Source organism: Diplotaxodon limnothrissa, linkage group LG4 (genome assembly GCF_057381915.1).
Source record: "Diplotaxodon limnothrissa isolate DT_005_m linkage group LG4, D_limnothrissa_male_GT1.1, whole genome shotgun sequence".
Lineage (NCBI taxonomy): Eukaryota > Metazoa > Chordata > Actinopteri > Cichliformes > Cichlidae > Diplotaxodon > Diplotaxodon limnothrissa.
The window spans coordinates 1880662-1952750 of NC_140599.1; the positions used below are offsets into that span (position 1 = coordinate 1880662).

At 42.7% G+C, this 72089-nt stretch overlaps 2 protein-coding genes and 1 pseudogene across 2 annotated transcripts; 1 reads left to right on the forward strand and 2 right to left on the reverse strand.

Moving 5' to 3' along the window:
- The first annotated feature begins 17303 nt into the window (after positions 1-17303).
- LOC146632990 (uncharacterized) lies at positions 17304-21349 on the forward strand. The gene is made up of 4 exons (XM_085351928.1): positions 17304-17507; positions 17958-18123; positions 19093-19416; positions 20937-21349. The coding sequence occupies exons 1-4, from the start codon at positions 17304-17306 to the stop codon at positions 21347-21349; spliced, it is 1107 nt and encodes a 368-aa protein (XP_085208054.1).
- Positions 21350-25891: 4542 nt separating this feature from the next.
- On the reverse strand, positions 25892-40076 carry LOC146632991 (uncharacterized; annotated as a pseudogene).
- A 463-nt stretch (positions 40077-40539) lies between these two features.
- Positions 40540-42345, reverse strand: LOC146632992 (phospholipase D1-like). The gene is made up of 3 exons (XM_085351929.1): positions 42124-42345; positions 41051-41299; positions 40540-40627 (listed from the first exon to the last, which is right to left on the reverse strand). The coding sequence occupies exons 1-3, from the start codon at positions 42343-42345 to the stop codon at positions 40574-40576; spliced, it is 525 nt and encodes a 174-aa protein (XP_085208055.1). The 3' UTR covers positions 40540-40573.
- Between the last annotated feature and the right edge of the window lie 29744 nt (positions 42346-72089).

Here is a 72089-nt window from a genome sequence, read left to right on the forward strand (position 1 = left end):
CCTCTACACCACAGACTTCAGCCACTGCACAGAGACCTGCCATCTTCAGAAGTTTTCTGATGACTCTGCGGTGGTTGGATGCATCAGCAGGGATGATGAGACAGAGTACCGGGCTGTGGTCGACTCCTTTGTCACGTGGTGTGAGCAGAATCATCTGCAGCTCAACGTGGCAAAGACCAAGGAACTGATCGTGGACTTCAGGAAGACCAGGAAACACTTGACCCCTGTTTCAATCCAGGGGGTCAGTGTTGACATTGTGGAGGACTATAAATACCTTGGAGTACACATTGACAATAAACTGGACTGGGCTAAAAACACCACAGCACTTTACAGGAAGGGCCAGAGTCGTCTCTATTTTTTGAGGCGACTGAGGTCCTTCAACATCTGCCAGAAAATGCTGAGGATTTTCTATGAGTCTGTTGTGGCCAGTGCGATCCTCTATGCTGTTGCATGCTGGGGGAGCAGGCTGAGGGTCGCAGATGCCAACAGACTTAATAAACTGATCCGTAAGGCCAGCAATGTTGTGGGGATGGAGCTGGACTCCCTCAAGGTGGTGTCGGAGAGGCGGATGCTGTCCAAGATAAAGACAATGTTGGATAACACCTCCCACCCACTCCATGACATGCTGGTCAGTCACAGGAGCTCGTTCAGTGAGAGACTGAGATTACCCATGATGCACCACTGAACGACACAGGAAATCATTCCTGCCTGTGGCTCCCTGTACAACGCATCCACTTAACACACTGTTTGCTGCTACAGCTACACATGTTTCTTTTCCAACTATTTATTTATAAGTGACTTATGTATGTATGTATGTATATATATGTATATATTGTACTATTCTTAGTTAGCGTATTGTCTGTCTTGTCTTAATGTTGGTTTAAAATGGAGCACTGTAACAAAAAATAATTTCCCCCAGGGATCAATAAAGTATTCTGATTCTGATTCTGATTCTGATTTTGACTATCCTGCTAAGTGTTTTTGCCGCCTCCTCTCAACCACTAAACACAACCCGACATTACAGACACTTAGTAGTAGAACTGACACACAAAACAAAACAACAACTACACTAACTATATACTCTGCAACACACCCAGTGAGCTTGATTTGAAGTGGGTTTAATAAACACATTGCAATGTGGAGAGAGCATCCCAGTGAAACACCAGGACCATCTCTGTGGCCACCGCCCTTACATCTTATATACAGACACACAGACAAAGAACATCCACAAACTTTCACATGTTGCCCCTCTCAGGGGGGCTATACCTTCTCCCTCACATAGAGAATTATGACCTTGTTTTATGCTTGGCCGTCACCTAAAGAGTTACATCCCTGATAAGCAGAAGGAGTCCCACTATCTGTTTAACGTCTCCCATTACAACGGCCTCACTGTGGTAACTTTCCACATGCATGTAAACTAGTGACAGGAGTGCTCTTACTATGGTACAGTGAGAAAGTGATATTACTATAACTAATGTGATATGATTAAATATGTGGTTAATACATGAGAAAAGAAATCTGCCACCTACATCCAGAGCAACATCACAGACACTCTGGACCCCTGCAGTGTGCCCACCGGTCCAACAGGTCCACATCAGACACCATCACTGCTGCCCTTCACTACTACCTCTCCCACCTGGAAAACAAAGACTCCTACATCAGGGTACTTTTGGTTGATTACAGCTCCGCTTTCAATTCTGTGATCCCACAAACTCACTCACAAGCTGGCAACACTCGGCCTGCACCCTCCACCCTCTGTGACTGGCTACAGGACTTTTTGACTGGCAGACAAACACTGGCGTCCCACAGGGTTGTGTCCTCAGCCCCATCCTCTACACCCTGGTCACCCATGACTGTATCACCTCCAACAAAGACAACATCATTTTGAAGTTCACGGATGACACTGCAGTGATCGGTCGCATCACTGGAGAGGACGACGTGGCTTCTGGTGTCACGGTGTGAGGACAACAACCTCACCCTCAACACTGATAAGACAAAGGAGATGATAGTGGACACGAGGAAGAAGAAGAGGCCTCACCAGCCGCTGTTTACCCGGGAGCGTGAAGTGGAGCGGGTGAGCAGCAGTACCTGGGCGTCCACATCAGTGAGGACCTTACCTGATGTACTGCTGCTCATTCCTGTGCAATATCCCATCACCACCGGCACATTCCTATTTAAGACTTTCTTTATTTAATCACTAGTGTGTACATATATTTATACATACTTATATATATATTTAGTCAGTTAACTAGAAATCTCTCTTTTTTTCTTTTACTACATCTTATTAATATTTTGCTCTTTACTATTTTTCTATTTATTTTATTTTTTTCTTCTACTGTACCATTCTGCTGAGTGACTGTCTTCTGCTCGTCAAATACATTTCATTGCGATGTTGACCCTGTGCTAACTTGCATATGACAAATAAAAACTGAAAACCTGGACACTGAACACCACATGGGATCGTGGCTTAAGAGTTGGGAGTTCGCCTTGTAATCGGAGGTTGCCGGTTCGAGCCCTGGCTCGGACAGTCTCGGTCGTTGTGTCCTTGGGCAAGACACTTCACCCACCGCCTACTGGTGTTGGCCAGAAGGGCCGATGGCGCGATATGGCAGCCTCGCTTCTGTCAGTTTGCCCCAGGGCAGCTGTGGCTACAACTGTAGCTGCCTCCACCAGTGTATGAATGGGTGGATGACTGGGTGTGTAAAGCGCTTTGGGGTCCCTAGGGGACTAGTAAAAGCGCTATACAAATACAGGCCATTTACCACACAGCTGGTCAAGAAGGCTCAGCAGCTGCTGTATTTCCTGAGGAGGCTGAGGAAATTTGGTATGTTGGCCAAGATCCTCAGCAGGTTCTACAGCTGCACTGTGGAGAGCAGCCTGACCAGCTGCATCACTGCATGGTACAGCAGCACTACTGCAAACCGCAAACGCCTGCAGAGAGTGATAACAGAGGAGAGACACACCTCTGCCCTCGAGACAGATGTCATTGGACATCTGGAGTCTGTGTGAACGGCACACGTTGCCACCTCCTGTACATGGATGACATCGAGCTGCATGCTAGGCGTGAATGAGAGATCAGCTCACTGATCCACTAAGATCAATAACAGCAATAACACTGGCCTGTCATTCGGACTGGAGACGTGTAGGAGGATGTAACACAAAGGGGGAAGGTGATCAGAACTGAGGGGATTGCACATTGCAGGCAGAGAATGTAGCTGTGATACTTGGAGTCCCACAGTCAGATGGGAACCATGAAGAGGCTGTTAGGAAAGCTGCAACCACCAAATACCTGCAGAGACGAGTCCTGAGGAGTCGGCTGAACGGGAAGAACAAGATCCAACCAATCAACACCTGCCGACTGTCAGATGCAATTTCAATTTTATTTATATAGCGCCAAATCACAACAAAAGGCGCCTCAAGATGCCCTGCTGGAACAATATAACTGTTTGAAGCCTCTGGCATCAATACAAGAAAGACGTGGAAGCTGAAGGCGACAGTGACCTCCGTGGTCATCGGAGCACTCGGGCGGAGTTCTCCATACCTGGGCAGGTGGCTCCAGCAGATCCCAGGAATGATATGAGAGATCAAGAGCACAGTCCTAGGAACAGCAAAGATACTGCACAGGACAAGCTCCTCTTCTGACCACGCTCGAAGAATAAAGACGCAGGATGAAGAATTAGGGTTTGTTTTTTTATTTTTTTAAATAATATGAGAGGGAGAAATTTATAGATACTGTTCATTTCGTCATATGACTGGCACAACACCGGTTCATCCTTTGATTTAGGTCCCTTATTTCTGTTTGCTTGATTCGTAGGTCAGCGTTATGTGGCTTATCAAAGAAGGAGAAAAAAAGCAACTTCCTTTGAAAATGGTTCTGTACAAAAACTGGACTGAAGAGTGAAAAATGTTTGTACTCAAGACCACTTTAACTGTCCCGGCCTTGGATGTGACACAAAAACAAACATGAGGTGGTTCAAGAACTTTGCGCAGTGTGTGTATGTAGTCTTTGCCTGTACGTAGACCACTGCTGCATGGATGTCAAGTATCAGTGCTCTTTAAAAGCTGCTGCACTTTGCTCTGTCACAGGAGAGCTGACACAGGGGGAGCTGTACTCGGCCATAAAGAAGCAGAAGGAGCAGACAGAGGCCGACGGCTCCAGCACCACACACTTCAGTGGAGAGGTGCACTTCTATGAATTAGTAGAGGACACTAAAGATGGGATCTGGTTAGTTCAGGTAAAAGCACATTCTCTGTTAAACCTGTCAGTGGTGAATGATTAAGTGTCCAAAAAAAGAAACTTACAGGCAGCAGCAGCCAGGTGTTGCTACTCAAATGCGTTTGATGAATTAATCTTTAGAAAGTGTGACCACCTCCATTAAAGCAAACATACGAGTAGTTTGTCGGTCTGGAGCTTTCAGGGGTATTAATGTAAAGCAAAGGAGGAAATGCATTAGTAAAGAATTAACTGCTGCTGCCTATGAGAAAGGGCTTATTTATCTATTTATATATAAGGAACCCCATTAGCTTCCACAGTAGTGCTTGCTAGTCTTCCAGGGGCCCGAGCCATCAAGTATAAGCTAATGAAACATTACACAATAAAGTAGATGCAAAAATCTCCTCATAATTTAGCTCTTACATCCACAGTGAGGTTGTAAGCATGTAAATATCAATAACACTGAGGCACAACATTGGCCTCTTACAATGTTTACAATAATTAAAAACTGTGAATAGGCTTTTGTGCTTTTAAACTAGCAGTAGCAGCCAGTGCTCTCATTGTGTGAGGCTGTTTATTCCACTTTAAAGATGCTCTGAATATAACAGAGTTTTTCAAAACTGACCTTTGGCTCGAGGAGTTACTGCACTGCAGTCGTGTAGCAGAAAGATGGACAATGACACCACGGGGGCGTTGGCTTGTAAAATTGAAACCGTATAGAAGGAATATCAGCCAAGTGTGGAAAGAATTAAGAGACTCGCAACAAGCTGATGAAAAACGATGTTCTCCTCAGATCAGAGAAACTCAGCACCGTCTTTTTCGCACCTGTAGAGCCTTTGTTTAATCTGCTTTTACACAGGAAGTGTCAGTTTTCTGCTCGTTGCTAAAATAGAGACTTGTCCCACCTGTGTCCTCGCTCCTTGGGCCGTATGTAGACAGTTCCTTACGAGCTCTTTTGTCTCTGTTACTTGAACAGTACACAATCTCCAGCGTGATTATTTTTACTTTTAATATTGTGTTCAAAGGATTTATTGAATGTTTGATACTGATACACCATCAAAAGGCACAGAAGATCAATTCTGCTGCTGAATGAACAACGCAGGGATTGTAATCATTCTCCAGGATTATCATTGTGAAGCTAGAACACTATGAGGGAAATAGGATGAGCTTCGTCCTGGCTTATACAAGAAGGTGTGAGGTGAGAGGAGGCACAGGTCACTGCAGAGGACCCAGCTGATCTTCAGTCATGTTTAACAGCTCACTGTTCCTGCGGTGTCTACCACCCTCTTCTGGCAGAAAAGATTTGCATGTGTTTTGCACAAAAGTGAAAGAATGTTGTGTAGATGTCCCTGTGTTTCCCTCTCTGCTGCAGTTCCTGTAGATACCAGTCTCATCGTTGTCGTCCAGGCCAAAGAGGATGCATATGTGCCCCGAACAGGAGTCCTGAGTCTGCAGGAGATCTGGCCAGGCTGTGAAGTCAGATATCTGAGAGGAGGACACATCAGTGCATACCTATTTAAACAGAATATATTCAGGTAAAGTTATAGTGTTGAAAATGATCCAAAAGGTGTTTTTTAAGTTTCTCATTTATGCCTAATTAAACTATACTCACACAAAAACATGCTAAATCTGAGAATACACACAATCCATATTTATCTGCTCTATTCTACAAGCTCTAGTTTTGAAACGTTGCTGTTTTATAGCAGAAAGTTGACATTAGTAACAATGCAATGAGCGTCATGGACCAGAGCGTCCTTCATTATGAATATGAATTTAGACTAGATGTTGTGGAGCAGGGAAATTATTTTACTGCTATTGTTAAAGAATTATCATCATCACCATTGCATTAATAATATAATCTGTAGTTTATATTGCATTCAGAGGTTCAAACAGTGTGTGTCTTTCAGAAAGACTGAGTTGCAGGCTGACAGGAAGTTGCAGAGAGTTTGCAGAAGTGAAAGCAGAAAGTTATTTTGAGCAGCAGGCTAAGACGATCATTGCTTTAACAATGTAACAGAGAGCTTTAAGAAGGCCTTAAGATGTTATGCATACAGTTATTATGTTAACCTTGTATTTCAGGTGCAGTTATAACTATTTTATACATAATGCATATCTGTGCTTATTTGAGTTGATGTTCAGGTTCATTAATGGTCTAAAGCTTCACTAGTGAGAGTGTCTAGATGATCCATGCTGAGGGAAAACTAGAACATAGAAGGAATTGCAGTACATGCTTACACAACAGTTCATTTTAATATCTTTTATATGTTCATATTCTTGTATTAAGCTTTTAGTAGGGGTTCTTGATTAAAACATTTATTTAGTAGATGACATATCCATAGTTTCACTTCGGTTATTACATATCTGAGGGTGGCTTCTGTCTCTCTGTCTGGTTAGAGGTCAGGAGCTAGTCGGCGAGGTGAAATAGGGTGCAATTGTGGTTAGCACACAGACACACACACACTCAGTTAGAGAGAATCATTTATAGGTGAAAGTTTAATCATGTTTTGCTTGGGGTTGCAAAAAGAGCAGTTTGTAGCAGAACTGCTGCTGAGGTGCCAAGATGACAAGCGAGCATCCGGCAGTGACAGGAAGCACCTGTTATGAAGATAGAAGACAATTGTTCTTTTAAATTGTGTCAAAAGTCGTTGTGGTTTTGATATTGACGTATGTGTATATATCCTGTCTGTGACGCATGAAGGGGCGTCATTAAATCAAACCCTGATGCTATAAAAATCTGTGTATGCTTTGATTAAGTCGAAGACCACTTGCTGTCTGCGTACAGAGTGTCTTCCCACACGTGTGTATTCATTAAAATCATTGTTTGACCAAGAGCTTCTGGACCATGGTTTGTACTCTCCTTCCTCAATTTTTGAACCTTAACAATGTCAATACCTGAATGATGTCTCCACTGTACCAAATATGACGTCAAATTCAAAGAAAATCTAGAAATTGTTCACAGGAGCCAAAGTTGTTTGTAGAAGTGTCACAGCTGCACTTCCTGGTTCAGGCGTGGTACATATAGACAGATAACTGGCTGTGGACGGTTTAACATGTCTGAGAATGTTCGTTAAACTGTGGCTGTTGTCTGGTTAATCTGATGTTAGAGTTGGGCCACCCTCACAGTATTTCACACATTTCATCATTTTTACGTATATGATTTGTTTGTCATGGACAGCTTTGCTACGTTAACGTTACCTGTTTCATTTCCAGACAGGCCATATATGATGCCTTTGACAGATTCTGCGTGAAGTATCCCAACCTGCACTAGCCACTGGAGCCAGGCTGGACGTTTGCCTTCACCACTCTCAGTGTGGCAGCTGAGATCTTTCCTTGTGAGGCACGTGTGACATTTACAGGGTAGCCTCAGAGAAGGTGGAGCTGAGCACGCCTCTTCCTGTTTGTATAAGCGTGTGTGATCTAGGTGTGCGACAAACCTCGCCGTGCATAACTGAAACTGTAGCAGTTTAAAATGTTGTTATGTGCTGTGAAAGAAACATCCGGGTGTCTAGCTTCAGTTTGATAACTGCTGGTGATCATTGATAGCACTGTGTGCAGCTTTTATTGCTCCTGTATCACCAGGCTGCAGGTGTCCTGCTGTTTTCCACTTCTCTTCCTTATCTGACACAACCTTGGATGTGATACTCGAGCCCGAGCCATTCCATATGAAATCACAGAGCTTCCTCAGAACTGACCAGTTTATGTTGGACTGACTTTAGCATATTTGATGAAACCATGAAAGATTCTTACTGAAATTGTTACGGTTGTACAGGTCCCTGAAATTCTTAGGAGTTTGTTGAAATCTGGCTCTTTTTTATTTTGATGCTGACGCTTAAATCTTCGATGATCACATGAACTTTTCTGGGCTGAAAGAAACATTGAGTACGAGATGTGGGATAAAACACCGGGGGGACGCCGCTCGATCGCTTCTCCCTGGAATGTTGTCCTGATGTCACATGAATCAAATTTAAAGGAGGCTGAAGTAAATGTTAAATCACAACAAAGTTTGATGGTAATGAAAGTCGATGCTTTGTCCTGTGTCCACTGTGACTGGTGCACTTTGAGGTTAACTGGCTTCACTGTGTTTGCTGTGCTGCTCACATGTAAAGTGGAAACAAATAAATCTCCTTTCTGACAGTTTCAGCACATTTCTTCTTCTCTTAGCTGCTCCTGTCTGTATGTTTCAGCCTGTATTTTTGTAAGAACTATAACAGTGTGGACAGCAGGACCCTATGATTGTCTGTTTTTAACAGTATTGAGTCTGAACTCTGTGGGAAGAACATTGTTATTCAATATTTAACCCCAGTGCGTGCATTATGATAGAAATGGACAATGAACAGGACGCTGGACGCTCCTTAGAGGCACAGGCTGACACTCGATGATGTCTCAGACAAATCTGTGCTATGGAAACAAAGATCGGCATCATTCACTTTCAAATCAGCACATTTTTGGAACATTTCCTCCGATTTCAATGTCTGAAAAAGGACTAAAAGTGGGTGGAGGGACCATTTTAAAAACATATATAAAAGTATTTAAAGCAGAAAATTCACATTGTTATGAATATAAACATTTTCTACCGTATAATTTTCCTACCATGTTGGAGCAGGAGGGTGGGTGACCCACCATCCTGTATTTGGACCTACTACATCAGAGCATCTGCGTTAAAATAGTGATGTCGCTCTATAATGAGTGACTTTGAGTTTAGTGAAAGAAATGTTCATTCTAATTGTAATTATGAACTATGTGCAGATATTCTTGATGCCATTACAACTGCTGAGCAGTACAGGCAATGTTTAAATCGCCACGCCTCACTGGAAGTGTTTTATTTGTGTTTTCTTTTAAGTGCTTCACATGTTAACTGTGTTGTGTTTCATACATGACTTCTGCTCTTTTGTTTCTTAGAGTTCTCGTTTCTACACTGTGAAGCCTGCATCAGCATTAAAGGATTTCTTCAGCCTGCTCGAGCTGCAGGTCCTTGCTTGGCAATAATAATCTTATGGTCGCCCGCTCGCTGTGTGTGCAGTTTCTTTCTCACAGGTCATCACTGGAGTGAATACTCACTCACTACTTAAGTGCGTGGACGGCTGTTTATGTGTATCATAGCTTTCAGTTATAAACCACAGACTCGTTTATAATGAAGCAGCTTCTCTGGTTGAATCCTGTCATCCTCCTGAGGTATCAGATTTCTCCAGAGAGCCGCTGTCTTACAGCCTCCGACTACCTACGTGGTCTCCGTTAGGGGGGGCAGAAGAGGCCCCAGCCCTCCATGCACCAACAATCTGCAACAGCTGATCCCGGGAAACACAGACGTTCCCAGCATAGAGACAGAATCTGTCCACTGTGATCTTAGTGTGTGCAGTACTGCAGATTGTGGTATAGATGTGATACCAAGTAAATGTATGGCCAGTATTGCTGATACCAATGCTGATACTATAAAAACAGCTTATGCAGGGGAGAGCAGTGTATCATAACTTATGACATGAATCATAAGTTTGCAACTTCTGCAGACGTTTTTAATGAATCACTGTGATTCTGCAACACTGAGTTAATAAACACACCTGTGAGCTTTTCATTTGAAACTTTTTGTAGACCTGAAAGGTCCGTGTGCCTGTCTGCAGAGCACAGTGTATGAAATGTGCCTGAGACCTGAAAATATTGCCTTAACTGTTGACCAAAGCCTGCTGTATGTGACAGTGAAAGAATGATATCGATGCTCCAAATAGATTTAGACTTACAAACCGTTGTTTGAGGGCAAGTCAAGGCAGTTCAACTCTACTCAGTTATGGTGCATTATAAGCCATATATCTTTAATAATTTATATTTTAATTATGAACTATCAACACTTGAAGATTCCCCCATCTCCTCTGAACAGAACGGTCTAAGAATGACCGCTCCAGCCCCTACGGTTAGGAAATTATGGCCAGTCGTTTGACAGGAATCCATAAAACCAGGAAGATTCAAATTGAATATTCAGAGTGGTTGACTGACATCCTGTGTGTCTCTGTGCATTTGTGTTTCCATATGTGCTCATATTTCTAATTGTGTGTATCTGCTGGCTGTTCTTTCGTGTGTTTTTAACATTTCTGCCAGTTTTTCACAGTTGAACAACAAGTAGTTTTGAGTGAACGTCACCTTATTCAGCTTTTTTCAGCTGCTCATTTTCCAATATTTCTGCTTAAGTTGTTACTTTTCTGCTGAATTGTCGTGTTTCTGCTCTGTTTTAGTTATTATGTTTCTCTTAAGTCACAATATTTTTCAATATTCAAAATGAGCAGATCCAGTTTCACTGGCATAGATACACACAGGCCACACGCTTAATAAGATAAGATAAGATAAGATAAGATAGAACTTTATTAATCCCTCGGGTGGGTTCCTCTGGGAAATTCGACTTCCAAAAAAAAGCACAGCAACGACCGAAGTTACAGTTACAGAACTGTTATATATATATACACACACACACACACACACACACACACACACACACACACACACACACATATATAAATACAGAAACAAATATAAATAAAATATACAAAGGGGATAAATAGAATAAATCGGAATAAAAAATAAAAATACAAGTGAATTGCACATTTCAAGTATTGAGTCTATTGCACTGTTGACTATTTACAAAAAGTATTGCACAAGGTATTGTACAGTGAGGTGAAGAGGCACTACAGCTTAGTTGTTCCCCCCTCCTTTGTCCTCCTGTTTCCCCTCCCTCTCCCCTCCAGAGAGGAGTTAAACAGTCTGATGGCGTGTGGGACAAAGGAGTTTTTAAGTCTGTTAGTTCTTGTCTTGGGGAGAAGCAACCTGTCACTGAACAGACTCTTCTGGTTGTTTATGGCCGTGTGCAGAGGATGCCCAGCATTGTCCATAATGTCCATCAGTTTCTTTAATGTCCTTTTCTCTGCCACTGTCACCAGAGTGTCCAGCTTCATGCCGACCACAGAGCTAGCCCTCCTGATCAGTTTCTCCAGCCTGGATGAGTCCTTCTTTGCTGTGCTGCTCCCCCAGCACACCACAGCATAGAAAAGTACTCCAGCAACCACCGACTGGTAAAACATCCTCAGGAGCTTCCTGCAGATGTTAAAAGACCTCAGCCTCCTGAGGAAGTACAGTCGGCTTTGGGCTTTTTTATACAGGTACTCTGTGTTGCATGACCAGTCCAGTTTATTGTCCACCCACAGCCCGAGGTACTTGTACTTGTTGACCACCTCCACCTCCTCCCCCTCTATCTGAACCGGCAGTGGACCTTCTCTGGACCTCCCGAAGTCCACAACCAGTTCCTTAGTCTTTGAGGTGTTGAGTTGCAGGTGGTTTGTGTGACTCCATGCGACAAAGTTCCTCACCAGACTTCTGTACTCCTCTTCCTGATCATCCCAGATACACCCCATGATGGCCGTGTCATCTGCAAACTTCTGAATATGGCATAATTCAGAGTTGTAGCAGAAGTCAGAGGTGTACAGGGTGAAGAGAAGAGGGGACAGCACAGTTCCCTGTGGTGCTCCTGTGCTGCTGACCACTGTGTCAGACGTGATGTCCTTCAGCCTGACGTACTGTGGTCTGTCGGTGAGGTAGTCGGAGATCCAAGCCACCAGGCAGGGGTCCACCTCCATCCTGTTCAGTTTTTCCTGAAGCATACAGGGCCGGATGGTATTAAAGGCACTGGAAAAGTCAAGAAACAGGATCCTGACCGTGCCTTTTCCCCCATCCAGGTGTGAGTGGGCTCTGTGTAGGAGGTACAGGATGGCATCCTCCACTCCGACACCCGCCTTGTATGCAAACTGTAGTGGGTCCTGGGCATGTTGTACCTGTGGTCGGAGGAAGTTGAGGAAGAGCCGCTCTAGAGTCTTCATAAGATGTGACGTCAGTGCCACCGGTCGGAAGTCATTCAGCTCATTGGGCCGGTTCTTTTTGGGGACCGGGACGATGCAGGATGTCTTCCATAGGGCGGGCACTCTCCCCAGTCGCAGACTGAGGTTGAAGACTCGTTGTAGCGGCTCCCCAAGTTCAGCAGCACATGCCTTAAGCATCCTAGGACACACCTTGTCTGGGCCTGCTGCCTTTCTGGGGCGAAGCTTCCTCAGTTGCCTCCTGACCTGATCCACTGTGACACTGGGAGATGTTTGGGAGGAGGGGAGGGGGGGAGATGTCTTGCTGCTGATTGGAGGAGGGGGGTGTCATGGTGTCAGGAAGGGGGGGAAGCGAGGGAGGCAGGAGAGTGGGGAGAGGACTCTGTAGTGAAGGTGAGGGTGAGGGTGGGGGGGTTGTGGGCTGGTCAAACCTGTTGAAGAAGTTGTTGAGTTCGTTTGCCTTCTCCACAGTCCCCCCCACTGTGCTTTTCTTGGTGTTGTGGCCTGTGATGGTTTTCACACCATTCCAGACCTCCCTCATATTGTTCCTCTCCAACTTCTGCTCCACCTTCCTCCTGTAGGTGTCCTTTGCTTCCCTCAGGCAGCGTTTCACCTCCCGCTGTGCTGCCTTCATCTCCTCCTTCACTTTGCTCCTGAAAGCCTTCTTCTTCATGTTGAGGACAGCTTTGACTTCCTGTGTTACCCACGGTTTGTTATTAGGATAACACCGTACCGTCTTAGCAGGGGCGACTGTGTCCACACAAAAGTTGAGGTAGTCTGTAAGACAGTGTGTCGCCCCCTCTATGTCCTCACCATGTGGGCTCAGGAGCACATCCCAGTCTGTGGTGTCATAGCAGTCTCTCAGAGCATCCTCCTTTTCTGGGGTCCATCTCCGGATGGAGCGCGTTGTGACAGGCTGCCTTTGGACGAGGGGTGTGTATTGTGGCTGTAGGTAAACCAGGTTGTGGTCTGACTTCCCTAGTGGGGGGAGGGGGGTGGCTCTGTATGCATCTCTCACATTAGCATACAGTAGGTCAATTGTCCTGTTGCTCCTTGTGGGACAATAATAGTCCCTGTTCACTCTATGCTCTGTGTGTGCGTGTCCTAAATTAAAGGTAAGAACACACACTCTGACACACGGATGCAAATATAAGTCATCTTTATTTATATAGCACATTTAAAAGACATCAAGTGTCGGCCAAAGTGCTGAACAGAGGGATGATATGGTGAAAAGAATTAAAATAGATAAGATGAAAACATCATAGAAACATTGAGACATCCGTATATGTTTGTAAAAAAATATGTGTACATGCAAATATGCACATCCATATACAAAAATGTACACATTCACACACAAACACACATATGTGAACTTAAACTACACGTACACGTGTCTACACATGCAAACATCATCCAATGAGATAAAAGAGCAGAATAGCTGAAACACAATAACAGAGGTGTCAGAGAGATCCGTGGAAAATAGGAGGGGCTTCAGATTGGATTTGAAGACTTCCAAGGATGAAGAGGATTTCATGAAAGGGGGACGACAGCAATGGAGAAAGCTGTCACCTCTAGATTTGAACTGTGAGCGTGGAACTAATGACAGCATGTGACTGGAGGAGCGCAGAGTTCGAGTGGGGCGGTGCGGGCTGAGAAGACCTGAAATGTAACCTGGAGCCATAATAATAAACGCACACGCAGCTGCAGAAACCCAGCATTACTGGGTTTCTGCAGCTCCTGGTTTCCTGTTTAATACATTCACACAAGCAATCAAACGCTATGAATCCTTCCACAATGTTTGCAGTCACTTTGTAAAAGTTGTACAAAGGCAGTCACGGATCAGCTCATGATCTGGATTCATTGTGGCTGCTACACAGATACTTCTGGGTCACTTCTCTCAGTTAGGAACCTTCCTCACCAAACTGACTGTTGGACCACACCCCTGGTTTCATGAGAAATTGTTTCAGCCATGATTTCTCTTCCTGTATTTCAGAGTAAAGACTGAAGTGACAAATGGAAGCATGTTTAAAAAACACAATGTGAGAGAGACGTTGAGGTCCTTAGAAGTTACCCTGGGTTTTTCTGTCACCCTGCTAGATGTTACACACCTTGTTATTGGACTGATTTCTACTGCTGGACTACTCCTGCGGAGAGTAACAATACTCTTACTAATTAGCTCCCTTTCACACCTTTGGGGATATTTATTTTTGTGTTTGCAGCGCTGTGAGCCAGAACAGCGAGAGAAAAATCTGCAGCAGCGACGAGCCGAATGCTTACGTGAATCGCAGCAGCTGCTCATGTGCTACGCTGAATTAGAGGATATCTTTGCTCTGGATTTCTATTTCTACTTTTTCATTTCTATATGATTCTTCTTGCATCTAAACAAAGATGATTCAATTTGCTAAATGTTGATGGCTCTTCGTGCTCAGGTGTAAATGAGACGTAATATTTGCTCTTGGTTTGGTTCTCCTGTACAGAACCTTGCAGTACAACAGAAACCTAAAAACATTATTTGTAGTTGTTATTCTTAGTTGTTCTGCTGCCTAAATACCACAGGGTCTGATTATGAAGTTATTGAGCTGCACATACTTTACGACCTGCTTAAGTTCGAGGTCACAGCGTCTGTAGAGCAGCTGGAACATAATGAAGTCTACAAGGTTAAAGTTTTCTCTTCAGTTATTGTTCTTTCTGCTGCTTGGTTTGATGGATCTGAGAGCTTTTGTTTTTATTATTGTTATTATAATTATCATGAATATTTTACTCTCTAGAAGCTTTAAAATAGTGTTTGTGTTTGAAAAAATTGATTTAAGAATTGAACAGAAACATCTGTCCTTCTGAAAATGGCCCAAAGGCACGGAGACAAAGTCAAAGGATGCAACCTGTAACTTTCTCTTCCTTCATGTCAGGACCATCATCCATGATTTATATAAAATGCATATAGCAACAGTAGCACTTTAGTTTGGACTTTATGATTTCTGTAACTGGAAAATATTATTTTGTTTAAAGACAGAAGTGACCGCATAGTTGCAACATCAAAGGGAAATATTAATTAATTAGCATCAAGTATATTTGTTGCTTAAGCGTTTGCACTATAACTTAAGTAGGATTATAACTTTTAAGGAAGGAAAGATTTCAGATATTTAGTTCACTGTTTCAGTTATTTTATATGAAATTAAAACATTTACGTTGGTCAAATATGATGCTCTAAATCAAATAAAAGTTTGAAAATAAATGATGTATTTTTAAATGCTGCAACAAATGTTCACAAAAAGTAACTATAATTAAAACCAGTTAAACAAAATCAAATGTTTGAATCATGCTTAACCAAATGCCAGGCTGCAGAGCTGAACCTAAAGTATACGTAGAAAGATTTCAACATCTGAGCAGTTTTTAATGTTTTTATCACATATAAATGTCACAGCAGTGGGTCCTGGCCCAATGCTTTGTGTTTTTGCTTTTCTTTGACTCTTGTTTTTCTTGGTTTTTGTTCTTCTTATTTATCAGGCTCTCAGTAATCTTAGTTCTCCCTCCCTCAGTGTTCATTTCAGCCTGTGTTTAGTTTCTGTTCCCGTGTCCCACGTTTCATCGTTTCATGTCGAGTCAGCCCTGTCTCTCTGTTTCCTGTGTCTCCCCAGTCAGCCCCGCCTCCCTCGGGCACTCATGTGTGATACAGAGTAATAAACCTGACTACATTTGCTACACTCTCTTTATTACCTGTTACTTTAAAATTCATACACTAATTATGTCTGCCCATCTCTCTAATGTGAAGGTCAAAGGTCAACATCCCAGTGACATAAGAATAATCCCAAAGGGGCAAAGGCAGCGGTTAATTTAGCATAATTAGCATTAAGGGTACAGCAAGGATATACTTTTACCAACCCGTTCTCACTCCCGACGCGTAAAATAATGACGATTTGTCACGTCCCTTAACTTCTCATGCTGACGCCTAAGGTACCCTTCCACGTTTTTATGTGACGCTGTGGGTTGTCAATTCATTCCAATATGAACACGCTCGCGGCGATCAGAGACGCTTCGAGCAGAGGCTCCAGCCATCCATTTACTCCAATAATAACCCCGTCACGGCGAAACATGACGTCGTGAAGCACAATCTAACTGGAGACCCGGGGACCCTCTCCGCGAACGGGTTTTTCTCCCTAATTTAATGCTTTCTTTTAATGACATCGTTAACATTTCTCAACAAAAACACGTGAAAGTATCACTGATAATTCAACAATAAAATGGCTTCATGTTGTGGCCATCACACAGTGTTTTCCAAACTGATTCACGATCTGAAAGTGCTCAGATTTAACGTACATAATCCTTTGTTAGGTTTATTATTTTCATTTCACACGTAAAACACATTTATAGATTCATTCACCACTCCTGTTAGTTTTGGATGCGCTCGGCTCCAGCCAATCAGACCAATTTACGCAGACGCACTAATCCCGTAACTGCACACTACCCATAATCCTCGACCGCCGTCGCTATGGGAATGAAGATAACAACAGCTTGGTGCTACCCGTTATTCCTTTATTTACTCTAAAATAATAACCAGCGATAATACGAAATTAAACTGGCCCAGTGTTTAATTATGTAATTAAAAATTGCAAATTTTAGTATTTTATTTTTTACAAATTGCAATATTTATCTACAGCGCGCCTTTAGCGACACGTCAACAGATCTTAAGCAAGGCGATTGGATGGTTTTTACTGCAATGCATCTTGGGAGTCGCAGTAAATGTATCTTTCAACTCACGGTCCTGCAGCGAAGTTTTCGACTGGACACGAGGCAGATCCTAGCTAAGTAAGTTGTGATAAACTGTGGGTAATTTGCATGTTCACTGAAATATAAATTTCAGTGATATTAAACTGATATTAAACTTGAAATGTTTTCACAGAGCAGTCTGTGTACCAAGAGAACTACTTCTGCAAAAGTTTATTTAATTTTTTTTGTGATGTATTCCCATGTGTAAGACACTTGCTTGGCCACCCAGCTAATGTTAGTACTGCTCTATTTTAGCAATGTATCTTTTCTGTAATCAATTCAGGTTTTTTTTTAACCCTATTCACGTAATTAACTCAATATTAACGACTTTAATCTCGTAATTGATTTTTTTTCTAAATATGGTGTAATACTGCCTCGTAACATAAGTTATTTCTTTGGTCATAAATTATTTTTGTAATCATTTCACCAAAACAGACCTGAAATAATCCCTACATGTTCCATTTTCATTTGCAGAAATGACAAAGCCAAAAACCAAACCATGCCCTTCCTGTCAGGCCCCAAACACCTGCAACAGGAAGACATGCAGTGGATGCCTGGGCAGCCTGAACCTAAAGGAGGGATTGAAAAAGAAACAAGAACAGTTTAAAAACAGTAACTGGGCTGCCTCTGTTAAAAACAACAGAAATGCGAGCAGGGTGGTTAATTCAGCCCAGTTGTCAGTAAGTTTAAAAGTTCTGATCTAATAAGTGGTTGGTCTGCTAGACAATTCTTTATTAATCACAGTTGTCAATGTTTTCTTGTATATCATGAAGTAAGAAACTAACAAGACATGTATATACACATAAAATATTAATTTATAAAAGAGCATAAATAAAAAAGTTATTCACATCAGAATAACATCATCACACTAAAGACATCCAACTAGAAAAAACTTGTTAAAAACTATTTTTATTTAAGCTACTTCTGATTTTTAATTTAATCGGCTATTAACTGAGAGACAAAACATTTCAAGATGGATTTTATCATACATTTACAGGTTTGGTCACCATAAATACTTTTTAACTATCGACAACAATAAAACAACAAAGATGTGAAACTTAAAGGTTTGTTATACATCAATTTGCTTACATGAAAGACTGGCTGCATGTTTTTCTTTGTTGTTCTTGCAGGTTTCAAAGCTACACGCCCTGGGCTACCAACCAATTCTGTTTCTTGGACAGTTTGACCGTAAGGGCCGTATAGTAGGGGACGTGATCACTCAGATCGAACCAGCGGAAGGTGCTGCACATGACATCCTCATGAAGATGAGGAAGCTTTATGAACACCTTCTGAGAAGTAAGATATGCTTTGTCCATTATCTGTAACCAGGTGTCCTTATCAGGTAGCCTATCCTAGCTGTCTTTGGGTGATACTCATGGTACACCCTAGATAAGTAGGCAGATCATCACGGGGTACATAGAGACAAACAAGATGGTGAGGATGAGGATAGTTAACAGTCACCAGCTATTCTATTCTACTTACTCTATTCTGTTCTGTTCTATTCTAGTATTCAGCCAAGGTTCAGACCAGTAACCTTCTTGCTGTGAGGTGACAGCTGTCCTACATGTCCTGTTGCTAACATGAAAATAGTGTTATATCTGCCTTATTACCTCCCCATGTGTCGGTCACATCACCAAAGCTAGCCATACTGAACCTCTGGTGTTATCCACCTGAACAATTTTGTATGTGTGTGTGTGTATAGTATGGTCTTTCACACTCATGTATATACAAATGTAATTTTAAAAATCTTCACAAAAACCAGACCTGATAATTCTCTTCGAGACTTTCTAGTATAACAAATGTTATAATGTTACCAATATGAACACCAAGATTCTTAAATAACTTATATACTTCTTAAGAGGTCACCTGATTACCTCCCTGAGGTAGTTAGCATCACCATTGTACAAAACTCCTAAGTCACAGTACTAGCTTGAAGTGTCAAATGTTATGCACTACAAAGTCAGGAAAGTAGTGTCATCAGAGGAAAAAGTCATTATCTATCTGGATTTATAGTCACACTCATTAATTTATTAATGTACAATGTAGAAAAGCACTACAGATGTCACACTACCCCCGAGGGCACTTGTACTGAATGATTTGGGTCAGTGAGTGTGCGAGATGACTTATTTGATGCCAATATTTACCAGTTGTATCTTTAGTAAAACTTAACTGAAAACATGCAAATCACTACTTATTATGTGTTTATGTGTACTGTACATTTTTTCAACCCATTTTAATGAATGTTTAATATTTAAAATTTTTCAGAATTACAAGCTTCACCTCCTGCTAAACGTTCTACACCAGCAGCTGGACCATCCTCTGCTGACAGTGTGGATGCTGGACCAGTCCCAGACCCAGAGGCTCTAAACGAGGAATTTATTCTTCATTTAGAGCCTGTACCAACATCTTCCCTCTGTCAGCCTCCTGCATCCTCCTCTTCATCTCTGCTTCCTCCTGCATCCTCCTCTCCAGCTCTGCTTCCTCCTGCATCCTCCTCTCCATCTCTGCTTCCTCCTGCATCCTCCTCTCCATCTCTGCTTCCTCCTGCATCCTCCTCTCCATCTCTGCTTCCTCCTGCATCCTCCTCTCCAGCTCTGCTTCCTCCTGTATCCTCCTCTCCATCTCTGCTTCCTCCTGCATCCTCCTCTCCATCTCTGCTTCCTCCTGCATCCTCCTCTCCATCTCTGCTTCCTCCTGCATCCTCCTCTCTGTCTCTGCTTCCTCCTGCATCCTCCTCTCCATCTCTGCTTCCTCCTGCATCCTCCTCTCCATCTCTGCTTCCTCCTGCATCCTCCTCTCCATCTCTGCTTCCTCCTGCATCCTCCTCTCCGTCTCTGCTTCCTCCTGCATCCTCCTCTCCATCTCTGCTTCCTCCTGCATCCTCCTCTTCATCTCTGCTTCCTCCTGCATCCTCCTCTCCATCTCTGCTTCCTCCTGCATCCTCCTCTCCATCTCTGCTTCCTCCTGCATCCTCCTCTCCATCTCTGCTTCCTCCTGCATCCTCCTCTCTGTCTCTGCTTCCTCCTGCATCCTCCTCTCCATCTCTGCTTCCTCCTGCATCCTCCTCTCTGTCTCTGCTTCCTCCTGCATCCTCCTCTTCATCTCTGCTTCCTCCTGCATCCTCCTCTCCATCTCTGCTTCCTCCTGCATCCTCCTCTCCATCTCTGCTTCCTCCTGCATCCTCCTCTTCATCTCTGCTTCCTCCTGCATATTCCTCTCCATCTCTGCTTCCTCCTGCATCCTCCTCTTCATCTCTGCTTCCTCCTGCATCCTCCTCTCCATCTCTGCTTCCTCCTGCATCCTCCTCTCCATCTCTGCTTCCTCCTGCATCCTCCTCTTCATCTCTGCTTCCTCCTGCATATTCCTCTCCATCTCTGCTTCCTCCTGCATCCTCCTCTTCATCTCTGCTTCCTCCTCTCCATCTCTGCTTCCTCCTGCATCCTCCTCTCCATCTCTGCTTCCTCCTGCATCCTCCTCTTCATCTCTGCTTCCTCCTGCATATTCCTCTCCATCTCTGCTTCCTCCTGCATCCTCCTCTCCATCTCTGCTTCCTCCTGCATCCTCCTCTCCATCTCTGCTTCCTCCTGCATCCTCCTCTTCATCTCTGCTTCCTCCTGCATCCTCCTCTTCATCTCTGCTTCCTCCTGCATCCTCCTCTCCATCTCTGCTTCCTCCTGCATCCTCCTCTCCATCTCTGCTTCCTCCTGCATCCTCCTCTTCATCTCTGCTTCCTCCTGCATCCTCCTCTTCATCTCTGCTTCCTCCTGCATCCTCCTCTCCATCTCTGCTTCCTCCTGCATCCTCCTCTTCATCTCTGCTTCCTCCTGCATATTCCTCTCTGTCTCTGCTTCCTCCTGCATCCTCCTCTCCATCTCTGCTTCCTCCTGCATCCTCCTCTTCATCTCTGCTTCCTCCTGCATATTCCTCTCCATCTCTGCTTCCTCCTGCATCCTCCTCTTCATCTCTGCTTCCTCCTGCATCCTCCTCTTCATCTCTGCTTCCTCCTGCATCCTCCTCTCCATCTCTGCTTCCTCCTGCATCCTCCTCTCCATCTCTGCTTCCTCCTGCATCCTCCTCTTCATCTCTGCTTCCTCCTGCATCCTCCTCTTCATCTCTGCTTCCTCCTGCATCCTCCTCTCCATCTCTGCTTCCTCCTGCATCCTCCTCTTCATCTCTGCTTCCTCCTGCATATTCCTCTCTGTCTCTGCTTCCTCCTGCATCCTCCTCTCCATCTCTGCTTCCTCCTGCATCCTCCTCTTCATCTCTGCTTCCTCCTGCATCCTCCTCTTCATCTCTGCTTCCTCCTGCATATTCCTCTCTGTCTCTGCTTCCTCCTGCATCCTCCTCTCCATCTCTGCTTCCTCCTGCATCCTCCTCTTCATCTCTGCTTCCTCCTGCATATTCCTCTCCATCTCTGCTTCCTCCTGCATCCTCCTCTCCATCTCCACATCCTGCATCTCCCTCAATTTCTACGGTGTACACCTCGGATGTCCCAAACAAAAAAAGGACAAGGAAAGGTTAGATGTTATGGTATTGTAAATGTACGAAACACATGACAGGTTCGTTAAGTTTGTTAAGATTTCTTTTTCTTAATTTTTGCATTTTTTCCAGTTTTACAGAACTCATGTAAATATTTCATTTGTTATTTTTCAGAATGCCGAAAACACCGTACACAGAAGATTTTCAAATATGAAGAGATAGTAGACAGGAGAGTTGTAAATGTAAGTAATTTAGCCCGCTGTTGTGCAGATTTGTTTGCGTCTTTGGACTTCCCGGATTTGAACTGTGCCTGACTGACTATCCATAAGCTTTTGTTTTTGATGAATCTTCACTAATTCAGCCACTGAGTCAGGATTTCGCTCCAAATAGGAAATTAAATAAGAACAGACCACCTGATACGACCTGGTCGTGCTGCCTTCCTGATGTTTACGTTCTTTAAAGTCCTCCTGACATCATGCTCATTATGAGTTTTGGAGGTGGACATGGTCAACACTTTTAAGAGTAGGCATAAGACTTTACTTCTTTATAGAGCTTATAGTTAGGGCTGGTTCAGCTCAGCCCTTAGTTATGCTGTAATAGGACCAGACTGCTGGGGGTTAGTGTCCCCCCCCTCTCTCTCTGTCTCTTTCAGGGTTATGCAGGCTCAGTATTGGTTGAAGATGCAGTCACGTCTCCTTTTACTGAAAACTCTCCCCCTCTCCCTCACCACCATCTGTAAACATACATGTCTCAGTAATGCAGTTCATGCATGTTACTAACTAAACTTCTTCCCTGGAGTTTCTGTGCTCTCTCATCCAGCAGGTTCCGATGGATCGTGGCTGCTGCTGTGGTCCTGCTTGATGTCTGCTTCATATATTAATACTCTCTGACTTGATTTGATTAATTTATATTACAATGAAGGTGTATAAAGCATGACATGAATATAGAAGATATTTCATCCTAAAAAATTGTCATATGTCACAACCTAAATTGTCCTATTTTGTGTGTGGTTGTTGTTTGTTATGTTTTTCTCCTGACAGTGGCAAAGTGTGGGATGACACATGGGAACCTGCGCAGTTTTACACACAGTAAACCAGGCACCACAGGTGGCAGAGATCGCACAGTTCACAGCTTGCAGTTCAGCATAAAAGTTCAAAATAAAATATTTACTATACATTTCAACCAGTGTCAGTCTCTGTTTCACTCTCTAATTGTGGCTTAAGTACCTAACATATTCATGAATCTGATCGATCAATAATATCTTCCCTGCACTCGACATCTCATAGTTTTACATATCAGCCAACATTATTGTCTACATGCTCATAAATATAGAAGTGACTTGCTTATTATAACATATTACAAGGTAAAGTAATACTGCACTGCACGTATAGTAAGTAACACCTACTGTGTATGGGAGCCTAAAGCAAAGTTAACTGCACCAGTACCAGCTTCAGAACATATTGTATATTATATGTTTCTACCTTTTTGTAATATGTCATGTTTAGATGCAGTGACAATTGCACATTTGGAGTTGTGGTCTTTATATACAGGGTATTAAAAAAATTGACATTTTTTGCTATTTTTCTTGTTTGTTTGCACAATATTATTGTGTACATATTACATATGTAACATTATGGTTAATATTATTATTAGATATCAAAGATACAATTTGATTGAGGGTTTTCCTGTCATAATTTCAATAAAAATGCTATTACACACGTAAACAATAGGATCAAAATAAACTTTTAAAAAGTCTGTTGATCAAATGCTGATTTTCAAAACATTCTAGAGGAAAACAGAGATAAAATAATCTGAACAGTAACAGTGATCGTGGATGATGATGGAGGCTTGAATGGATTATTCTGTTTCAATCAATAGGTTCGTATCTATGACAATAATTTGATAAGTTTAACAGGTTGGTTTAGGCCTGGCAAAAAAGCAAATATTCACAAACTTTTGTTTTTGAAGAATGTTGATCTTTTTTGGGATGAAGCTATCTGGCAAAATGAGACAGCCCTTTAACCTCATCTGTACGTCTATCATGTGGCTGTGGTACTGGATTTTGGTTTGATGCATATGCAGGTTACAGCTGGGGAATGGCAGTATGTTGTGGATTGATTTGGCATGTTCAACCACTGTTACACCAAACTCTCTCACTTATAACATGATAGAGGCCTCTTACTCAGTGTCATGGATTCTCTGTAGTTTTGGGGACACGGGGCCAAAGTCTGAGGCAATAAGTCAGATCAAAGAAGGCAATGATTCTAAAATGGGAGTTTACTTATGTCATTGTATATATCCAGGAATATGTGCCAGAGGATAGTTGTCATGTAATCAATATTAAATCAAAGTATTCCTTAATTACCACAGCTGACACGAGTTCTCCATAGTTGCCTGCTGTCTCAGGATCTGTCTCCAAAAAGGACCAGGGAGCGCTAACATGTTATGTTCTAAACTGATGAAGAAAATGCACATTAAACATAGTATAAACTTACTGAGTGAAGTAATGTCAAGAGGATTCCTTTAGCTCCTATTGGGTTGGTTCCTTGATCAATGCAATACAGAATCATTAATCTGGTTTTATGTAATGTCCTCAAAACATGTCAAAATGAGGCTCACTAGTCTGTGTGGCCTCCACATGCCTGTATGACCTCCCTACAACACCTGGGCATGCTCCTGATGAAGTGGCAGATGCTCTCCTGATGGATCTCCTCCCAGACTCCAGGACTAAAGCATCTGCCCACTCCTGGACATTTTGTGGTGCAGTTGGTGGATGGAGCGAGACGTGATGTCCCAGATGTCCTCAAATGGATTCAGTTCTGGGGAATGGGCGGGCCAGTCCACAGCATCAATGCCTTCGTCTTGCAGGAACTGCTGACACACTCCAGCCACATGAGGTCTAGGATTGTCTTGCATTAGGAGGAACCCGGGGCCAACCGCACCAGCATATGGTCTCACAAGGGGTCTGAGGATCTCATCTCAGTACCTAATGGCAGTCAGGCTACCTCTGCCGAACACATGGAGGGCTGTGCAGCTCCCCAAAGAAATGCCACCCCACACCAAAACTGACCCACTGCCAAACTCATGCTGGAGGATGTTGCAGGAAGCAGAAGGTTCTCCACGGCGTCTCCAGACTGTCACAAGTGCTCAGTGTGAACCTGCTTTCATCTGTGAGGAGCACAGGGCTCCAGTGGCAAAGTTGCCAATCTTTGTGTTGTCTGGCAAATGCCAAACATCCGGCACGGTGTTGGGCTGTAAGCACAACCCCACCTGTGGACGTCGGGCCCTCATACCACCCTCATGGAGTCCATTTCTGACCGTTTGAGCAGATGTGCACATTTGTGGCCTGCTGGAGGTCATTTTGCACAGCTCTGGCCTTTCTTTCCTACCCCACAGTACCTTCCCTTACCATTTGTTTCCTACTCTTTTACTTCTTCTTTGATCACGGTTGTCTTTCTAGATAAGCAATTTCATTTGCTCTGGGGCGAGTCACTGGCTCGGGTGCATTCTGGGACTGTCAGTTCACCAGTGTGCTGGCATGCTTCTTAACAAACACACCACTACAGCAAACATCTCAAATGTACTTGTTGATTTCTTCGACAAAACACTGAACAAAAAATTTACTTGTGAGTGTGCTGCCTGGTGCTTTTAAATTTTGTGATAATTTGAGCAGCCCAGAAAGCATCCCATAAATTAAATTATGTTATCGTATCTGAACATGTACACTAGTCATTAAATTAGATGGGAAATAATGATTCAGGGTAAACAACTGCACCAAGGGAATTCCATTTTTCTTCTCAAAATGTAAAATGTCTGTTGAAAAATCACATTGAACAGAGATGTGATTAACTTTTTATTTTACCAAACAAAACATCAATGATGACACAATCAGTCTTCATCAGAAGTGCTCAAATCACTCTCAGTGGCATCGTCTGGAATGTCCTCCTCCTCCTCCGAGTCCATTTCTAGGAGTGGTTGGTGGCTGAGGATTCTCTTGTACACGTCCTTTACTTTGAGCATTTCAGCTTTCAGTTCACTTTGTTTTTTTAAAACCAGGCTACAGAGTCCCTTCTGTGCATCCTCCGACATGCCAACAAAGGAGGCTGTAAAAAGAACAAAACAAATAAATATGAGAAAAGTAAAAAAAACAAACAAAAAAAAACCTCACCTCATAAACACAAGGAATTAGGATGCTGTAATTCACCATTTTTTTAAAAGGGAGAAGGCAGTGTTAGCTAGCAATCTAGATATAGGTAAAAGATCCAGTAAGACTTTAGCATCTGCTCTTATTTTCAATCGATTCATCAAAAAATTAATAAATAAATAAAGTGCTTACAGTCTGAGGAGATTGTCCCCAACACCACAGAACGCATTCGCAACACAGTCCAGTGATGCCGCATCTCCCTGCAAAGGATCATCTCCTCCTCTCTCAGGCGCCTCACAGCCATCACCTTCTCAAAGACCTTTCTCTTTGTCCGGAGGTCAGCAGCAGCTACAGTTTAACAACATCAGATGGGAAAACATAGCAGCATATTATGATTCAAGAACAAAACATTCAACTACTGCTCAGATACTGGGAGCTTGTTTAAAAAGGATATTTATAAATCAAGAGCTTACGTTCACTTGTGCTCTGCCAGGGCCAAATATCGGTCTGCATGAGGGCATCACTGGATACGATTTGCTTTGTTGGTTCAGCGAGCTTGTTGTAGTCATCAGCAGCAGCCGCCAAGCGTTTCTTCTCAACTAAGATGACCTTGCGAATTCTGTGTCGCCTCTTGTTGCTATCTGTAAATAATCATAAAAAATTCACACCTTCACATAATGTATATATTTACATTTTAATCTACACTCATCAATTTGTTTGCTGGAACAAATCACATCCAGCTCAAACAAACCTGGATCTGATTTTATTCTGTTTACAAAGTAGCTGCACAAGCTGTACAAACTCAGCATCAAACCGTCCGTTTCAAAGAAACTGGGACGTACCATTTTGTCTGTAAAGACTTTGTGTTCGCACTCTGATGATGACGACAAGCTCCTCTACTCGTGCCTGCAACGCTCCAAGGCTGCCATCAGTTTGATCACTTTCTAAGTGAGAGGAATATTAATCAGAGCACAGGATGAGTAACAGTCACCAAACTACACTGGACTCTGTAATCACTGACTTGATGACATTCATTATAAGACATCTGGAGCCTTCATGTTGTGACAGGTGAGACCTGGAGATTTGGGACCGCCCCTGGTGGGCGGAGCTGGTCTTCGCTCCTTTCATAAGCGCAGGTGTGGGCAATTGGGTATTCCTTTGCAAACCTGAAGCTGCGAGTGCTTGGTCTGAGTTGGGCAAGTTGGTGTTTCTTAACTATGAAAGTCTGATACGCGTCCTTCCCCTAAACTTCTGTTAGAACGGTAGGTTACACAAAAATGTACCACTTGAGCTCTGGCTGTTGGCAGAGGTTTACAGTTATTTGCACCCTTGTAGGTGGGAAACATTGCTCCCGTGACAACGGTATAGTGGACTTCATCGCCACTGACCCACATTTATTAGGGTGTGACACGAACTTGTGGACAGGTAACAAAACCAATTCAGTGGAGGAATATTCCTGTGTTTTATTGTCCAGCTAGTGATCTCCTGTCTTTTATTCACAGAGTACCGAGCTGCTGCTTTGCCAGGTGGATTTCTGGCTGCGGGCAAAGGACCCGACACATCAGTGTGTTTTAATTTGTTTTAAACTGGTGTAAGCCGACAGACTGACTGCTGCGGCTGTCGATGGTTTTGGTTTTTGGTTTTACTTTTTCTGTATCAATAGGCACCACAGATATTGATCCTTTTAGTATTTTAACCCCTTTATTTATATATATATATATATATATATATATATATATATATATATATATATATATATATATATATATATATATATATATATATATATATATATATATATATATATATATATATATATATATATATATATATAGTCGCAGACGGTGAAGGCGCTGCAGGGAAAACAAATCCTTTTTTTGTCTCCCCGCTTTTGCATGCACAGCGGTGGGCCCGAGTGAAGACGGCACTGAAGATTTGACTTTTTTTCTATAGTGTTTTACCCATTTGGGGTCATGTGTGAGTTGCCGTCCATGTTTAACCTGTGTGCTATGTCGATTTGTTTTTAAACGGTTCCCCGCAGCGCTTGCCCCGTCTCACGGGCAATCGCACAGTTTTATCGTCTTTAATAAGGTAACGTTTTTAATTGGTTTGAGGTGCCGCTGTTACACTGTTTCTTTTATTTTGTATTAAAAAATTAAACTCTTTTAAACTGACTGTGCGCCTACGGCTCTGTCCTATTTTAAATAGGTACCTACCACGGGTCACAAACTGGCGTTGTCGGACAGGACGAGCCTCTAGGTGTGCACAGCGATTAGTCAGTTGGTTTGTGTAAAATTTTTATTTTTATGGGTGTGTGTTTTAAACTGTTTTATATTCGTATTTATTTTTTTAGGCAAAGCAGCAGCTGGTAAATCCTGGTGGTAACAAAGTGTAATCTGCATTTAAACACAGTAGGCACTTACTGTTGAGGGTTTTTTTTTTATTATGGAGTCCCAATCAGGCATTTCTAGCCCCTGTAGACCTCATGACTCTACCCCTATGGAGGGCTCTCTCCAAGAGAGGCTGGTTTATATCCCTAGAGAGAGGTCGTGCCCCCTGTTTAGTGGAACTGGGGAAATTAGTGTCCAAAGTTGGGTGGAGGAAATAAAATCTGTGATGCGCACTCGTAGACTTGCCCCTGTTGATAGAGCCCATTATATCTATGATCATTTGACTGGTGATGCTCGTGAGGAAATAAAATATAGGTCCCAGCAAGTAAGAGAAGATCCAGACCGCATTTTTGGTATTCTCCTTAGCCAGTATGGTTGCCCCATGTCCTTTATTGCTGTTAAGGAAGCTTTTTATGCAAGAAGGCAGCAAGAAGGAGAGTCACTGAGGGAATTCTCACATGCATTGTTTTCTCTCATGGACAAAATGATCCAAAGTTGTCCAGAGAGGCGAATTCCTGAGGCTGCTAGACTGCTTTCTGATCAGTTTGTAGAGGGTGTCCGGGATGGAAATTTGAGCCGCGAGCTTAAAAGGATTGTTCGCGAACATCCAGATTATGACCTCCATACTTTAAGAGATGAAGGCCTCAGGTGGGAGCGGGAAGGCAGAGTAGGAGTAGAACCCGGCCGGTTCAGGACTTATTCTGTCCCAGCAGTCTACAGCATTCAGCATACAGGACAAACAAAGGGGCCAAGGGATACTATTGGGTCAGAATTAGCAGAGGTTAAGGAAATGTTAAAACGGCAGCAGGCCCAGATTGATCAGCTTACACATGAGTTGAGTTGCCCATACATCAAGTAAGTCTAGGTTCACGCAGAAAGGAAGGCAGGTTATTTGCAGGCGGTGTCAGAAGCCTGGCCATTTTGCTAAAGACTGTGATAATGAGAGGGTAGTAGCCTTTGAATCTACAGCCCCTAGCAGGAGCTCATCTGGGCAGGGTACGTTTTCCATGCAGGCGGAAAACTAGCACCCTCTGTTATGCTGAGCCACATATCAGATGGGGACATAACTGGCTCCAACAGTTGTAATGCTCAAATGTCTGGTCCCCCACCCAAGTTGGTAGGCTCCTGTCCAAAGGTTACCATTAATATGGGAGGGGTAGATGTCTCCTGTTTATTAGACACTGGATCCATGGTCACTACCATCACGGAGAGTTTTTTTGCCAAACATTTTAAGAACTGGGGTCCAGAGAAACTGAAAGCATGCCATTGGCTGCGGTTACGGGCAGCTAATGGGCTAGATATTCCCTATGTTGGCTACCTGGAGCTTGATTGCCAAGTGTTAGGGAGGCAAATACCGAAACGTGGTGTGTTAGTTGTTAGAGATCCTTTGGAGCCCAGCCCCAACTCAGAAATATGTGGAGTACTCGGCATGAATGTGATCCGTGAGTGTTATAGGGAGCTGTTTTTGGAACATGGCTCTGCTCTTTTTGACCTTCCTTTAGTGCAGGAGGATCCTTGGCAGCAGGCTTTGCAGCGTTGCCATACAGCGCAGCTACAGCCTGAAGCACAAGTTAGTGGCCCAGTGAGAGTTAAGGGTAGAAGAAAAATTTGCATCCCCGCAGGCACAATGAAATTTGTACCTACCACATGTCAAAAAGCCCCTCCAGCACACACTGGAACAGCGCTTTTCGAACCATTAGATGCCGGTTTGCCTCATGGTCTCCTTTCTTCTCCAGCTTTGGTCCAGGTGGTCAGTGGCACTGCATTTATCCCAGTTACCAATGTGGGATTAACTGAGGCCATTTTGCCACCTCGCAGTCAGCTTGGCACCTTGTGCCAAGTTGAAATTGTCAGCCAATCGGATGGCTCGACCAGGCTCTTGGAAGATTTGGGAGAGGAAGAACGTGTTACCATGGCAACCCAGAGTGTGGAATCCAACCCTCTGAAAACTGCAATTAATGCAATTGATCTCTCAGCCCTCACTGTACAGGATCAGGACAGGGTAAGGGCCCTTTTGCGTGACTACCAATCTGTTTTTTCTTCACATGATGGTGACTTAGGGTGTACCAATTTAATGACTCATGAGATCCCACTTTTAGATGAGACTCCGGTCCGCCAGCGGTATCGACGGATTCCACCTTCAGAGTATGAGAGCGTTAAGGCCCATATTCAACACCTGTTGGAGAGTCAGGTGATCAGAGAAAGTTGTAGCCCTTTTGCATCCCCAATCGTGGTAGTACGAAAGAAGGACTCCAGTATTAGGCTTTGTGTGGATTACCGTCTGCTGAACTCAAGGACTAGGAAGGATGCTTTTCCCTTGCCCCGAATTGAGGAGTCCTTGGATGTGTTGTCAGGTGCATGTTGGTTCTCTACCTTGGACTTGGCTAGTGGCTACAATCAGGTCCCTGTTGCTGAGCCAGACAAAAAGAAAACTGCTTTCTGTACTCCTTTTGGGTTATTTGAGTTCAACCGCATGCCGTTTGGCCTCTGTAATGCACCAAGCACCTTTCAGAGATTGATGGAGCGAATGTTTGGTTCCCAGAATCACCAGTCTTTGTTGTTGTACTTGGATGATGTGATTGTCTTTTCTACCACAGTAGATGAGCATATTCAGCGCCTAGGAGCAGTACTGGAGACCTTGCGGGTACAAAACTTGAAGGCCAAGTTGGAAAAATGCTGTTTTCTGCAGACAGAGGTAAAGTACCTTGGGCATGTGATCTCCAAGGACGGGGTAGCCACGGACCCAGACAAAATATCTGCGGTGTCTAATTGGCAAACTCCTAGCTCTGTTGCTGAATTGAGATCATTCTTAGGGTTTGCTAGTTACTATCGCCGCTTTGTTCCAGGTTTTGCATCCCTAGCTGCTCCGCTCCACCAGCTGGTGGCCGAACTGGCTGGGACTAAGCACAAACGCCCCTCCAAGCGTGCATTGCAGGAAGTCTGGACCGAGCAGTGTGAAAATAGCTTTCAAGAATTGAAAGCTCGGTTGGTGCATTCCCCCGTATTGGCTTATGCTAATTTTTCACAACCTTTTATCTTGGAGGTTGATGCCAGCCACTGGGGTCTGGGGGCAGTGCTTTCACAACAGCAAGCTGATGGCAAGGTGCGTCCTATAGCTTATGCTAGTCGAGGGCTAAAGCCCACGGAACGTAACATGTCCAATTACAGCTCCATGAAACTTGAATTCCTAGCCTTGAAATGGGCTATGACTGAAAAATTCAGAGAATATTTGCTGGGTAACAGGTGTGTTGTCTATACAGACAACAACCCCTTGAGCCATCTGACTACAGCAAAGCTTGGAGCTTTGGAACAGCGCTGGGCGGCTCAGCTCTCTTCTTTTGATTTTTCAATTAAGTATCGTCCGGGTCGTACAAATGGCAATGCAGATGCTTTGTCTCGAAAGTGTCAGCCATCCGATCAAACTGTGTCTTTAGAAACACTGCTTCCTGGTACTTCCCTTCCAGACTCTTTAGTGCAAACAGTTTTACCACCCCAGCAAGTAATCCAATCTATGATTTCGGTTTTACCCTCTCATTCACTTGCAGACCTTGCTACTTTGCAGAGGGAGGACCCCACGATTAGTGGTTTTTTGAAGTTTTGGCGCAGAGGAACTGGCCCTCCTCTCCACAGTGTAGTGTCCCCACTCCATTAGCTGAAAGTGGTACAGTTAGAAGAACGACACGCTCAACAGCTGGCCACCATTCCAATCCACACCATCTGCCCCAATCAGCTGAAGCCAGGCCACCTAGTGTACATTCAGTTACAGCTTTTTATAGACCGTGGCTTTAAGGTTTCATTGTCGGGTCGCCAATGCAAAAACCAGGGGGGAGAATGTGACAGGTGAGACCTGGAGATTTGGGACCGCCCCTGGTGGGCGGAGCTGGTCTTTGCTCCTTTCATAAGCGCAGGTGTGGGCAATTGGGTATTCCTTTGCAAACCTGAAGCTGCGAGTGCTTGGTCTGAGTTGGGCAAGTTGGTGTTTCTTAACTATGAAAGTCTGATACGCGTCCTTCCCCTAAACTTCTGTTAGAACGGTAGGTTACACAAAAATGTACCACTTGAGCTCTGGCTGTTGGCAGAGGTTTACAGTTATTTGCACCCTTGTAGGTGGGAAACATTGCTCCCGTGAGAACGGTATAGTGGACTTCATCGCCACTGACCCACATTTATTAGGGTGTGACACGAACTTGTGGACAGGTAACAAAACCAATTCAGTGGAGGAATATTCCTGTGTTTTATTGTCCAGCTAGTGATCTCCTGTCTTTTATTCACAGAGTACCGAGCTGCTGCTTTGCCAGGTGGATTTCTGGCTGCGGGCAAAGGACCCGACACATCAGTGTGTTTTAATTTGTTTTAAACTGGTGTAAGCCGACAGACTGACTGCTGCGGCTGTCGATGGTTTTGGGTTTTGGTTTTACTTTTTCTGTATCAATAGGCACCACAGATATTGATCCTTTTAGTATTTTAACCCCTTTATTTATATATATATATATATTGTCGCAGACGGTGAAGGCGCTGCAGGGAAAACAAATCCTTTTTTTGTCTCCCCGCTTTTGCATGCACAGCGGTGGGCCCGAGTGAAGACGGCACTGAAGATTTGACTTTTTTTCTATAGTGTTTTACCCATTTGGGGTCATGTGTGAGTTGCCGTCCATGTTTAACCTGTGTGCTATGTCGATTTGTTTTTAAACGGTTCCCCGCAGCGCTTGCCCCGTCTCACGGGCAATCGCACAGTTTTATCGTCTTTAATAAGGTAACGTTTTTAATTGGTTTGAGGTGCCGCTGTTACACTGTTTCTTTTATTTTGTATTAAAAAATTAAACTCTTTTAAACTGACTGTGCGCCTACGGCTCTGTCCTATTTTAAATAGGTACCTACCACGGGTCACAATGTGCTGCTATCTCATGATAATCATGAGATAACAAGTATGTTGGTGTTCAGGTTTATAAAACCAACTAGTACGACATCATTTCAACCCAGGTTCTATCCAATTTGATGAAACGCAACAACTCTGCCATAAATTTGCTTTTCCAAGGCTTATTTTTCATTGTTTGTTGACACTGTCAGAAAGATCTTAACTCTAAGTTCTTTAATGAGGCCATGGTGGGTCCTATTGTTATACATGAGTGCATTATATTGAGACTCACCTTCAGCCCATTGCTGCAGTGTGTCGTCATCCACACCCAGCTCATTTCTGCTCGCATTCAGGCTCTCCACTTGTTCTCTAAGGATCCTTATGATCTAAGAATGCATTCATAAATGTCATTCATATTGACATTAAAAGAGTACTGGTGTTTTCCCCCCATTACCACACACATTAAAATGGGTGTTGAAAAAATGACCTTTAGATATCGCTGGCTCAAAGTGCGGCCCAGTTGTTCCACTTTCCTTTTGTTCCAGCCCAAAGCCAGGAGGGTCAGCATGTCTGTTCGCCCTGCATTTCAGTTAGTATACAAATAAGAATTAATGAGCAGGAGACTGAGTGGAATCTCAGACACGGACACACACCTGCTTTAGACATGTACTTCGTTGTGATGGCCGCCCTAGACAGGAAACTGTTTACTTGTTCCACCTCTTCTCCAACTGTTGAACCGGCCCCATCCTGAAACGCACCTCCCCATTTGATCTATAGAAAGGAGGTCACAATACATGACTGCTGAATTCATTCAACCTTATAACAAAATGTCTCAAACTAATCCAAAACTACAAGCTGCAGTATACCTCGCATTTCCAAGTGTGAGCTTTGCATGCATGACGGAGAGAAGAGGAAGCATTGACAAGAGGTTCCTCAGCTCAGGGCACTGCTGAGCCACCTTGGTTAAATAGGGGAAATATTTACAGGCCACATCGGAGCAAAGGAACGTAATATGTCCTGGGACGCTAGCTGCCAACTTCCTCTGGAGAAAAAGGGGGTAAGCAAAGATCTCCCCTCGAAACATGTTCAATGCAGCTAAGAGGACTCCGTGGCGACAAACAGCTATTTCCATGCCCTCTTCATCCAACTTCCCAGTGGACTTTTTCGACGACTCCTTTGCTGCAGTCCAAGATGAAGATCCGCACAACCCTTTCCCCGGGACCTATACACTCAAAGATTTTAACATAAAAGACATGACATGATGAAGCCCTATCAGGGACAAACTTTTTAAAACAAATGCATAACAATTAGCTGAATTAGCCTCGAGTCACACAAGACCTCAGATCTCCCCAGGACAGCACTGATAACACAAAATAAAAATCATGTTGTTTTTTTTAAATACACATGGTGACAAAATTAAGTACACATTAAGATAAAATAAAGTAAATAGTATTACGACAACACCAAGAGAAAAATAAAAAAAAAATATCGACCCATCCATATATGTCTACACACACAAACACACACACACGTAAGTGTATATGGTTACAGCATTAACGTCATTTTAACAAGATTAACAGCACTAATATATATATGTATCTTACATGATTTGTGTGTCTCTGGATGTATTTCACAAACTCAGCAACTTCCTCATCTTTTTCAATGAAGACACCTTCAAAGTTCCCCTGCTCTGAAGTGCTGAACGAACACAGTGACAGTTGTTTGAAAAGAAACATTAAAATACATTTTTCTACAAATCCATATTTGACTTATGTCCACAATGCATAACGTACCTTGCATTAGACTGAAAGCGATAAAGCTTGCGGTTTCCATCAACTGAGACGGCAAGCATGTGTGGAGTGCAGGCAGGGCAGCTAAAGCATGGCTCCTTGCACATCCTGTCCACCTCAAACTTTACAGCACTCCACTCCAAGAAACTTTTACTGAAGGCATCAGCTGATATTCGGCCATTCTTTTACATAGAGGACATACAACAGAATATTCAAGGACAGTCAGCATAAACATTGATTTGCACAATTTCCTTAAACTTGGCAAATTTAGGAACTCACCCTTCCAAAATGGGCTGTTCGTTCATCCAGCATTTTGACAAATGCCTTAAGTGACATCCCTGGTGCAGCCTTCTTAATGTCATAGAAAGACTGAAAGACATCCATTGAAAACAGGGTGCAGAAATTTAAGGTGCCAGGCCAATATCCACTACCCAGGATGTCCTTAACTGAGGGGGACCACATTAGGCCACAGCTGGTGCAGCTCACCACTGGCAGTGCAAGGTTATAACGGCCTTTAGAAAGGATCAGGAGAAATTCAGTCATGGCTCAAAGCATTCATTTTTTTCATGTTGTTTTCAAATCGGTCTGGTAAATCCAAATGACCTTTGACAGGTGCCCACATATACTGCGGGCCGAGGGTAATTAAAACAAAGATAGCAATGCACAATTTGCAATAAAACCTCCAAACACATCTATTGTGTATGTAGTGTGTGACAAAAGGGCAACTTACCATTTATGGTTACAAGAGCCACAATTGCGCCGGGTGAAACCTCAACGTTACCTGCTGGGCAGTCACACACAGTCTGGCCTTTGCACAGGCAACAGCCGAACTAACATTAAAACACACAATATATATAAAAAGAATTAGAAATTAACTGATACACAATAAATATACAATAACAGCACCCACTCATACTCATACATAGCAAGAAATGCATAAGACTTAAAAACTGTACCTATTGGCTTGTGAAACTCTGATGAAGGCTGCAAAAACCCTCCTGTTACTGCCTCTCTGCTGTGCAGGACAATGCCTGTGTGAACTGCAATATCACAGTCAGCACAAAGGAATGGAAGAGACAGGCAGTCCAGGCACCTCACAACTACTTGTTTGCCACACTGACACACACGGTGTGACTGTGGATCCAGAGTAGCTAACATATTGTCTATAAGACAAGGCCTGGCCTCTTTCCACTTTTGCGAGGACACCATATTTCTGATCGCCCAGTGAGTAGCAGCTGACTCAGACGACGTCTCACAAGTCATGGCTGCGTCCTCTTCTCCATCCTCCAACAACTGAAGGAGCTCCTGACGAAGCACCTCAGTTCCACACACTAACAGAAAAAAAATAAAGAAAGGAAGAAACTCTTCCACAAAGTGAAAAACACTCTGGGCAGTATGTTTCTTAGGACTGCACAAAAGCCCTGCATAACTCAACTATAACAACAAATATAAAAGTAAACAGAAATCACAATATATACAAGAAGGTAAAGTACCTTTTGTTGGGTTGACACTGGCAACATAACCAGGTTCTTCACGTGGACATTGATGCTGCTCTCTGGACACTGGGGGGGTGGGGGGGGGATGAAGAATATTTACTTACTGAAATTCTTTGGTGAAAACAAGTTGTGAGATAAAATCAATGGTTGTGTGAACACTGACCACGTGGCATGCAACTAGTACTTCGACTGGTTGATGGTCTTTGAGGAATAAAAGCTCCCTGTCTGTCACGTGTTTTCCAGCGCACTGGTCTTGGCTGAGGTTCACTCTGTGCATCATTCTACGCAATTAACAAGGAAAAAAGGGAACACCTAAAATACAGTCTATGATTAAAGCAAAGATTATCAAACATCTTAAGTTAACCAACTTAATTTGACATAAACTTTAAAAAAAACTTCAAATAACATAATGTTTACTCCGTACAAAATATGTGTTGCCTCTTTAACAACTGTTTCCACTAAAAATGTTACCTGCATATCTTGAAGGAGTTCGTCAGCAGCCTGAAGCTCTTCCTCCAGCTCGGGATCCTCTGAATCACTCATTTTCAAGCTAAAGAGGAAAGAGATTTTTGCAGAACTCAGTGACATAAACACATAACTAACGCAACTCAAATGATTTTCAGTCTTGGCGCTCCGGTTAATGTTAGCAATTAACGTTAGCATCATCAGTTTGTAAAGAGCTAGCAGAACTCTTAGCGCAAAAACTGCTTTACGCACCATGTGAGGGTATTTTGCAGCACACAAGTCCTTTAACGTTTGTAATAGATTTGATCCATCATCGTTGGATTAAATGGCTAATGCTGCAGTAGACACGTGTAGTCGTTACCTAGCAAGCATGCTGACGGTAGCTGTAGCCATTTTTAAATACATTACACCGTTTCCGAGATCAGTCACCTCTGTTTGTTTGAAGCGTTTATGAAAAAACTAACTTTGAAACACACATCAAGGTATTATGTTAAATATATGTATTTTTTACATACCTGCATTAGAATCAATCAGTTCCGCCTCATTTTCTTATTCTTATAAATGGGTCTCTCCGTTCTCCCGTCAGCCTTTGCTTACACAGGTTGCGTCTGATTGGCTGGAGCCGAGCGCATCCAAAATTAACAGGAGTGGTGAATGAATCTATAAATGTGTTTTACGTGTGAAATGAAAATAATAAACCTAACAAAGGATTATGTACGTTAAATCTGAGCACTTTCAGATCGTGAATCAGTTTGGAAAACACTGTGTGATGGCCACAACATGAAGCCATTTTATTGTTGAATTATCAGTGATACTTTCACGTGTTTTTGTTGAGAAATGTTAACGATGTCATTAAAAGAAAGCATTAAATTAGGGAGAAAAACCCGTTCGCGGAGAGGGTCCCCGGGTCTCCAGTTAGATTGTGCTTCACGGCGTCATGTTTCGCCGTGACGGGGTTATTATTGGAATAAATGGATGGCTGGAGCCTCTGCTCGAAGCGTCTCTGATCGCCGCGAGCGTGTTCATATTGGAATGAATTGACAACCCACAGCGTCACATAAAAACGTGGAAGGGTACCTTAGGCGTCAGCATGAGAAGTTAAGGGACGTGACAAATCGTCATTATTTTACGCGTCGGGAGTGAGAACGGGTTGAGTTGGTAGACGGCGAGCTGTGAGAGGACAGAGATGGAGAACGCACATTTAACTCTTTAACAGGAGATACGTTACGACTAACAGACGACTGCTGTCTACATGATGTCTTTGCAGCCCTTATGCTACATGTTACACAACTTTTCTTCATGCCAACAAGACTGAGGTGCCACATAGTCGACACATACAGCTGATTATGATGCATGTTTTACTATTGCTATGTTCACATCATCTGCTTGGCTTTATTACTGAAAGCCTGGAGATCCTCTGACGTGTGCATGGCTGATGTGAAGTATGATTAGTCCTACATGACATCAACAGCAGAGGCAATGAAAGCTTTGTTGTTAACAGGTTGTAGGTAAAGTCAAATGTCTACTTCTACACTTGTGTTGGGTAAAGTTCTTCTCACTGCAGCAGATTTATATCTGTGCTTTCACAGGGCGTGATGTGGAGCTCAGCGCTGAGGTGCAGGTCTCCTTGGAGACGCCATCCTGGCTGAAATATTATCATGCTTCCAAAACATTTCAGCTTTTATTTTGAAAGAAACAAGACTTGAAAACGAGTCCCCTTCTTCCTCTTTGTCTTTGTTCTTCAGAGGAGTGTCACCTGGACAAACTCAGGGCTGTTCTAGAGCCTTTCTTATTATTTGACTCCATAGAAATAAAACTGAATGGAATCAAACAAAAACTCCCAAACAGCTAAAACACTTTGCTTTATTCTCTTTTTTAACAAATACGTTGAAGTCCATCCACAACAACACAGCTGAGATCTCCTTTGTAATCAAGTGTTTACATCCTTTGTACAGATCTGCATACAAAACAATCATTTACGTCCCACAGAAGTCTAGTTACACGTAACTATACAAGAACTGGTGAATGACAGAAACATGAGACACATGATCACAGGTGATAACAAAAAGAGAAAGAATTCATGTGTTAGTGATGTTTTTCAGCCCTGATGGCTCATGTTGGAGAAACAAGCTGAGGTACGTGGAAAGTTCACACACACAAGTGGGCGTGAGCGCACACACACAGAGAGAAACACAACTGAAGCATCTGTTTGCTGTTTCTGCTTTCATCATCTCTGCTGCTGTGTCAGGCTGGGGTCTCTCAGTGACGTGGTTGAGGTGAAGTATGACGAGTATCCCTGATTCAGTCCATCGAGACAAAGGGCAAAGAAAGCTGTTGTTAACAAACTCTATGGTGATGTGGCATTTAGCTCTGACTCTACGCTCTGCTGAATCCTTTGAACCTGCTGATCAGTAAAGCTCTACGTGCTGCAGCAGATTGACCTCATCTGTGTTCACAGGTGTGGACCTCAGCGCTGAGGTGCAGGAGACTTTCATTCAGTTCTCCCTGCAAACAGCATCCAGCCTGGAAATACTGTCATCTTTCCCAGAAACGGTGCTCTTATCTCAGAGAAGAAGTCTGATGTAAATAACTGCAATCAACATAACTGCAATCAATAATGCCAACACGATGACTGTTCATAGCTCCTGCTTTGAAATACTGAACTTAAACATTGACCTGATGAAAGATCACAATTCACAGTGGCCCACTGTCAGAATCATTCTGAATATAAACTCATCGAGTTAATCTGAACCTTTCTCAAATGTGCTGTGAATAAATGCTGCTGCAAGCCACTGTGGGAAAGCTGTGTTATTATCATGGAAACATCTGTGACACATTCACAGAGGACGAGGACACAAAGGGACGACACGCAGAGGCTGTGTTAAAGTCAAAAATCCAAATCTTTAGTCCTAAACAGGCAGTGGTTACAAACAGGAAGACGAGCAGTCCATTAAACAGTCTACAGGGTCAAACATACAGAGAATTCAAACAGCTATTAAAAACAAATAACTGGACACTGAAAAACTTCAGTGATGTGTGAGGCACCAAAGGGAAGCAGCTGAGTATATTCAATGAATTATCTTCAAATACAAAGACAGAAACTCCTACAGGCAGCATGCAAACTGAGCAGGATACACAAAGATCAGAGATTACAAAATAAATCAGACAAGGATTTCAAACTTACTGAGAGCAAGGCCTCTGTTACAAATCTGTCTAATAGAAAAACATGCTGTACAGATACAATACGCTCAGTGTTCATGGTCATTTAAAAACTGGCTCTACCTGAACCACTTCAATATTTTATGAAGTCACTGAGTCGACGATTTCTACACTTTGTTTCCTTCATTGCAGTCAGAGTGTGGCTGGTAAGGATGAAAACACACACAGAGCGTAAATTGTCTTTGTTAGTAACAAACGTCAGCAAAGAAAAGACAAAACACACAAACACTCTCATGATATTCATGAATCATTAGAAAGCATCCAAACATTCTGCTCGTGGACTTTTACAGTCTTATTTGCACTCGCTCATCTTCATCATCACCCTGATCAATACATGACAGGGGAGGCTTTGAGGTAGGCGGGGCTCTCTGCTGATGTCAGCATGAAAGGCAGGACCAGCGTCTGCCACATGTTGGTGAAACATCACAGTACACTGGCGTGGTTTCCTTTCCAGATGTTGGACGTTTGACACTTCAACGTTGAGGCCAACAAGAAGACACAGTTTTGGGTCGGGTTGCTGCAGGGTTTCTAACTGAGCAAAAGCAGAAGCACACAGACCAACAGGGATCAGATGCTGAGTGTTAGAGGAACATCTGTGCTGATCACTGAATGCTGCTGTGGTCTCTTGTTGAAGTTGGCTGGTGGGACAGTCTAATAGTGATATCCTGCCCATCGGAGGAACACTTTTAAAAACACATGCAATACTTTGTTTGTATTACAGTCACAGTTTATGTTATTTTTGTCCTTTAAAAGTGTTGCTGTACTATAAAGTCCTATAATTTGAGGCTAAAACGGCTCAGAGTCTCTCTCTCAGAGGATCTCCTTTGAAAGTGGAGACGGCTTTATCCGCTGATCCACGTCACTTTACCTGGATGTTTTCTTTGAAGCTGGATGAAGACTCCTCTCCCTCACTCCTGCTGCAGCTGTGTGGTCCAGTTGGCCTCTGAGGTCACAGTCAACATCTGTAGCAGAAGAGGGGAAATAAAAGTCCAGGTCACCAAAACTGGGAGCTTTTCCAAAATAGAGCGTAACTGGACTTTTTCAGCCTTACAGGCAGATAGTCGTCTGAAGCTGCAGCTTTTTCTTTTTAGCTTTTTCCAATCTCTGCTCTCGGCTTTCTTTGAGAACATGTCTGCTTTCTTGGCATGGGTCTGTCTGCTGTTGGTGAAGAGACTAAATCCACATACTCGCTACTAAGATCTCCTCAAGTAGTCTCAACCAGATTACAGTTTAAGAGTAAATGTCTCCTGAGAGTTTCACCTTGGGGAGATGCTGTCTTGCTAACATGCAATCATGAGCATTAATCTATGAGGTGAAAAAGTAATTTTAAAAGCTCCAGCCACAAGTTTTATTTCATCTGTGTTTTGGTCAGAGTCCCATCAGACCTCCAGAATGGTGTCAGAGTGTTTTCTATCCACGTGATGAGCACAGGCCTCAGGTCCAGACCTCCACGGGCACCATAGCCTCTTTGGAGCTAATAGGTGCAAGAAGGTTTTGTTGGGATAGGAACTGAAGAGGAAACTGATGAGGAAGGCAAGGATCTTCTTCAGCTCCTCCGAGCCGGGACCTCTTTGTGTAGGCCAGCATTGGCCAGGTAGCCCTCCAGCATCGCTGGATGGCCGACAGTGGAAAACCTAGAGGAGTAGGAGAGAGGTCCCGGTGGCGCCTGTGTCCGGCAGCCTCGCCTCTGTCAGTGCGCCCCAGGGCAGCTGTGGCTACAATGTAGCTTGCTATCGCCAGTGTGTGAATGTGTGTGTGAATGGGTGGATGACTGAATGTAGTGTAAAGCGCTTTGGGGTCCTATGGACTAGAAAAGCACTATACAAATGCAGGCCATTTAGGAGAGAAACAGCAGCTTGGAGCATGTCTTTATACTGTTTAGTCTTTAGAGCCACAGACTTTCTTTTAATGTCATTGTTCAGGATCTATGACTGATTATGTATTTATTGTATTCCTCCATTAGAGATAGGGTGAGAAGTTCGGCCATCCGGGAGGGGCTCAGAGTAGAGCATCTGCTGCTCCACATCGAAAGGAGCCAGCTGAGGTGGTTCGGGCATCTGACAAGGATGCCCCCTGGGCGCCTCCTGGGTGAGGTGTTCCAGGCATGTCCCACCGGGAGGAGGCCCCGGGGCAGACCCAGGACACGCTGGAGAGATTATATCTCCAAGCTGGAGGAGGTGGCTGGGGAGAGGGAGGTCTGGGCCTCTTTGCTTAGGCTGCTGCCCCCGCGACCCGGCCTCGGATAAAGCGGATGAAGATGGATGGATGGATGGATGGATGGATGGCTGTATTCCTCCATGACTGTGTGACAGCAAGTGGAACAAACCAGCTTCACCTTTGTTGATATGCTTGTAATTTTAATATTGATTAAATGGCCCATGAAATAATAGAAAGCTCATATATGAAAATGTATTTTAAGAAATAAAATGTTAATCTGAGTACAAAGGAGTACACTCACCTTCGGGTAGATGGAGGTGTAGCGAGCGCTGGTGAACATCCAGGCCTCCTCGTAGAACTGATCACTGATTGGATCCAAAACATCGATGGAGGATCTGTGTAAGCGCTGAGGATCGTCCTGATGGACAGAACAGAAGGAGAGTGAGACAAGTGAAGATATACTAAACAACACTGTGACATAAACTGACCCACACACAGTTTGATTCACAGGTGATTGACACATTATTGGACCACGAGCAATCTTTTCTGGTTTGACGCCGTCTTTGTAGCCAGAAACCAGCTCTCTCCTCGGCTTCCTCCACTACACGCTTCCCCCACGCCAGTCTCCTCCGTCACTATAAAGGGGAGAGTCATGAGCTCCATCACCCTCACCTGTGCCGTCCAACGTCCCGCCACCAGCCTCCACTGCAGCAGGCCAGAGACCACACCCCTGCCACAATAAGTAAAAGTATATCCTTGCTGTACCCTTAATGCTAATTATGCTAAATTAACCGCTGCCTTTGCCCCTTTGGGATTATTCTTATGTCACTGGGATGTTGACCTTTGACCTTCACATTAGAGAGATGGGCAGACATAATTAGTGTATGAATTTTAAAGTAACAGGTAATAAAGAGAGTGTAGCAAATGTAGTCAGGTTTATTACTCTGTATCACACATGAGTGCCCGAGGGAGGCGGGGCTGACTGGGGAGACACAGGAAACAGAGAGACAGGGCTGACTCGACATGAAACGATGAAACGTGGGACACGGGAACAGAAACTAAACACAGGCTGAAATGAACACTGAGGGAGGGAGAACTAAGATTACTGAGAGCCTGATAAATAAGAAGAACAAAAACCAAGAAAAACAAGAGTCAAAGAAAAGCAAAAACACAAAGCATTGGGCCAGGACCCACTGCTGTGACATTTATATGTGATAAAAACATTAAAAACTGCTCAGATGTTGAAATCTTTCTACGTATACTTTAGGTTCAGCTCTGCAGCCTGGCATTTGGTTAAGCATGATTCAAACATTTGATTTTGTTTAACTGGTTTTAATTATAGTTACTTTTTGTGAACATTTGTTGCAGCATTTAAAAATACATCATTTATTTTCAAACTTTTATTTGATTTAGAGCATCATATTTGACCAACGTAAATGTTTTAATTTCATATAAAATAACTGAAACAGTGAACTAAATATCTGAAATCTTTCCTTCCTTAAAAGTTATAATCCTACTTAAGTTATAGTGCAAACGCTTAAGCAACAAATATACTTGATGCTAATTAATTAATATTTCCCTTTGATGTTGCAACTATGCGGTCACTTCTGTCTTTAAACAAAATAATATTTTCCAGTTACAGAAATCATAAAGTCCAAACTAAAGTGCTACTGTTGCTATATGCATTTTATATAAATCATGGATGATGGTCCTGACATGAAGGAAGAGAAAGTTACAGGTTGCATCCTTTGACTTTGTCTCCGTGCCTTTGGGCCATTTTCAGAAGGACAGATGTTTCTGTTCAATTCTTAAATCAATTTTTTCAAACACAAACACTATTTTAAAGCTTCTAGAGAGTAAAATATTCATGATAATTATAATAACAATAATAAAAACAAAAGCTCTCAGATCCATCAAACCAAGCAGCAGAAAGAACAATAACTGAAGAGAAAACTTTAACCTTGTAGACTTCATTATGTTCCAGCTGCTCTACAGACGCTGTGACCTCGAACTTAAGCAGGTCGTAACGTATGTGCAGCTCAATAACTTCATAATCAGACCCTGTGGTATTTAGGCAGCAGAACAACTAAGAATAACAACTACAAATAATGTTTTTAGGTTTCTGTTGTACTGCAAGGTTCTGTACAGGAGAACCAAACCAAGAGCAAATATTACGTCTCATTTACACCTGAGCACGAAGAGCCATCAACATTTAGCAAATTGAATCATCTTTGTTTAGATGCAAGAAGAATCATATAGAAATGAAAAAGTAGAAATAGAAATCCAGAGCAAAGATATCCTCTAATTCAGCGTAGCACATGAGCAGCTGCTGCGATTCACGTAAGCATTTGGCTCGTCGCTGCTGCAGATTTTTCTCTCGCTGTTCTGGCTCACAGCGCTGCAAACACAAAAATAAATATCCCCAAAGGTGTGAAAGGGAGCTAATTAGTAAGAGTATTGTTACTCTCCGCAGGAGTAGTCCAGCAGTAGAAATCAGTCCAATAACAAGGTGTGTAACATCTAGCAGGGTGACAGAAAAACCCAGGGTAACTTCTAAGGACCTCAACGTCTCTCTCACATTGTGGTTTTTAAACATGCTTCCATTTGTCACTTCAGTCTTTACTCTGAAATACAGGAAGAGAAATCATGGCTGAAACAATTTCTCATGAAACCAGGGGTGTGGTCCAACAGTCAGTTTGGTGAGGAAGGTTCCTAACTGAGAGAAGTGACCCAGAAGTATCTGTGTAGCAGCCACAATGAATCCAGATCATGAGCTTTATTAACTGATCAAAGTCTCTTCTTTCATCTTCTGTATCATTCAGTTTGCATTGGTAATGCCCATTATTGTAATGCTTTTTTAAGACGAGCAAAACTTTATTTCACTTTGGGTTAGCTGGGATAAGTGATGGATGGAGGGAATTTTACTTCAGCCACAGAAATCCTAAACAGGAAGGAGGAGCAGAGTTACAGTGGATCACTATCCAGCAGGGAAACAAGGTTTATTTCAATTTCTTGGCCATGAGTGAGATTTACTGAGTGGGCAAATTAGGGAGACGACACCATCAGATCCCGAGCCCTCCATGTGTTAATCAAGAGACGGCTGCTGTGCTACATCCATAAATAATGAATAAATTAGGAGCTAAAGCTGAAAGGACAGTTTATTTGTACCATCTTCACGTGAACACATTCAAGAACATCACAGATGAAGAAACATTAAAAACTTCCACACTACATAAAGCAAGAAAAATAGTTTCTCTTTCAGGTGGTTTCAGAAAAACAGAAACATCAAACATCTCCAAGACTCTTTGAAAGAACTAAAAACCTTTGTTCTCATGGTCCAATCATGAGTGAACTCCCCGATGAAGCCTTGTGTGCTAAAACATGTCAGAGTTTCAAAGGTTAAACATGAGTTTCCAAAACGTTTTGCTGGAGAACAATGAAGTTGAAGTTTTTATCTGATTTAGTTCTGAGCTCAGATAAAATAATTATTGTGGGTGATTTTAACATCCATGTAGATGCTAAAAATGACAGCCTCAACATGGCATTTAATCTGTTATTAGACTCAATTGGTTTCTCTCAAAATGTAAAAGAACCCACCCACCACTTTAATCACACTCTAGATCTTGTTTTAACATATGGCATCGAACCTGAACATTTAACAGTGTTTCCTGAAAACCCTCTCCTGTCTGATCATTTCCTGATAACATTTACTTTTACAATAATTGATTACACAGCGGTGAAGAGTAGACTTTATCACAGTAGATGTCTTTCTGAAAGCACTGTAACTAAGTTTAAGAATATAATCCACCCACTGTTATCATCTCCAATGCCCTGTACCAACACAGAGCAAAGCAGCTATCTGAATGCTACCCCAACAGAGGTCGATCATCTTGTTAATAATTTCACCTCCTCACTACGTACGACTCTGGATACTGTAGCTCCTGTGAAAACTAAGGCCTCAAATCAGAAGTACCTGACTCCGTGGTATAATTCTGAAACACGTACCCTAAAGCAGATGACTCGTAATCTGGAGAGGAAATGGCGTGTCACAAATCTAGAGGATCATCATTTAGCCTGGAGAAATAGTTTGCTGCTTTATAAGAAAGCCCTCCGCAAAGCCAGAACATCTTACTATTCATCACTGATTGAAGAAAATAAGAACAACCCTAGGTTTCTCTTCAGCTCTGTAGCCAGGCTGACAAAAAGTCAGAGCTCTTTTGAGCCAACCATCCCTTTAACGTTAACTAGTAATGACTTCATGAACTTCTTCACAAATAAAATTTTTATCATTAGAGAAAAAATTACCAATAATCATCCCACAGATGTAATATTATCTACAGCTACTCTTAGTACCATTGATATTAAGTTAGACTCTTTTTCTCCAATTGATCTTTCTGAGTTAACTTCAATAATTACTTCCTCCAAACCATCAACGTGTCTTTTAGACCCCATTCCTACAAAACTGCTCAAAGAAGTCCTGCCTTTAATTAATTCTTCGATCTTAAATATGATCAACCTATCTCTAATAATCGGCTATGTACCACAGGCCTTCAAGCTGGCTGTAGTTAAACCTTTACTCAAAAAGCATCTCTAGACCCAGCAGTCTTAGCTAATTATAGGCCAATCTCCAACCTTCCTTTCATATCAAAAATCCTTGAAAGAGTAGTTGTCAAACAGCTAACAGATCATCTGCAGAGGTTTATTTGAAGAGTTTCAGTCAGGTTTCAGAGCTCATCACAGCACAGAAACAGCTTTAGTGAAGGTTACAAATGATCTTCTTATGGCCTCTGACAGTGGACTCATCTCTGTGCTTGTCCTGCTAGACCTCAGTGCAGCGTTCGATACTGTCGACCATAATATCCTATTAGAGCGATTAGAACATGCTGTAGGTATTACAAGTACTGCGCTGCAGTGGTTTGTATCATATCTATCTAATAGACTCCAATTCGTGCATGTAAATGGAGAGTCCTCTTCACACACTGAGGTTAATTATGGAGTTCCACAGGGTTCAGTGCTAGGACCAATTCTGTTTACATTATACATGCTTCCCTTAGGCAGCATCATTAGAAGACATAGCATACATTTTCACTGCTATGCAGATGACACCCAGCTCTATCTGTCCATGAAGCCAGATAACACACACCAATGAGTTAAACTGCAGGAATGTCTTAAAGACATAAAGACCTGGATGGCCGCTAACTTTCTGCTTCTTAATTCAGATAAAACTGAGGTTATTGTACTCGGCCCTGAAAATCTTAGAAATATGGTATCTAATCAGATTCTTACTCTGGATGTCATTACCTTGGCCTCCAGTAACGCGGTGAGGAACCTTGGAGTCATTTTTGACCAGGACATGTCCTTCAACGCACATATTAAACAAATATGTAAGACTGCTTTCTTCCATTTGCGCAACATCTCTAAAATTAGAAATATCCTGTCTCAGAGTGACGCTGAAAAACTAGTTCATGCATTTATTACTTCCAGGCTGGACTACTGTAATTCATTATTATCAGGATGTCCAAAAAACTCACTGAAAAGCCTTCAGCTAATCCAAAATGCTGCAGCAAGAGTCCTGACAGGGACTAGAAAGAGAGAGCAGATTTCTCCTGTTTTGGCTTCCCTTCATTGGCTTCCTGTTAAATCCAGAATTGAATTCAAAATCCTGCTCCTCACATACAAGGTCTTAAATAATCAGGCCCCATCTTATCTTAATGACCTTGTAGTACCATATCACCCTATTAGAGCACTTCGCTCTCACACTGCAGGCCTACTTGTTGTTCCTAGAGTATTTAAAAGTAGAATGGGAGGGAGAGCCTTCAGTTTTCAGGCCCCTCTTCTGTGGAACCAGCTTCCAGTTTGGATTCGGGAGACAGACACTATCTCTACTTTCAAGATTAGGCTTCAAACTTTCCTTTTTGCTAAAGCATATAGTTAGGGCTGGACCAGGTGACCCTGAATCCTCCCTTTGTTATGCTGCAATAGATGTAGGCTGCCGGGGGATTCCCATGATGCACTGAGTTTTTCCTTTCCAGTCACCTTTCTCACTCACTATGTATTAATAGACCTCTCTGCATTGAATCATATCTGTTATTAACCTCTGTCTCTCTTCCACAGCATGTCTTTATCCTGTCTTCCTTCTCTCACCCCAACCGGTCGCAGCAGATGGCCGCCCCTCCCTGAGCCTGGTTCTGCTGGAGGTTTCTTCCTGTTAAAAGGGAGTTTTTCCTTCCCACTGTCGCCAAAGTGCTTGCTCATAGGGGGTCATATGATTGTTGGGTTTTTCTCTGTATCTATGAAGCGCCTTGAGGCGACTTTTGTTGTGATTTGGCGCTATATAAATAAAATTGAATTGAATTGAATTGAATTGAACTATTTGACTGAGTTTCAATCATTTACAGACGAGCAAAACCAGGACAGAGAAAAAAGGACAAAACTGACTCAGTAAAACAACAGAAAAGAAGATCCCATGTAGATCTGTATTATGTAGAAGTTCAGCCCAGCAACCAGTTCAGTTCAACACAAGTTTAAATGATTCTATCTGAACTCTGTGGAGCCTGATCTCAAGCTTTTTGAGTCTGACACAGAAACCAGAGGATCTTTCTGTGTCTTCAGATTCACTGTGATCCAGTGATGGGAGTGATTTCAGCCCTGAGTGATCGCGCTGATGTTTGCACAGAGCAGACAATGAGGTGAATGTTTGGGCACATTGGTAACAGTGAAACAGTTTATTAGTAACGTGGGATCGTTTGTGTGCAGAGTATGAACTGAGATTCCTGAAGCTCTTGTCACACTGGTCACAGCTGTAGTTTCCTTCCATGTGTGTACGTTCATGCCTGTTACGACCATGTGAATGTGAGAAGCTTCTCTCACAGTGTCTGCACTTGTGTGGTTTCTCTCCTGTGTGGACTCGTTTGTGTCTTTTAAGTTCACCTTCAGTGGTGAAGGATGACCCACACTGATCACAGAGGTGCTTTTTAACCCCACTGTGAATCAGTTCATGTGTTTTTAATCCACCTGATGTGGGGAAGCTTCTCCCACATTCTTTGCAGTATTTCAGTTTGTCTCCAGTGTGTCTACGTTGATGTACTTTTAGGGTATTTTGCTGACTGAAGATTTTTCCACAGAGGTCACAAAGAAAGTCTTTCCCACCACCACGGTGATGACAGGGTTGAGAACTGGATCCATCTGTGTCGCTCTGCTTCTAAACAAAGACACAAAGACAGTGTAAGTCCGTCCTTCAACATTTGTATCCTGAACGTCGCCTGAAATAAAGAGCATCTCTGCAGACGTCCAACTACATTTGACTGTTTCAGTTAACACACTCAGTTTACTGGGCTGCAATAACTACAATACTACCACCATAATACTACAGTAATACTAAAATCATAACTGAAAGGAAAATCTGAATAATCACTCAGAGCTGCTTTTCCATGCAGTAGAATTGCTAACATGCTAACACAGTTTAATGAGCAGAGTTGTTCCAAACAGTCAGGCTAAAATGACAAGATAACAATATAAATACATACCTCACAGTAGCTGCACTTGTAGAGTCTCTTTCTGGTGTGGATCTGTTGGTGTTGTCTCAGGTGACGTGGAGATTTAAAAGTCTTCTCACACAGGTCACATTGATAAGGTCTCTCCTCAGTGTGGGTAAACATGTGTTGTTGTAACTGTGCGTCTGTTGTAAAGTATTTGCCACACTGTTCACAGCAGTACACATCATGTCTGGTGTGAATGCGTAGGTGTTCATTTCGGTGCCCTCTTTGGCTGAAAGTTTTTCCACAGATGTCACAGCTGTATGCCTTAATTCCAGAGTGGGTAACTAGATGCTTCTGTAAGCTGCTACTGCGAGTAAAAGCTCTGCCACACTGATCACAGCTGTACGCTTTAACTCCACTGTGGATGAGTTGGTGTCTTTTTAGGGAACGCTTCAAGGAAAAAGACTTTCCACACATGTTACAGCTGAACGGTCTCTCTCCAGTGTGGATGACCTGATGCTGTTTTAGTTTAGCCTTCTCAGTAAAACCCTTCCCACACTCGTCACAGCTGTATGCCTTAATTCCAGAGTGGGTAACTAGATGACTCTGTAAGTGGCTACTTTGAGTAAAAGCTCTGCCACACTGATCACAGCTGTATGGCTTAATTCCAGAGTGGGTAACTAGATGTCTCTGTAAGTGGCTACTGCGAGTAAAAGCTCTGCCACACTGATCACAGCTGTATGGCTTAATTCCAGAGTGGGTAACTAGATGACTCTGTAAGCTGCTACTGTGAGTAAAAGCTCTGCCACACTGATCACAGCTGTATGGCTTAATTCCAGAGTGGGTAACTAGATGACTCTGTAAGCTGCTACTGTGAGTAAAAGCTCTGCCACACTGATCACAGCTGTATGGCTTAATTCCAGAGTGGGTAACTAGATGCCTCTGTAAGTGGCTACTGCGAGTAAAAGCTCTGCCACACTGATCACAGCTGTACGCTTTAACTCCACTGTGGATGAGTTGGTGTGTTTTTAGGGAACGCATCCAGGAAAAAGACTTTCCACACTGTTCACAGCTGAACGGTCTCTCTCCAGTGTGGATGACCTGATGCTGTTTTAGTGAAGCCTTCAGAGTAAACTCCATCCCACACTCGTCACAGGTGTGTTTTTTCTCTCCCTTTCTTCTGTGAGGTTTGTCGGCCTCCTGAGAGCGCTGACTTCTGGCTCCATGTTGGTCCTGCAGTGACAGAGATACAAACAGAGGCAGTGAGTGAAATGCAGTCGTGGAACAAACTCAGCCTTCAAACTCCATTAACACTAGTTTTAAACCTGAAGGTGGAGCGTGGCACCAAGCACCTTAAAGGTCTCTTATCCCCACCTGCTGGTAGTTCTAACACATTACATCCAACCTGCTGTTAAAGATAATTCATGACTGTTCAAACACTAAAATCATGCACACACACACACACACACACACACACACACACACATTATTTTATAATTTAGATTATTTTGTTGTTTCCTATTACATATTTCTATAATTTGTATAGATTTATACAGAATTATTCAGTGATAATAAATCCTATGTTTGTTTATTCTAAAGGAACCCCGTTAGCTTCCACAACAGATGTTGCTCGTCTTCCGTCAAATACTCACATAAAATATTACACAATAAAGTGGATTCAAGATATCCACATAATTGCACTCTTACATCCACAGTGAGGTTTCACAATTGTTCAAATATAAGCAATCAATAATAATAATATCAATAACATTGAGGCACATTACACAAATTTCAAAAACAAATCATGTCTTACAATATTTACAACAACTAAAAGCTCTGTAAATCGGCTTTTAAGTGTTCATTGAAGTTTTGAATAATTCTCTAATTTTTTAAGGCAACTTATTCCACTTAAAAGTTGCTCTAAATGCAACAGTTTTACAAAACGTTACTTTTAACTCGAGCATTTACTAAATTGCAGCTTGTTGAAAACTGTGTAATATGATGATGTATTTCATCTGGATACTGCAGCTGAGCAGAATAAATGTGGTGTGTTTAACAGAATTGCTTTCTTTAGAACTACAAGTAAGCCATAGAATATTTTAGCCTGTACAGGAAGCCAAGAAAGGTTATTATGCATTTTATCAATATTAGTATAGTATGAACATCTTCACACTAATCTGGACGCCTTATTCTGGACTAACTGAAGTCTGTTAAGATCTGTCTTATTAGCTGCTGACCAAATGATTGAACAATACTCCAGATGAGACATTACTAGTGCATTAATGACATCTTTCATAATGAAGAAGTGATACACAAAGAGCATTTCATAGCCATAGCTATGCCTTGTCGGCAGAGTTATGTGACATTAGTGATGTTTGTACTTTCAGCGTTAACTTGGTTTTAAAGCCTTTAAAATATACGCCGTTCAATAGTCGACCTTAATCTGACAGAGATTGTGATGATTTTGTGGATAATTAAAGTCAGTCATATATCCACAAACACAACAAGCTGAAAGTCAGTGATGCTGCTCGGTTTGCAGTCCTGAACATCACGGCACAAGCAGGATCCACTGCACTGTTAATGTGAGCTGTGTTATATTGCTGCCTCTGTTCGGTGGTGTCGAGCCAAACGCACTTTAACGTGTGTTTGAACGAGCTGACGGTTCACTCGTTAAGCTGAAAGAAAGATGCTTTAATCACAGCAGTCACACATGTGTCCACTGCACCATCTGGAACTCTTCTTGTTTACACTCGTAATAACACAAACACTAAATCCTGCTTCTCTGGTGCTGTTGTGTAGCAGTGTGTACACCTGAGACTGTCACCTGTCTGTCTGTCCTGCACTCTCTCTCTGTTTCTTTCTCTCTGATTGTGGAATAAAAGTATGAACATGTGTTTATAAGTTACACTTGTGTTTGAATCCTGCAGCTTATCACACATTTGATTTCCATGTGTGACGACTGCAAGTGTCCAGAGTGAGGACAGACTGAGGGACCCACTGCTGCACATCATCTGTGAGGCTTTGCAGCCCTGATGATCCACCAGGACAAACTCAGCAGTGTGTGAGGAAGAGGAGGAGGAAGAGCCAGCAGCAGCTGACAGATGGAGAGAATAGACAGACTGTTCCCTGTTTGTGAAGGACTGCTAGGAAAGTTTAACAGAACTGTCTGTGCTGAATCAGTCTTATTAGGTAATGTTCACATAATGTGATCCTCCCAGTGTTTCCAGTGTGGGAGAAAGTACTCAGAGTACTCAGGGCCTTCAAGTTACACACCATGAAAGGCAGCAACAAGTTTAATGTTCAGAAACCTAAAGTCTGTATCAGCAGCAGGATGGAGCTAAAAATAAATGTTGGTTTCAGTTCTATGAAGCTTTGAGTATTTTGGATCAGTAGCTGCTGTGTTTGTTGCATCATGTTGCTGTAACTGTTTATATGCTTTATATATTCTGAGCTAAGTTGATCTATAGTGTTACATCATATTCTATAAGGATGTTATGTGTTTGTAGACTTTCTGCCCAGTTTGACCCATTTAGCAGACGTCAGCCTGTTTAAGGCTCTGATATCTATTCTGTGTGACTTACAGCAGTTATGACATGGTCTGATTTTCTCACCCAATAAAGGAATATTTCATATATCAGTCTACTCTTCATTCTATCAGACACAGTTATCACAGCTCCTACATTTGCTTTTTACACATATATGTAAGCATTGAGCCAAATTTAGTACCAACATATTAAATGAACAATATTTGTCTCTTATATATGATACATCTGTATACACACTGTCACAGATACTTGTCTGTGAGTGAAGTGATTAATATAATAACTATAATATTGGCCATATTATATTTACATTACCACAGTGAGATGACTTTAGTCTCATGAACAACATCAGCTAATTGTTATTTACAGCTAATCTTAAACGACTGTTCAGCACAGAAATGAAGCCCAACAATCATGTTTCACAGTCCTGTGGTCTCAGCCTCAGATACTCATCAAATCACACAGAGCTCATGTAGAAACAAATGAACTAAATATGTTCTCCTTCATTTCTGTCAAACACAGCTGTATGAAACGTTTCCAGCTGTTAGTATCATGGTTGCTAGGCAACCTGGGCAGCGCGACGGAGGCTAGACGTCCCATTTCACGAGCCTACGAGCCTCGCACTTCGGTCTTAGCGGTCTTTGAGTACGCGGCCCTTGAGGACTTTAAAGCTGCAGAACCTGAATCGGGATACAGCCATGATGATCTCCAGCCTCGTGCTCGCCAACATTCTCACCTGAGTTAAGAAGACGATCACTGAAATGGTCTCAGCAGGTCCTTTGATGACAGCAATGAAATGCAGTGGTAAGGCTTTTTGGGGATTAAGTTCGTTTTCATGGCAAAGAAGGACGATGCAGTTCATCTGATCACTCCTCATAACATTCTGGAGTGCAGGCAAAATGCTATTATAAAAACTTAAGCAGCAACTTCTCCAGGTTCCAATATTTATGCAATTCTCAAACCTTTTGGCCACGACTGTATAACCTCTTCTGAAGTTTAGTGGATATTATACATGGTTATGCTCAGGATGTGTCGGCCAGTTTCCACTGGAAACGCCTTTTGGTTAAACTGTCAGCGAGGAATTTGCATTTGCACTGTTACATTTTTATATAACTTTAATGCACATAAACAACAGCTGCTTGTTTCAGTGAAAATACATTGATGGCTTTTTAATAAAGTTGTGCAGCTGTAAAGTATTTTGTCTGGTGTCAATTCTATCGTCAGCTACATCGTTATGGCAAATGTTCAAATGTATATGGTGATAAATATCTTTGGTCATATGGTCCTGCTCTGTCTGTCACCTTCTGTGTTGAGCTCATTGTTTCCTCTGTAGTGGCTGAGCTGAGTCCAAGTAGCTGAAAATGTTCCTCTGCTGCTCCGTCAGACTCTCCTCCTCCTGCTGATCAGCTGGGACACAAAACAGATCTTTGTTAGGCTCCACACTGCACTGAAGAGTCAAAGTGTCTCATATGTTCATCTGACAAGTAAAAGAACACATTTTTGTTTCCCGAGGTGGGCAACTTGTTGGAAACAAACACAAAAGGTTTGAGCACTGATACCTGCCATTGCTGGCATTGAAAGATGCAACGCCAGCAATGTGGATTGTCAAGACTCAAACCAATCATCAAGCAAAGACAACAGGGATCATTTGTTTCTGTTTATTTAGCATTCACAGCATTTGTAGTTGCCTTCTGTGCAGGGGAAGTCCACGCACACTGTGTGGTACCATCCGCAGAAGGTGCATTCAACCTCTGTAAGAGAAACGAGATTGTCTGAGACTGAAATGATATTCACTAAAGAAGTGGGGATTTGTAAAACTTCAAGTGTGTGATAAGGTGAAAACAAATACACAACTGCATGTCATGTAGTTGAAGGTTTTTTTTCTTTTGGAAGACCGGAAAACACTGAAAGTTACAAATTAGTCCTTTATTTATCCAGGTAAAAAAAAATCTCATTGAGATTAAAAATCTCATTTCCAAGAGAGACCTGGCGTCATGGCAACACAAGTCACATACCACACAGGTATATAACATTTAAAACAAACACAATATCCCAACATGTGTAACAAATGTATTGTGCTTGAAACAAATTCAGAATAGGTGATAAAGCAGCTGCACATGTGTGTCACGAGTAAATCTGGCTGTATAACAAACAGAAACAAGTGATCCTGCTGTCTTTGCTCAATGGTTGGTTTGAGTCTTGACAATCCACATTGCTGGCATCTTTCAATATGTTTGAATGCACCAGTGTAAGTGCAGCCACTCAGACTCAATGTGTTCATAGAAACAGGTGCAGATGTGTCACGAGTTCATCCAGCAGTAGCTATGGCACTTGGCCACAGGGGGCAGCAGTGGACTGACCTGCATTTGAGACTGCTCCAGCTGCTGTGACAGTCAGTAGATCTGCTACAAATTGCAGATCATATGCAAGTTTTGAAATGACATTATAAATATTCCTAACTCAGCCACGGCAGCCATGTTGATGTATTACCTATATTGGCTGAAAATGTTCATTTGCAGAGAAAAGACACAGGCAGACTGTGCTTACAGGATGTTACATGTTATTATGTGATGTTACTGAAATCATCATGAATAACAGGAGTGGTGATTCCTGTAACTTTGTGTATATAATTTGGCATTTCTTACTGATGCAGGCCAAAAATAAATACATAAACTGAGCACCTGATGGCTTTGAACTTTTGTTGTCCATCTTCCATTGGTTTGAATTTTGCGCTCCAGTACAAACACAAATCCCCCAACCCGAGGATCAGCACAATTAACCTAACAGACCTACACCTTAGTTCACAGATTCACTTTGTCTAAGGTTGATTTCTGGGATTTCACACAACCCAGGATTCAGATCGTGAATCCATGATGGGCTTGGATTTACATCATTATAAATGAAATGTGCTCTACTTGGAAGCAGCCGGCCCCGCCCCTTTTGACGGGTTGTGTGAGACTTTAAATCATCAAACTGTAAATTATAAATTAAATTGTTATTGATCCTTTACCCCGAGTCCTAAAGTTATATTTATTTTCTTACTCTTCTTATATTTGTTGTTTGTTTACTTGCACCGCTGTAACTGCAGCCTCGTCGTCTCGTCTCTCTATATGCTGGACTGTCTGTAGCGGAGATGACAATAAAGTTTACTTTGACTTCAGCAGCGCGCAGGCGCACCGAGGGCTCTCGCGCTCACTTTATAGAATGTAGAAAAAACATGGGTGCAGATTATAAGTCTGTATCATAATATCTGTTTGTTGTTTTTATTTTGTTTTGCGAGTTGGTTATTAGATGCCGCTCCAGCCAGCCAGAGACTCCCCGCCGCCCCGCCCTCTCCTCCCTGTGCCGCCAGCAGCAGGCGCACCTCGCAAACGGAGGGCGCCCTTACTCCCAGCAAATGGCTGATAGAAAACCGATCGGTGCCTACGAATTTCCCAATATGCGCTGGCATGACGTCGGGGAAGCATGGGTACGACCGATTATTTTATTTTTTTCTTGCCCGTGATGCCCCCCCACCACGATGCATTCTATTGGTTTGCACACTTACACACACCCAGCTGTGGTTTCCTGTTTTGCTGGACTCTGGAGAGCCCCGCCTTTAACGCTCTTCTCTCACAGAGAGCAACAGAAAACTTGGAAAAACTCCAGATTGACTGAACTCAGTTCAAAGTTACCTTGACACCTTTAGATGTGAGACGTAGTGATGGTCCGCTTGAAGCTGACGCTCCGGTGCGTGTGTCAGAAAGATCAACGCGCTGCTTCAGAAGCACCGTGTCGAGGCTTGATTCGTTTGGCCAGAGTCACGTGATCAGTGACGTCTGAAGCTTCGTTTAGAACGTACCTTTTTTTTAAATCGAACTTTATTGAAACACAATGAGTATACAACATACAAACAGATGAAGTTTACAAAAGAACAGAACATGAACATACAGAACCAGGAGTAAAAAAATGATGATATGAGGCGAAAAAAATCTACATATAAATATTGTTCTGAGAGGCTTTTTGTTGGTTGAGTCTGAAATTGATTGTATGTACAATTCATATCCTTATAAAACGGCAGAAATATGGTGTTTTATTAATAAACTTACATTTATGGATATAAAATAGCTAAAAGTATTAACAAATATTTTATAAAAAAACATTTATCATTCTTCCTGGGGAACTTAAAGAAACAGAATAAAACATTTTCCCATCGTAAAGAAAACTCCCTTAAAATATAGACAATAACAAAACTGCTAAATTCTTCCAGAATCTCTGTGTAGAGGAACCAAAAGACATGTGCCACAGTTTCTGGATGATCCCCACAGAAAGTTCAATTAGTATTTATGTCTCTTTTAAATGTTACCATATAGTGACTGGCTGGGTCACATTTATGAAGAATTTTATATGAGATTTCCTTCACCTTGTTCACAACTAGATATTTATGGGATCATCCAGACTGTCTTCCAGGTGATATCTGGAACATGTCGGTTCCAGTAAGATATTCTATATATGGGAGAGAGACGATATCTTCTTGGAATAAACTACGTATTCTCTTATTGCTGTTACCAAGTTCCTGTGAAAAGCAGATTTTTCCCACTGCTGACTCAGCTGGATCAGGGAGAGTGACTGAGGCAGAGATTGAGCTGTCAGTGTTTTTATATAACATTAAAGTCCCTGAGGGTATGGCACCAAGCACCACTGAGAATTCCCCACCACCACTTCCCCTGCCAGTGGCGGACTCCCTCAGGTGTCGGTGCGTTGGTGGTTCTTTGTGTGTGGGGATGGGCGTCCGGGTACATACCGGCTCACTCCCTGGTGACCGCTTATCGGGGCCTGGAGCCTGGGGCTCGCTCGGGCCACTTCGGAGGTGGGGTGCCCCCGGCCTCTCGGCCTGGGGCTCGGTCACTCAGGCACAGCTGGCTGCCGGCGGAGCTCACGGGCGCGTCACTGCAACCCCCCCTGGCTTCTGCTCCGTGGCTGCTGAGTGAGCCCTCATCTGGGACTCTCCTCAGCTCTTTCTGGGACAGTGGCGCGGCTGCCCCTCTGTTGGTCTTCCTTGGTCTCTTGTGTTCTGGGGGCCTCTGGATGTCTGGAGTTTTGATCTCCTCCATACCTGCTTCATACCCTGGAGGACGGGGCTGTGGCCCCCCCACACCCTCTAGCAGATCGTTACATGGAGAAACCTTTGGAATACAAGCATGCTGATCCACACAGGTATGCACACAGGTGTACACACGGGTATTCACAGACGCGGACTACAGCTTTCTTGGCTGCTGCCTCAAAGCACATTGTGCGCTGTCTATCTTGCGTGCTGCACAATATCGTTTATTATTTAGTATCTACTGATATCTACTGCTAGCTAGTTTATTGTGATGGTGCTGTTTTTTTATTATGTTGCTCTTTGTTGTTTGCTTTCTCTTCTGTTTTTTTTCTCCATACAGGTGACCCAGGTGTTTGTTTTTTCTCTCTTCCCCCCTTCTCACCGTCTCTTCTCCCCTTTGGTTTTCTTTCTCTCCCTCTCTTTCTTTCATTCTTTCTCCCTGTCCTATCCCCCAGTCATGTCTGTCCCGTTTGTAGCAACTGAAAATAAAATAAATTCATAATTATAATAAAGGTCAATCAAATGGACCAATATGGCAAGGCCATGATGATCCACTTGGTAAAATAAATCTGCTTGGCATCTTTCTTGGCCTTAAGACAACAATTCTGATGCTAAAGATCCAAACGGGACACAAAAAAAAAAAAAAATCAAGCACATTGTCCTAACCTTAACACCATAATGTTTAACAGTTAATACCCTCAAGTTGAAGGATAACCACCCAACACTAGAAGTACCCACTGATGTTTTCTAGAGACCTTTGAAAGATACACTCTCAGAAAAGATGTGTCTTACCCACTTTTTGTGTTCATGTATTTTAAAACGCACACACACAAATAATTGAGCACATTATTCTCCAATCACGTTGCAATCTGTGTGCACCATTATTCTATTTTTAACTGTCATAAAATGATCATTGGTTTCTTTTGGTGTGAGAGCTGAGGCGAGGAATGAAACGAAAGAAAAAGACAGGAAAGTCAGTCATTCGGTTAAAGACATTCAGCAAAATAATATTCAGGTCACAATTTCTAAAAATGTATTCAGTAGAAAACAGTAACTAGCGCATCCTAATGTGAGACTTTCCCATCCCCTTATTGAAAGATAAAAATGATTTACTGATGTTTTCCTGCTTTATATAGATGTGTGTTAATCTTAGCAGAGTTGTGTTTTTTCTACTGATGATTTTTTTACAGTTAGAACTGCAGTAAATTATTTTAATTTACTCAGTTTTCATGCAACCTTTGGAAGCTTTCCATGCCACATCACCTTGTTTGAGTCTTTCTGTTGGAGCTATTTTATTTTTTTCAAGAGGTGCAGTAGTGAAGGGAGAGGAGTCGGATGCTGGGGGTCTGGGAGGATTTGTGGCTCCCAGAGTGGAGGAAGAGAGGAGGTAGGTCTGTGGGCAGGCTGGGTTCTGGAGCAGGGTAAAGAGCATGGTGGTTTGGGTCCAGAGCATATTGAGTCTCACAGAGGTGGGGAGCAATGTGGAAGGTGCAGGAAGCAGGGCCAGTTGAGAGTGGGAAAGTGAAAAAAAGAGAAACAGGAGAGTTCTTCTGGTGGTTGAGCAGGTGGATCATAAATTCATGAAGGTAGGTATAACAGTTTGCCAGAAAATCACGGCCACAACCGGTCCTTAAATATGGAGGTCTCTAATGAATTATTACTTCCAGATGCAGGGAACAGAAAGCCCAGGAAGGTAGCTCCACCGGAAGGAACCACCCAAAGCTTCCTGGAGAGAAAATGGTACAAACCCCCCAGCCTGCCCTCAATGCTGACATAATAGGTTATATTGTGGTTCTAAACTGATGTGGTGTGAATGTGAGCATGAATGGTTAAACCTGCAACTGCTAAGATTGTATGGTGCTTCTCACCCTGTGATAGCTGGGATAGACTCCAGCAACCATATGTGGGTTAAGTCCCAGTTGGACATGTCTACTATGGCTGATAAAAAAAGAGAAATTACGATGACTGTTTAAAACGTATACATTGAGAAATAAAAGCATTTCTGATCGTTAAAAAAAAAAAAAAAAAAAAAGAGAATTCCCCAACACTGTTTGACAAGTTTGACGAGCATCTTGACTTTTGGTCTTTGGATATTAACAGTCCTGGGCATGTGACTTCTTGTTTAACAGAAATGTTACAGAGAGCATTTGCAGTGCAGCCTTTAATTGCTAGTAATTCACATGTTTTTAAGATTTAGACATAAACCAGATGCCTCAGAGAAATCACTAATAACACTAAGGGCTGGACGGATTGTTCTTAGAAAGGTGTCTGTTTCTCATAAAGCCTGATTGTGTCTCATCGATAATTGTGTCCAAGAACTCTTTCATTCTGTTAGCAAGTACTAAAGCCATAATCTCATAGTCATCATTGAGCAGACAGATGGGTCTCCAATTATCAATAAGAAGTAAGTCTTTGTTTGGCTTTGGAATAAGTGTTATGAGACCCTGAGTAAGAGTAGGAGGGAGGATGTTATTCTCTACACTTCCTATGAAAAGCTGCAGTAAGAACGGAGCCAGGAGATTAGAAAATGATTCATAAAACTCTGCAGTCAAACCATCTGTGCCGGGAGATTTGTTGGCCTTAAGTGCAGAAATAGGATTACAAACGTCCTCCACAGTCAGAGGGCCGTCACAGTGACTTCTATCTTCCACAACAATAGTTTTTAGGTTTTTAATATTATTGAGAAACAGCGTTGAGACATATATATTCTACTTTTCTAAATGATTGACTATTTCAATGGAGAACCTAAATGACACGGACCCGTGTTTGTTATTACATATCTCTATTTTGAATGTGACAAGTCTATCATTCCCTGTTATTCATAGGTATTAACAGAGTTTTTGGCCTTTTTTCCCTCTATAAAAGCTAATTGACTCTTTACAGTGGCCTGCTATGGTTAATAATAACATGTTCAGTCATGAGTGAAATCAAAGCTTTTCTTCACTTTAGCATTTAACATTCCCAACAATATAATGTGATACCTTAATTAAAACACAGCTAATAAAACACAATTTTCTTAATGCAAACATCAGTGACTCAACATTAGCAACCAAAGGGTTCAGTCTGCAGCTCACACTCATGTGAAGCTACAGCCTCCCCCTTTAGTCTCTGTCATCCTTCTGCTCCTGCACAAACAAAGCAAGACAAAACCTCCACCCTTCTTCTACAGGCTGGGTGAATTGTTGTGGACATTCACTAATCCTAAAGTCGGCACCGTTTTTGTCTCAGTATCAAGTCTAGATCCTGGTTACCATAAAAATTGAAGGGGTCTACAACAACTACCATCCTCCTATCTTTATCCTGGTTGCAGCAGGGCCGGGAAATAACACTGAAGTGATAGGTTACCAGGCAGGGTACACCCCGGACAGCTCACCAGTCTATCAGATAGAAACACACAGCCGTTTACATTCATGGATAATTTAGAATCATCAGTTAACCTAGCTCTAATAACTGCCTGACTTTTCCTCTCACACTGGAAACCAGAATACCCAGAGAGAAACCACTGCAAACTAGCCAGACTGTGGCCTTGAGCCCAGGAGCTTCTTACTGTGGAGCAACAGCACTAACCAGCATGCCAACAATGGAGGAAATACAGGAAAGCTATGATTTCCTGTATTTGATGCAATGAAGTTGAATTTCGTACAGATCTTTAAAGCCTGAGGCAATCGTGTTAAACACACGCGAGATGCTCACGTAAATCCAAGAGCTGCCCTTTTTTGTTCCTTTTTTTTCTCAGTGTGTTCCTCCTTCAGTTTGTCAATATAAAATTGTACTTAGCAGTCAGTATAAGCTTTGAGTGATATAAGTTTGCATGTGACAGAATACTGCATGATGACCTTTTGATGACTTAGATTTGATAAATTCTTCCTCACAGCGATAAAAGCTGAACCAGCTGTGATTATTTCACTCCTGCCAGGAAGAGGAGAGCTGGACACTTTATCTGCACTAACAAGAAGAGAACCACACACACACTCCCTACACACTAACATCCCTCTGCCTATGAATAGATGTATTCACTGTTGTATTACGTTTGTATATAAATAAACAAGTGCAAGAACAGAGCGCACATCACAGGCCCCACTCTGGTGGGAGCATCTGTGATCATGCCCTTGCAAGTAAAAGCTGCAGCGTCTGTGTGTTTCTACCTTTAGATTCTCAGCTGAAGAAGTGTCTTTAGAATAAATCTCTTGAGGAGTAAACATGACTTGGGATCTGATGATTTTTTTAGATATCTACAGATCAGAAATTATTTTAATCACAACTTAATTTGTAGAAACATTCTTATTACTAACCAAATCTGAAGTGCAAAGTAAAATTATTTCTAAATTATATAACAGCATCCGGCGGTGTAAAAACGACAGCACTCTGTATATTAAAGCGAAGTGGGAAAAGGAGGGTAATTTGACAATTACAGAGAAGTGTTGGGCTCACGCATGCAAGATACAGTGGGCTACCACTGGGTCTAATGTTTGGCATGAATTTAGCTGGAAAAGCATCATGAGATTTTTCATTACCCCTGCTCAACAAAGATATCGAGGACTTGGTGATAAATGTTGGAGATGTGGGGGAGACGGAGCTAACCATTTCCACATCTTTTGGGACTGTAAAGATATTCGCCAGTATTGGTCTCTAATCCATGATCATTTACAAAATGTTTTTTCATTTGTTTTTCCTTCAACTTTTGAGACCATGTTTTTGTGCAATGCACCAGTGGATAAACTGGATTCCAACGACAGAAGACTCCTGTACATCCTTCTGGCCGTAAGTAAAAAGCCTCTTACGAGAAGATGGCTTAAGCCTGAACCACCAACGATAGAAGACTGGATCCATTCTGTACAAGAGATCTATACGATGGAAAAAGTGTCATTTTCTCTTAAACTTCCAGGGAATATGGTCTAAATGGACAGACTATGTTAAGCATATGAGGTGTGATTTTGTGTACGATGTTACAACCCTGAGTACTACGTAAACCTGGCTGCCCTGCTGCCTCCTAACCCTAGTTTTTTTGTTTGTTTGTTTGTTTGTTTGTTTGTTTGTTTGTTTGTTTGTTTGTTTGTTTGCTGTTGTTTTTTTGGGGGGGGGGGTTGTTTTTGTTTTTGTTTTTTTCTTCTTTTCTTTTCTCTTCTCTTTCTGTTTCTACCTGTGGCTCCCTATGTGTGTTTTGTTAGAGTCTTCCCAGTTTAGGTTTTGTAGAGTTTTGTGTTCAGCAATAAAAGCTGCCATTTTGAGTTCAGTCTTGTCTCCAGTGAGTTTGCGTTTGGGTCAAATTCCTGCCTGCACACAGCCGATCATGACATTATTGACCAAAGATAAGCTCACATGTCACCTCATGACACAGACACTTATTTCCACAGCATGCACGAGGACTGACAATAAGTGTCTATAAAGCCACTTCTATCTGCCACACCTGTGCTTCTGTCATGGTTGCTCTCCTCTCACTCTGTCATTTATCCACAGTCTGCCTCCCTCTGCTCCGTCAGCTGACGTCCTCTCTACACCACCTGCTGTGTTTTATCCTGCAAAAACACATTTAAGAAGCGTTGCACCGAGTAACGGGAGTAACTGCTATAAAATCCATTTAAAGGAGGTGGTGCTGAGTGCTGTGACTGGGGTCCCACCACTGACATCACGGGTGGAGGACATGTTGGAAAACTGCTACAAAGTGCTGTGCAGCCAGCAGAGCTTACAGTCTGTCCTGTGTGTCATACAGGCTCTCACACTTAGTGTTTCTGTGACACATTGAAGAGAAGTTTGTGTTGTTCACAGTTGTGCTTGTACTGAGTGACAGCTGACATGACCTAACAGGAATAATGTGTCTGTGCTGAATGAGAAGTAACACACAATGAAGTCTTGATGCATCTCAATCATCCAGGAAAGTGAGTCTGTTGCTTCTGTTCATCTGGACGCAGCGTTTTGTGGGAGAAACGTGTCGTCATCATCAGGTGACGTCTTCAGTCTCAGCTGCAGGTTTCAGTCTTACAAACAGGACATTTGCATAAAGACTGAAAGCAGCTGCAGGAACGATGGGCTGGGAGCTCCGTTCCTTCATCTTAATTATGCAGATTCTCAGGACCATTGATCAACAACCACTGATCCATGTCCATGAGTCCCATTCACAGAGATGTGGGAATGGCTGCAGTCACAGCATGTAAGATGGAAATAAATTAGAAGTGTTTAGCTGAAGTGGATTTGATTTATGTTACTTCTTTTTTAACTTGTAGTTCTACATTGGAAGATTATTGTGATATTGAAATATAAAAATAAATTTATATTCTATTATTTTCTCAAAATAAGCGTCACACTCGTGGAAGCCGGTGTAGCCGCCGAAACGCTTGCATTTATGGAGACTTTCAGCCGGTAGAATCAAACTCTGTTGGTTCGTTTGCACGATAATGTTAATCACACACACGCACGCACGCACGCACACACACACAAACACACACAAACACACACACACGCATGTACGCACGCACGCACACACGCACGCGCGCACAAACACACACAAACACACACACACGCATGTACGCACGCACACACACACACACAACAATTCTCACACTGGGGTTTTTGCAAATGATATCAGTGACCACAACCAAGACCACAAATAGCTTTTAAAGGAGATTTGAAGCTTTTCTGGCAGCAAGCTTCATGATTTATGGGACTATAACTGGAACAGAATCTACCTGATCACCAATGGTGACACTCCAGATCAAACCCTGATAACTCATAACCTACATGGTAATTTCAAGTGTGGGGGATGCATTAATTGTCAATACACCAAAAATGTCAAATCATTCAAAGACCCTATAGGTGACAAAGCCATTGCCACAAAGGGCTTTATCACATGCAGAACTAAAAATGTAATCTACATGATACAGTGCCCATGCAATAAGATATATATAGGAGAAACATCCCGCCCTCTTAAAGATTGAATTAATGAACACAGAAGTTCGATCAAGAGGAATGATTCAACCAGCCCTGTTGCAAGACACTTCAACGATAAACATCCAAATTCACCATTATTTTTCCGGCATTGAAGCCATTAAACTAAACCAAAGAGGTGGCAACATAAATTTTATCCGGAAAAAAAGAGAAGCATCTTGGATATTCCGTTTTAAGAGTCTGCACCCCAGAGGTATGAATGAGCATTTTTCGATCAATGAGGTTTTATGAACTACACCTTTTTTAAAAAGAATTATTTTAATTTTTTTATCCTAATTTTATCAGTTAAATTACTCTCACATGAGTAATGTTTATTCAAGTAATCTTGTTAGTTCAGCCAAAGAAGGAGTAGCGTGCTAGACATCTCATCTTAAGTCTACATTTTAAGTCTAATCTTTAGAGACTTTACAATTTAGAGACATAAATAAGGTTCTTTTAACAAATGTGTTCCCATGTGATGATGTAAACTTGTTTTCTAATTCTAACGTGCTTTTACCATTAAAGACTGCCCCCCTGTTTTTGTTTTGTTTGTTTAAAATCTGTGTGTATATTTATAGCATCCTTCTTATGCATTTCATGCATGTGTTATTTTCAGACATATGGGGGTTATGTCCCCCCCTCCTCATCATTAATGATCTAGCCCAGTATTTACTTGGGCGGGACTTAACCAATTAACCAATACCTACCTATTATATGTCAGCTGACCTATCTATGAAGTTTTGACTGGTTAATTTGAATTTTTTTCTGTTTCCTGTCTTGTATTTAAGCAATTCTTTACAATGTTTTACTATGACCGTGATGAAGGCCACAAGCCGAAACGCGGTGGTCAATTATTAAAGTTGTTCTTCTTCCCTCAAGTGTTGCTGGAGTTCCTGCTTTTTTTATATACAAGTTATATGCCAGACAAAGGAGGAGGTGATCAGTGCAATATAAGGTGCAATGTGATGGGTGGTGGTGCACGGTGAGTGTCCAGGGTGCGAGGGGTCCTTGAGGATGACATTGCCAGTATATAAATGTCTCTGAGGGAGGTTAGTGTCGGGCCCAGGGCCGCTCTGCTGCCCTCACCACCCGCTGCAGTTTCCTCTTGTCCTCCACAGCAGCTGAACCACAGTGTGCAGCAGAAGGAGCTCCATGGTAGAAGTTCATTAGCAGTTTGTGATTAGCATTCTTGGACATACGTAGATCTTGTGGAGATACAGAAATTATTTTTACTGCAATAATATAACCTGCATTATTAACATTGCCTTAATAATATTACTTACAGGATTGATATTGTATCAAAGATGTTTGCCATCATATTAACCTTTTTCATTACAGGTGTAGCTATGATCATTTTATACACATTGCATATTTGTGCTCATTCAGAGTTGATGTTCAGTCTATTAAAGGTCTCAAGCTTTGTGAAGCGCTATGTCTTCACAATCCATTGTGTGGGTGACCTGGAACATAGAAGGCCGCGTACACGCTTGCAAACACATATAATCTAGAAACTTGCCAGGCCAAAGGTCTGGAATTCATTTAGCTTCTAACTGCATGTTAGTCTACTTGGTAACAGATGACAGGAGAGCAGTTAAGAAAGGGATCAGTCTTCAGGGACCATGTAGGCTTGAAATGTATTACCATGTATGGCAGGTGTTATCAAAAACTGAACTTTTGTATCTCTTTTTACACATTTAAGATGTACCATTGACTGTAATCGATGTATTTTAATCTGTAATTGACGCACGAGGGGGCGTAAAACCCTGATGCTATGAAATCATCATCTTGTGTATTCTTAGGGGGAGGCGTTTTGCTGATGTGATGCTGTATACTTCTTCTCCTGCGTGTGTTTTAATAAACTCATTGTCTGATTGCACTCTCCTGAGCCTCTGCTGGTGTGTTCTGTTGCTCAACATTTTTCGAACTCGAAACAATCTCAAATTAAAAACCAATGATTGATGCAAAACTCATTTGTTACTTTGGGTTTGCTAGTTTCAGTTTATTTAATATGAACTTTTAGTTATGTCATTTCTTCTTCAAGTAATGATTCAAGACAAAGAGAAGGTAATAAGGCAAAGACGTGGTATTGGCCACTAGTGAAGTGTGTGACTGTCAGGCTGCCAAACAAACCTCTTCTCCAGCACGTCACACTTGTGGAGCTTCCTGGAAACTGTGACTGTAACAAGAGCAGAGATCAGATGTGGAAAGGGCTCATTCAAGTTTAATTCAAATGTATCTGCACCTTTAACTTTATCTGCACCAAGTCTGATCTGTGTGATCATTCACATGATCTGAAAGCAACTTAAAATTCAAATATAGATCTTGGGGAAGAAACACTGGTCCCTCAACACCAGCTCCCTGCACAAGAAAGCCCAACAGCGTCTCTTCTTTCTGAGAAGACTGAGAAAGGCCCGGCTTCCACCACCGATCCTGACCACCTTCTATAGAGGAACTATTGAGAGCATCCTGAGCGGCTGCATCACTGTCTGGTTTGGGAGCTGTGCCATATCAGACCGCAAGACCCTACAGCGGATAGTGGGAACAGCAGAGAAGATCATCGGGGTCTCTCTACCCTCTATTGAGGACATCTACACCACACGCTGCATTCGCAAAGCCACCAGCATTGTGGCTGATCGGACACACCCCTCTCACACACTCTTTACACTCCTGCCATCTGGAAAAAGGTACCGAAGCATTCGGGCACGCACATCCAGACTGTGCAACAGCTTTTTTCCACAAGCCATCCGTCTCCTCAGCAAAAAGGGACTGGACTGATAAACACGCACACACACACTAACATTATCACTCAGCTTAACTCAAATACCTCAAAACATTGAGACTGGACTGACTAACCAACACAAGCGCAAACACACTGACCTACACCACCAAACCATCGCACACACCAACCTGTAAATGCTCTTTTGCACAATTTTATTACTAGATATATTATATATATTTTTTTTTTTTTTGCACTAACTTGTCTTGTAGCACCTTGGTTCCTGGAGGAACGTTGTTTCGCCTCACTGTGTATTTTTAAACTGTATATGGTTGAAGTGACAATAAAGTTGAACTTGAACTTGAACTTGAACTTGAACATTCACAGGAGACTGAAGACACAAAAATAAAAGAAATGAATCAGCCAGTTGACCAGTGTGCTTATTTTAGGAACTGTTTAATATTAGATTTTTCATAAACTCTGAGACATTGTAAGTACATTTGTAAATACACCCTCTAGTGTAAAATTTGTGTTGATGAAGATGAAACAAGGGTTGACATTTCAGCAAACAATGATCCCAAACACAGCCAGCTGGTTTCAGAGAGAGCAACTAAAGCTGATAGAACGGCCATTGACCTGAATCCTCACAGTTTATAGAAGGGGCCCTGTTGATGTGGAGAAACATCTGAGCACATGTGATGTGCAAGTTAAGAGCATTTGAGCATCTCATGGTGGTTACCTCAGAGACTATCTGTCACTTTGTGTAGAGCCACGCCCACAGCGCACAGAATACATGTGTTCGACTAATTTGTCCACCAGGAGGCATCTTGATGCTGTCATCATACACAAAGGCTTTTGTACAAAGTGTTAAACAAACTGCAGCAAGTGTGTTCAAGACTTTTTCCCTGTCTTATTTCTCTTTATTACACATAATCTATGGAAACGTGTGGTTTGATTACTTTGCATGTGTGGATTTGATGGGTTGTTGCCACATCTGGTGAGATTTTCATGTCAACAGAACCTTCTGAAATATATTTCTTTAGAAAATTGGTGACATTCGTCCAATACCCGCTCTAGAAGAAGCCCTACAGTACAGAGATTCTAAAGACTGCAAGGTGGCATCAGCAGGTATTGAGGTAAGGACAGGAAGAAAGTGGAAGGCTGAGAAGGCAGTTGAGGTGGCGGAGTCACACCTAAGGAAGAAAACACTGGTGAGGGTCTTAGCAACAGGGGGAGCAGGCTTGGGGTACTTCCCAAAGGCCCAGGTCAGCAGGGCACAGGGAAAGGAGAGACACCAGCTACTCCAGGAAGAGGTCCGAGCAGGTGTGGAGGAGGGGCGAGTAAGTCGAGCTGTAGGCCTTAAGCGGCAGAGAGCATGGACAAGGTGGGAGAGCACCTTGCAGCGCAAGGTCACCTGGGCAAACATCATGCAGGCAGACTTCCACCGGATCTGATTCCTAGTGCAGGCAGTATACGATACTCTGCCAAGCCCAGCAAACCTCCATCTGTGGGGGAAGAGCGAGACACCTGTCTGTCCCCTGTGCTCTGGAAGAGGGACCCTAGAACACCTCCTTAGCAGCTGCCCAAGGGCCCTGGCCGATGGTCGGTATCGTTGGCGGCACGACCAGGTGCTCAGAGTAGTTGCTGAAAAGATTGCCTCAGCAATCAGCACCAGCAAGCATCATCATGCTCCGAGGAAGGCAATCTCTTTCATTAAGGCTGGAGAGAAACCCCAGGTGCGCCCGAATTTAACAACCGGCCTCTTCAACACAACCTCTGATTGGCAGCTACAGGCTGACCTGGGTAAACAGCTACAGTTCCCTCAGAACATTGCAAAAACATCCCTCCGTTCAGACATGATAATTATTTCTGAGGCCTCAAAACAGCTGATCATGCTGGAACTCACAGTGTCCTGGGAAGAGCAGATCGAGGAGGCCAATGAAAGGAAACGAGGAAAGTACTAGGAACTAGTGCAGGAGTGCAGGGGAAGGGGCTGGAAGACTTTCTATGAGCCCATAGAAGTGGGTTGTAGGGGCTTTGCAGGACGATCACTATGCAAAGTCCTAGGCTGGCTGGGCGTGGCTGGGGCAGCCAAGAAGAGGGCCATCCAGGCTGTGAGTGAAGCGGCAGAGAAAGCCACAAGGTGGCTGTGGATCAAGAGGGCTGATCCGTGGGTAGCTACTGGTACGCAAGTCGGGGCCTGATCACCCCCAGCTGGGTCGCCTGGGCGAGGGTGTATGATGTTGTGAGACCCGAAACACCTGATGACCCCAGGATACATCACTGAAGATGCGTACCAGTGCATCCCGGAGATGTGTCTTTATAGTCTTTTATAGTTATAGGAAAGCTTGGCTGAGGTTGGAATCTGCCACACATGGAGTTGAAATGACAAAAGATGAGACTGAGAAAAAAATATGAGAAAACCGAAGCAAAAATCCTCCTTATATATGACTTTAATTATCCATAAAATCATCAACTACAACTATTGAACAGCGTATAAGTTAAAGTAAAAGCTTTAAAACCAAGTTAGTACAAACATCACTAATGTCACATAACTTTGTCTTGGGCAGTTAAAGGTGAGTCTGTCACGGTTCTTTGTGACCCAGCATTTTAACTTGTATTTTATATTGTGCTTCTAAGTCCTTGGTTGTGCTGTTTTGTGGGGAAACAGGAGGTGTATCACTCCTCCTGTTTTCCCACAGCGTTTACACTTCAACCTGCTGTTGGTGGCTTTTTTGCTGTGACATGTAAAAGTCACAGTGGTATAGTGTCTCTTTAGTGGTATTGTAAAAGCGCTTTGAGCGTCTCGAAAAGCGCTATATAAATGCAATCCATTATCAGGTGCATTAAAGGACACACTGTGGAATTCCCAGTGTGAGTGTGTATTCTCTCTGTACCAAAGACGCCTCGTCCCAGTGGCCCCCAGGATTACAGGCCCGTGGCACTGACCTCCCACATCATGAAGACCCTGGAAAGGCTCATCCTGGACCAGCTGCGACCCATAGTAAGACCACATCTGGATCCCCTTCAGTTCGCTTATCAGCCTCGTCTCGGAACAGAGGACGCCATCATCTACCTGCTCAATCGTGTCTACACCCATCTGGACCAGCCGGCGAGCACTGTGAGGGTCATGTTTTTTGACTTTTCCAGTGCTTTCAACACCATCAGGCCGACCCTCCTGGGTGATAAGTTAGCAGCGATGCAGGTGGATGCTTCTCTGGTGTCCTGGATTGTTGATTACCTGACAGGAAGACCACAATATGTACGTCTCCCACAGTGTGTGTCTGACAAGGTGATTAGCAACACAGGGGCACCACAGGGGACTGTTCTCTCCCCCTTCCTCTTCACCCTCTACACCACAGACTTCAGCCACTGCACAGAGACCTCCATCTTCAGAAGTTTTCTGATGACTCTGCGGTGGTTGGATGCATCAGCAGGGATGATGAGACAGAGTACCGGGCTGTGGTCGACTCCTTTGTCACGTAGTGTGAGCAGAATCATCTGCAGCTCAACGTGGCAAAGACCAAGGAACTGATCGTGGACTTCAGGAAGACCAGGAAACACTTGACCCCTGTTTCAATCCAGGGGGTCAGTGTTGACATTGTGGAGGACTATAAATACCTTGGAGTACACATTGACAATAAACTGGACTGGGCTAAAAACACCACAGCACTTTACAGGAAGGGCCAGAGTCGTCTCTATTTTTTGAGGCGACTGAGGTCCTTCAACATCTGCCAGAAAATGCTGAGGATTTTCTATGAGTCTGTTGTGGCCAGTGCGATCCTCTATGCTGTTGCATGCTGGGGGAGCAGGCTGAGGGTCGCAGATGCCAACAGACTTAATAAACTGATCCGTAAGGCCAGCAATGTTGTGGGGATGGAGCTGGACTCCCTCAAGGTGGTGTCGGAGAGGCGGATGCTGTCCAAGATAAAGACAATGTTGGATAACACCTCCCACCCACTCCATGACATGTTGGTCAGTCACAGGAGCTCGTTCAGTGAGAGACTGAGATTACCGAAAAGCACCACTGAACGACACAGGAAATCATTCCTGCCTGTGGCCATCTCCCTGTACAACGCATCCACTTAACACACTGTTTGCTGCTACAACTACACATGTTTCTTTTCCAACTATTTATTTATAAGTGACTTATGTATGTATGTATGTATGTATATATATGTATATATTGTACTATTCTTAGTTAGCGTATTGTCTGTCTTGTCTTAATGTTGGTTTAAAATGGAGCACTGTAACAAAAAATAATTTCCCCCAGGGATCAATAAAGTATTCTGATTCTGATTCTGACTATCCTGCTAAGTGTTTTTGCCGCCTCCTCTCAACCACTAAACACAACCCGACATTACAGACACTTAGTAGTAGAACTGACACACAAAACAAAACAACAACTACACTAACTACACTCAACAAAAATATAAACGCAACACCTTTGTTTTTGCTCCCATTCCCCATGGGATGGACGTAGAGACCTAAAATTCATTCCAGATACACAATATAACCATCCCTCCC

Excerpts from the sequence above, each read along its gene's own strand:
- LOC146632990 (XM_085351928.1), top strand. The coding sequence starts at position 17,304 with ATGACAAAGCCAAAAACCAAACCATGCCCTTCCTGTCAGGCCCCAAAC. Across the intron at positions 17,508-17,957 it reads TTAATTCAGCCCAGTTGTCA|GTTTCAAAGCTACACGCCCT; the intron begins GTAAGTTTAAAA and ends TTGTTCTTGCAG. Across the intron at positions 18,124-19,092 it reads TTATGAACACCTTCTGAGAA|AATTACAAGCTTCACCTCCT; the intron begins GTAAGATATGCT and ends AAAATTTTTCAG.
- LOC146632992 (XM_085351929.1), bottom strand. The coding sequence starts at position 42,345 with ATGTGTCAATCACCTGTGAATCAAACTGTGTGTGGGTCAGTTTATGTC. Across the intron at positions 41,300-42,123 it reads ACACCTCCATCTACCCGAAG|GTTTTCCACTGTCGGCCATC; the intron begins GTGAGTGTACTC and ends CTACTCCTCTAG. Across the intron at positions 40,628-41,050 it reads ACTCTGACACCATTCTGGAG|ATGTTGACTGTGACCTCAGA; the intron begins GTCTGATGGGAC and ends CTTCTGCTACAG.